The 72089-nt window shown below is 38.9% G+C and overlaps 1 long non-coding RNA gene and 1 pseudogene across 1 annotated transcript; one reads left to right on the forward strand and one right to left on the reverse strand.

Annotated features, from left to right (window-relative positions):
- Nucleotides 1-27591: 27591 nt before the first annotated feature.
- On the forward strand, nt 27592-32455 carry LOC125246369. The gene is made up of 5 exons (XR_007179816.1): nt 27592-27666; nt 30715-30775; nt 31890-31956; nt 32076-32126; nt 32299-32455. It is a non-coding gene; the product is annotated as an uncharacterized LOC125246369 (long non-coding RNA).
- Nucleotides 32456-64145: 31690 nt separating this feature from the next.
- LOC125246315 lies at nt 64146-66668 on the reverse strand (annotated as a pseudogene).
- Between the last annotated feature and the right edge of the window lie 5421 nt (nt 66669-72089).

The following is a 72089-nucleotide window of genomic DNA, read 5'->3' on the forward strand; positions in this document are numbered from 1 at the left end:
TGCAATGCAAGCTATGTATGCCTGCTACAAAACTACTCTCGGCTTCAAAGGATTCAACATCAAATCTGAAAAAGCATCTTGAGGTAAGTTGTTCTTGGTCTTTGAAATTGTTATTTTCCATACTTACTCCTTATTTTCCTATTTACTCATATGTTGAGCTTTGTATGGTTATCAGTAGCCTAGCCTATTTAAGAATTTTAAGTAACTTGGGCCTTTGAAAACTAACACGAAATCCTCATAGAATAAACATTCAATCAAGTTAATCATGCGTTAAATAATGTTTTATAAAGCCAATTTGTGTACTTTACAGACAAACTTTAAATCTTAATACTACATTCCAGAAGTTCAGGTATATGACGCGTTTATGCGAGTTCATGATCCGATTCGTGAACAAATTGCTCCTTTTGAGCCGATCTTTTAATGAATCATTTGCTTTTGTTTATAAAAAAATATTGTGAATGAATTATTCACATGAATTTGATAGATCTGGGGTGTGTTTCCCAAAAGCATCGTTAGATAACTATAGTCGTAAATTCCATTGAACTTCATTGCGACCATATTTGATTTGTGAAACGCATCCTGACTATTGAGTTTGACTCAGTGATTCTGTGTGGCGGTTGATTCTCCGTAGATAAGATAATAAGTGAAAGAATCACTCAAAGTTTTCTCCATTCTTTAAGCAAATCTGTTGTATTACTTGGAGAACTGTGCCAGTTGTCTTAACTACTTTTAGTTTATTATTACTTTTATTACTGTGGTGCGTTTGGATTTGGAAATCCCATTCACTGTAATTGCAATAGGCCTATAATATAAAAATTCTTAATTTATATTTCTTCTTTACATTTATTGTAAAGACCACACTTACTGACAGGATGCTTGCTTCAACAGAAACATATTTATACTAGAGATAGTTGACACAAACTGACATTTGTCATATTTTTTTCCAAACCTGTATTACTTTCTTGTAAAACACAAAAAGAGAATCCCATCAAGAGACTGCATTTCTCAAGGAGTATACAGCAGTTCTGAAACCTCTCGCCTATGCAATTGATCTTCTCCAGGGGGAAAAGAACTGCTTTCTTGGCTTCATAATTCCGACAATTCTTGGCCTGAAAGCCAAGCTGACCGAAAAGATCTCTCAGGTACAGTTCTCAGCAAACATAATCTCAACATTGATAAAGTCCATTGATACTCGGTTCAGAGAGGTACTCCCATGATGCAAGAATGGCAGCATCTACCATACCAAAGTTTCGTCTGTGGTGGCTTCCTGCTGGTGAGAGGGAAAATATGAGAAGGATAATGATCCAAGAGGCTGCCCTTCTGGACATTGTGCCTTCTGCTGAACTGACCACTACTGAAAATGGACAGATGTCAGGAGAAATGGATGAAAACTTCTTCTCTTTTGAGAATACACAGATTACAAGCACTAAAGGAGAAGATGAAATACGGAACTATCTCCAAGATCCATGCAAGACATTGGATGCATTGAAGCTCTATCCAATCGTCAAATCCGTCTTCTTGAAATACAACACCACCCTGCCTTCAAGTGCTCCTGTAGAACGACTGTTTAGTCAGGGAGGGCTAATTTTCACTCCACTGCGTGGCTGCATGACAGATGAGCATTTTGAGCACACACTGTTGCTGCGTTACAATCGCCCTTATTGGGCTCAAGTTGGAGAGTAAATGTTAAATATTGGAGAGTAAACATTTCAGAGTAATAGTGAATGTAATGCTTTAATTTCCTTATAGTGTTTCTACTACAGATTCAAGCTGCTGTTCCCTAAAATTTGAAAAATTGTGTGAATGATAAGCACTTTGAGTATGTTCTTTTTGCATTTAAAATGGCACTTACTGGTTTTATTGCAGCTAATTAATATTGAATTTATTTTGGTACATTTAAACACCTTTTTTTTTAAAGATTGTCTGCTTTTTTTTTTATAAATGCTGTGGAAAACTGATGTTAAAAATAAAATATAGCAGAAAACCAAATCCTATGATGGGTAGAGGTCATTTTATGTACAGGTTGTAAACTTAAAACAGGACATCAAGTTAATATGGTCCTTTGTGTTATAAGTATTTCAAAGTATTACAAAGTATTTAGATTAAGTTACTAAACTTGAGTAATGTAACGAAATACGTTACAGATTACTTTTTAAAGCATGTATTTTGTAATCTGTAGTGAAATACATTTTAAAAGTAACCTTCCCAACCCTGTTGGTCACAGACCAAGTGGAAGAGACATTTGAAATCTGATAAGTATGTTCAACCTTTTTTTTACAGTCTATGGTTCAACCACTCAACATATTTTTTTCGCATGTAACGTTACTTGTGCTGCTGGTGTGTTGTTCAATATAGATTTGTGTGTACTATTGTAAAATGATTTTGCCAGTGTAAACTTATTAAACATATTTACTCATATTTGGAAATTATAGGCTACACTGCATATATTAAAAAATGGGCTTTTAATGCATTAGTCATACTGAAATAAATAAGCACAAGTAATAAAATTAATTCCAAGGATGAATAAGTAAACTTAAAAAATATACTCAAATTTAATTTTAAATACACTACAACTTCAGGATATTAAATAATGTATTTTTTAAAATATACTTTCAGTGCATTGTTACAATGATCATTTTCAGCACACTGTTAAAATATACCTCAAATATATTTTTATAAAGTGCAAATAAATACACTTTTAAAAAAAATAAACTGAACTTTCACTTAAAATATATTTTTCTAAAATATATTTTTTAGAAAATATGTCACAGTCACCAGTTCCAGCACTACATTTCCCAGCATCCCTTTTGTCATGCACCTGCACGTCATCATCATCACCCGCACCTGAAGTCACTCATCATGATTATCACTCATCTGATACTGTATCCTGTATTCCTGTATGTTCCATGTTATATTCCTCATCGTGTGTTCCTACACAGCTACTTGTAACAATATACTAAAGTACAATTATTTTAAAGTGTGTTAAAAGTTGTATTGTGAAAATATGATGCTAATATACTTTTTATATATTTAAAGATATACAAACAAAAAATTTACTATTTGCAATGTACTATAGAAAAAGGGAATATATTTAAAATACAATAAAGTATACTTTTTTCCACTAGGGCAGTACACATTTGAAGGGAGTTAGTCCAGTTGCAGGTTTCTGTAGAGAATTTTGTGCATACTCTGCCCACATTAAATATTTGCTCCAGTCAGATTAATTTTGTTGGTAGCAGGTTCTGAGAAAACGTGTGAGTTCCTGTGTTCTGTCTGACCATTGGATTCGGGGTGGTAACCAGATGTGAGACTGACGTTTATGTTGAGATGTTTGAAGAAAGCTGCCCATACCCGAGATTTGAATTGTGGACCTCGATCCGAGACAATGGCCTTGGGTAAGCCGTAGAAGCAAACAACGTACTTGCATAGAGTTTCAGCTGTCTCGAAGGCCGTGGGCAATTTGGGTAGTGGAATGAGTCGACAAGATTTGGAGAATCTATCAGTGACCGTGAGAATGACTTTGTTTCCACGGGACTCAAGGAGATCTGTGAAAGTCGATGGCAATGTGAGACCAGGGGCGTTGTGGAATAGGTAGTGGTTGAAGGAGACCAGCTGGTAACTGGTGGGATGGTTTGGAGATATGGCATACTGTACAGTTGTTGATGAATTGAGTGGTGTCTGCAGACATTGTGGGCCACCAGAAACGGTTCTTGAGAAGATGTAGTGTTGCTGTAATACCTGGATGCCCAGAACTGGGAACAGCATGAACTTGGTGTAGTAATTTAGGGCGCAGGGAAACAGGGATGAACGTGCAGTCCTGGGGACATTCAGGAGGTGGTGGATTCTGATTGTTGATTTGCGTAATCTCTGTCATGATATCCCATTGTACTGGTGCGACAAGAAACCTCTCAGAGATGATATTTTCCTTGGTTTCTGGCATTTTGATATCATCCACTTGTCGAGAGCATCAGCCTTGGTGTTTTTGGACACTGGTTGATATGTGACTGTAAATTAGAACCTAGTGAAGAACATAGCCCATCTTGCCTGCCTGGGATTCAATTGTTTGGATGAACGTAAGTACTCCGGGTTCTTGTGATCAGTCAGAATTGTGAATGGATGTTGTGCTCCCTCCAGCCAGTGTCGCGACTCCTCTAGCGCCGCCTTCATCCCCAGCAGTTCACGATTGACCATATCACAGTTTCGCTCAGCAGACGATAATTTCCGTGAGTAGAAAGCACAGGGGAACATTTTGGCAGGGGTTCCATGACGTTGTGAGAGAACGGCCCCGATACCGATGCTGGAGGTGTGAACTTCTACGATGAATGGGAGTTCTGGGTCTAGGTGGCGGAGAATGGGAGCAGAAATTAATCGCTCTTTCAGATTCTGGAAGGGCTGCAAAGCTTCGGGTGCCCAGGTGAGACGGGAGGATAAGCGCTTGGTCATGGCAGTTAAGGGCGCAGCGATTCCACTGAAGTTTCTGATGAACCGTCTGTAGAAGTTGTCGAATCCCAGGAAGCGTTGCAGTTCCTTTAGTGTGCGTGGTTGGGGCCAATCTAAAACTGCCTTTACTTTGCCCTCGTCCATAGCCACTCCCTCATGACTGATAATGTATCCCAAGAATGAGATAGATGTACGGTGGAACTCACATTTCTCTGCTTTTGTATAGAGTTGGTGTTTGATCAGGTGCTGGAGGACGGATCTCACATGCTGAATGTGTTCGTCGTAGGTGGTGGAAATGAGAATGTCGTCGATGTACACAATAACCCATCCATTGAGCATGTCCCGGAAGATATCATTGACGAAAGACTGAAACACTGTTAGCCAATCCGAATGGCATAACTGTAGGGAAAACACCCTAGGATGTAAAGTTAGCTCAAATGAATAAAGAGTTGTTTACGACCGAGCAACTGATTCGTCCAGCGTTCATTTACTCGAGCCGTAATAAGCTCTTGTAACGGATATAAATATCTAACAAAAAAAAAAAAAACGCTGAAAACACTGATTAGAGCACGGTAACTTAAAATCGACAGTTTAAGACATTAAATTTTAGAATCACATAATACAAGACACTTTCTTTTTAAAATCTACAAGAGATTTTATTTATTCTAACACAAACTAATCTAACACAAACACACGCACATACACACACACATACATTCATACGCGTTGCAGTAAGAAGGAAATGAGAGAAAGAGTTTTGAAAGAGAGAGAGAGAGAGAGAGAGAGAGAGAGAGAGAGAGATGATTAACAGAATTCCTATCAATGTATTTCAAAGACCCGAACGAACCATGAATCATTAATTTAAATGCACCAGTTCAGTTTTCATCTGGAGGTACTTGCTTGCGTTGACTTAAAGGTGACTCTCCCTCGTCGTGCAGAGAAGGGTCTTCCAAGTCGATGATTGGTCCAGGTCAGGTCCGTGTGGAACAATGAAAGGAAGTCTCTTTGTCGCTGGAGTTGAAGCGGCAAAAGTCGTTGGTTGAACTTTGCGGCGAAACTTAGGACACACGACTTTCAGCGGTAAAGGAAAATTAAGTAAAAGAAAAGAAAAGTGAGTGAAGGTTGGATGGCTTGAATGAGCGGCTTGCCTGTTCTCCTTGTTACTCCATTGTTCTTGGTACTTGTCTTGGCTTCTTTTTCCAGAACTAACCAACTCCTAGTTCACTATCTTGCAATATGATCATTTAAACTTAGTTGTTTGTCACACCTCTGAGGAGTCTTGGCCAATCAGACATTGTCCTGTTTCAAGAGGGCCTTCCTCTGCCCCCAATAAAACATAAGTGTTACATCCCGGTCTGTCTCTGCTTTAGCAGAGTGCCATTTTAACATAATTTCTATTAACTGGAATATGATACATTTTAAACAGATTTCATTCAAGCCATGATTTAAGAAAGATGAAAAGAAATAAATCAAGTCCAAATAAGGCATACTTTCAGTCATTCAGTCAAGAATTAACACATTTACATGAATTGTGAGTGTTCTAAAGCATAACTTTTTACAGGTAGTACTTGTGGACACATAATGCAAAATGTATGTAGTTAAAAGATGTTTGATAAGTCCATTAAAATTGTTGGAACAATTTTGATGCAGTTTTATTTGTAGAACAGTCTCTTTGGCTTTCCTGTGAAGTAAGGAAACAAAAGGGGTTTGCATTGTCTCTCTGTTTCTTTGCTCTGGTGATCAAAGGGTCTATCTTCTTGGGTGACCCTTTGGTATGTCACTTCTTCTGCTATCAGGAAGCACAGGGTCGTAAAAGCCATCAGCATTGGTTCTCTCTGTAGACGAGCCGGAGCCGAAACCTCGATTCTGAATTAGAAATATGTTTTGAAAGAATCATCTGAATGATTCATTTGTCTGGTTCGTCCACAGTTCCTACATAACAAGGGTCTCGTAGTGACCGGTGGATGTGGAGAAAGCGGTTTTCCATTCATCACCCTCTCTGATGTGAATTAAGTTGTAAGCACTGCGAAGATCCAGTTTGGTGAAATACTGGGCCTGTCTTAACTGTTTGAGGGCTGCGGGTACCAATGGTAAGAGGTAGCGAAACTTTATCGTGGACATAACTGTAATCAGTACAGGGTCTGAGACTGCTGTCCTTCTTCACGAAGAAGAATCCGGATCCTGCAGGTAAAGTGGAGGGTCTGATGAAACCCTTGGCCAGTTCTTCTTTGATGTATTTTTTCATGGCGGCGGACTCGGGCTGAGACAATGGGAATATTCTACCTTTGAGAGGAGAAGTACCGGGTAACAGATCACTGGAACGGTGAGGATGTAATTCTGCTGCTTTGCTTTTGCTGAAGGCGACCGTTAGGTCGGTGTATTCAACAGGGACGTTGGAGTCATCAATGTTTGTTTCTTGGACAGAAACAGACTGAACAGTAATGGGGTAACTTGGTTTAAGCATAGTTTGTGACAGGCGGGGTCCCACTGAACAATTTGTCCTTCCTTCCATGAAATGTGTGGGTTGTGTCTTCGGAGCCACGGCAAGCCAAGAATGACTGGGTTGTTGGGTGAGTGAATAACATAGAACCTGATCTCTGTGATGCAGCACTACAACTTGCATGTGAATTTCCTCAGTGATGTGTGCCACTTTTCCCTCTCCTATGGGCCGACCATCAATTTCATGTGCTAGACATGAAATTACCAGCTGCCCCTGAGTCTAACAGCGTGAGTGGACATGATCTGGCCATTGACCGTCATTTTCACAGGTATTTTTATACTGGTTGCAGAATGATTTACAGGTGTTCGGGAACCCACCATTTGGAGTTAGATGAAGCAGGTTGGATCGGACAGGAGAGTTTGAGATGAAAAGCTTGGCCACAATACAGGCATAGGTGGTGTTGTACTCTTTCTCTTTCTTTGGGTGTGAGAGGAGTGTAACCGAGTTGCATGGGTTCTGGATTGGGAGTGATGGGAACTTAACTCTCTGGAGTCGGGAAACGCGCCGGTGCGTTTTGCAGGATTTTTTTCACATTGCAGCAAAACGGACTTAAAATATGGAACACGGAACACACAACACTATTATACATTATTTACTTAAAAACTTATTTATATCTCAATTTGCACACATAACTGTACATACAATTGTCTATAATATATATTGTTTTTTGCTTTTTTTGCACTTTGTCTATCTTGTAAATTTGTATATTATTATTTTATTCTTTTTATTATGTGTCTTGTCTTGTCGCTGTCACTCTGTTGCACTGTGGAGCTTCTGTCACTAAAACAAATTCCTAGTATGTGTAAACAACATACCTGGCAATAAAGCTCATTCTGAATATTGAATAAATATTACTCCTCTGTATAGAAAATTGACATAAACATATGTGACCTGATCCAGCAAAATGAGTCACAGTGACACAAATTTCAAAATTGAGATTTGGTATCAATGGAAAGACGAGACAGTAAGCTTTACAATGATATCCTAGTCAAAGTCATACCTTGAATGGTTTTAAAGATATGCCCATTTGAATTATGGTTGTCTGCCCTCTTTTTCCAATTGAAAACCTGAGAAAATCGCTTTTAAAGTTTTTTGCCCATTTTTTTGTTGATATCTTTCAAAATCCATTGCATTTAAAGAGATAAACTATTTATTTTACAGCTTAATTTGACCAAAGACAATTTTATATATATAAATGCTAAACCAGGCTGAAGCTCAAATTATTTGAAAGTATTTATTTGAATTAACCCTTTAAGACCTGAAGGCTTTTTTAGAGTTTTTTTTTTTTTTTTCTTCTGAGCGACACACACAAAAGTAAAGACTCATAACTCCAAAACTCTAGCAAGGAGAGTCAAAAGGTAGGTATTATTTGATAGAAAACATTTTACATTTTAAGAAAATATAAATTACATTACATTTGGACATTTTCTTGCTGAGAAACAGCTGATAAAAGACAAAAATATGTATACTTTTTTTAAAAATAATTTTTCTTTTTTATTATTTGACATGGAATAACTCAGGAACATGTAACACAATAAGATCGCTAAAAAAATATTTTTGGTGATGCTCTCCTATATGTGAGCTGCATCTGGTTCAGATTTCGTGGTGATAGCATAAAGAATAGTTTGAAAAATTGTTGTTCATTTTTTCCGCAGCCAGGTGGCGCCAACGGGTGGTAAACTCAGGTTTAGAGGTGCTTCTCAGCACTCCTTAGGAGTTTTTCAAAATGCTTAGATGCATTAAAAAGAAGAGAATCTAAGCTTTAAAATGATATCTATTTTGTGTTATTCCACGTTGGAAAACGAACATGGATGGTTCTGGGAACATTGGATACACACTGCATCCCGGAGAGATGAGAGACATGTTTTTAGCCAAGTATGTTAAATCATTCCGTGAGTAATATCTTGTGATCATCGCAATATATTATATTGATTTTGGATTCATTTTAATCTTGAGAGTCTGCTTTAAATATTGATGTGCCATTTTTATGATCTGTGCATTTTTCATGAAGTTATGAGCATGTGAAATATACATACTTGTATTCAGTTAGCTGCTGTACTATTTTTGTTGTAAACGCATATTACTCAGACTCATTAGAGGGTGAAAACAACGCAACAGAAGCATGTTGGAGGCTTGATATGAAAGTTTAAAGTCTTTGGTTTTGTATGCAAAAAGAATTTTTGTGCTACCTATATGGATTCAATTTTTATTGGCTTTTAAAGAGAGACACGCAAATGGGAGTTTTATTTTATAAGGCGCGCTAGTCTGACAGGAGGATGGCTGGACCGATCGCGTGCCTGTCAGTCGAAACGGGGCTTCCCATTGTTAAAAATCAGCTTTTAGGTCAGTGTGTTTACATTTCTAAGCTTTTTGATTAGTTCTATACAACGTGTAACACCATATTTGTAGAGCAGAGATAATGACGTTTCAGGGGATACCGGGAAATGCTCATAAGTGACGAGAGGAGTTGAGAAGTTCATTTCCAGCAAATTTAGTAAAACCATGTCAAATTTAATAGCCATTTAAATACCTTTACTCAATTATCTGGACTACGAAACTTTGGGAGATTATTTTTGAAAGTCTGTTCTTTGAAATTAGCTTAAAAAAATCGATTTTTTCATTGTTTTTCCACATTAATGGCCCATATCTTAAAATAGAATGTTGCGACTTCCGACTCATTTCGCCAGAGCGGGTCACATATGAGAATCCATCAATATTTCTCCAAATGTGCATGCTTTTAAGCTAAAAGCCTATATGAAATACCATAGAGGTAATATAATTGTTCAGACACTTTGCATCACAGAAATGCATTATATTTTAAAGTATATAATAGAAAACCATTATTTTATAATAATTTGTCACAATATTGCTGTTTTTTTGTATGTTTGATATATGATGAGATTGAGACATGATATATGATTAGCTTGAGACATGATTTCACAGCCTACCTGACTGAAAGGCCTCATTATTTATGCAGGTCATTAGAGGTTCTTTTGTCTTCTCAGGTGTAAATGAGCCATTATTCATGATGATTCACGCCTCCACGCATACTGTTTTTCTTGACAAAAAGTGTCTTACAGAAACTAAATCAATATATTGTTTCATATGAATGAATGAATAATTTTTACTTCATTCTGAAGCAAAAACTCTAGTCTACAATCTCCAATACCCAGAAGTCTTGTGAACACAGATTAAATATATTTTTTTGGCCATATTTCAGTGACTTAAGAGTTTTTTGTTTTTTCAATAACCACACATAAACGTTTGCAAGGTTAATTAATCTTACATTTATTGTCCTGATTCGTGCCTCATTCTCAGTTTGTCTTTTTTACTCATTGAATGCATAGGCCTATGGGAAAGAATCATGAACATGAAGCCAATCCGTTCACAAAACCTCCTCCCAGACTTACTTCAGTAAAGGGCTTTTAAACATGTTCAGGAGGTGGTGTAACAATTGTCCAATGATAATATACTTTCATGATATAGGAATGTGGTACATATAGAAAAAACAAGTCTAAATATGGTCAACATCTGGTCCAGTGTCCCTGCCTGCCTGGGGATCCAAGAAGACCCCTTCTATACTTGCAATACAAAAGGCAGGAACCATTTCTTGGCTGCTTTCCAAGAAACACAAACACATATACATTGTGTACATTAAAACCAGATGTGTGACGAAACCATAACAACTAGTCTCCGTTCTACCCTTGTATCCTTGAAGACCAGGTGAGAGAAAACAGGGAAAAACAGGGAAAGAAAAGTCAGGCTCATAGAAATATCTATCAACGTTATTCCTTCAAAAACACAAACATGTACATACATGTTTCTCACATATTATGGTAGCCTAGTTTGTGCTGAATACAGTGATGAATTCGTTGAGCGTTCTCCCCTCATCACAGCAAGCTAGGTCAGCCTGGAGCTCCAGATTCAGTCCTTTTCTAAACAGAAGTTTCAGTGTGTCATTAATCCACTCAGTTTGTGCTGCAAGAGTGCGGAAAGATAAGGCATATTCTGCTGCAGTGGTTCTTCCTTGACACAGAGAGAGTAATTGGTCACTCGCACTCTTACCTCCAGGAGAATGCTCAAACTTCTCTGAAGCGTTGCCGAAACACAGAGAAGGAGGGAAATGTAGAGCCATCCTCTCTCCATACTGCAGTGGTCCAATCTAGCGCTCGTCCGATCAGCAATGAGCATACAAATGAGATTCTGCTTGAGTCTGTGGGATATAGAGTGGGTTGCTGATTGGCGAAGAGGGAACATTGCAGCAGAAACCCCTTGCATTTAGCTGGCTTGCCATCAAATTTCTCAGGGAAAGCGAGCCTCGGGTTCACTGATGAGGCTGAGGTGACGGCCTGGCTGGCGGGAACGGGCGCTTGAGCGGCGGGAGCCTCGAGGGGTGTGAAATGCAGGCTCTGCAGCGTCTTGAGAAGCTCTTCAGTAAGAGAAGTCAGCCAATTGAGCTGATGCTGGTGCTGTTTGGCTTGGGCAGATAACTCGGTTGTGAGTTGCATGATGGCTGCTGGATCGCCATTTGCCGATGTCTTCTGTAATGATGGGTCGACAGAGTGAAGATCCATTTGCAGCTTTTATTAAAAGCAAACACAATAACGCAAGGATAAGGCTGAGGCGTAAACAGAGACAGACTGAGGTCAGGGCAGGCAGCAAACAAACAGAGTTCAGAGAAAGGCAGAGATCAGGGCAGGCAGTAAACATACACAATCCAGGAACAGGCAATGGTCGGGGCAGGCAGCAGAGAATCAAACACATAGAACAGTCCAGTCAAACACAAGAATAGCAATCCACAGTAACACTTCAAAATGATCACCGGGGCAAATCAAGACTTCACAAAGTGTGAGTGTGTGCGTGCTGCTTATAAACTGTGTGAGTGTCATGTGGTGCAGGTGTGTGTAATCAGTCCTAGGAATGAGGGCCTCTGGGAAATGAAGTCCGAATGAACAATAGTCAATATTCAGGTGAAGGCTCCCTCCGGTGGTGTGAGGAAGGAAGTGCGGGAGCCTCACTTGTAATACATACTCTCGTTTTGATATTTTTTTTTTATCGGTAGTAGTTTTATCCCTAATGTTACATCAGTTAAATATCATGCTATTGTTATTTTTGATCATACTCCCCTCACTGTAGACATTCAGCTGCATGCTCGACCTCACTATTTACGACCTTGGAGATTTAACACTCTTTTGTTATCTGACAAAAACTTCATTGATTTTCTTTCTTCTTCTATTGATACTTACATGTTTACTAATCAGAACAGTGAGACCTACTCTTCGTTGTTGTGGGAAGCACTCAAGGCTTTTTTACGGGGTCAAATTATTTCATACTCAGCCCAGAAAAACAAACTTCATTCAGTTAAACTGCACAAGCTCTCTATTCATATTGACCAACAGATAGCATCTAATCCGTCTCTATCTGCTCAAGTGGCGTATGGACCTGCATGTGGACCTTGATCTTATTACAACAACCAATGCAGAATGCCTGTTATCGCATTCTCACAGTTCATACTATGAATACGGTGAAAAAGCTAACCGTTTGTTAGCGCATCAACTATGAAGCAGGGCAGCCTCACGCCTAATTTCACAGATTATAGACCATACAGGCAAATTCATTTCTGATCTAGATGGCATTAATGCCACCTTTAAGTCTTTATATTCTGTACTATATTCATCTGAGTTCCCATATGATACCAGTGCAATGACTTCGTTTTTTACATGACTTAGTAGTACCGACTGTTGATCCAGCTGTTATTAATTACTCTTGACACCCCATTAGGTATTGAGGAGATCATTCAGGCAATCCAAACAATGCAGAACAACAAAGCACCCGGCCCAGATGGCTTCCCTATAGAGTTTAAGATATTTCAAGATAAACTGGCCCCGTTACTCTTATCTGTTTATGAAGATTCTTTGGAGTGTGGTTTATTGTTGGAAACAATAACTCAAGCTTCCATAATATTGCTGTTAAAGATCCCACTTCTTGCAGTTCTTATAGGCCCCTTTCATTACAGAATGTTAATGCTAAGATATTGACAAAAGCTTTGGCCATTCGTCTTGAAAAGCTACTTCCATATTTAATATCTGTAGAGTAAACCAGCTTTATTAAAGGGAGTCTTTTTTAATGTTCTTACTCTCTTAAACATAATTTATTTTTTTCACAGTGGCTTGTAGATGTTATGTATTTTTTGAACCTGGAAAAGATAAGATGCTCTCGTAATATGCTAACATATTTTCACTCTCTTCAAATTTTACCTGTTGACTGAATTCCTTTATGTCACTGCCATTCCTCCCAGGGAGGGTTTTGTAGGGTTTTTTTTCCCTTGTGTTGTTTTCTTTGTTTTAAACGTTTAAAAATATGGAATGTCCTTATAATGTCAGTCGTTTCAATTATGTTTTTTTTTACCTTCCACTCAATAAAAATTTTGAAAAAAAAAATATATGTAAAAATGTATTTTCTGTTGAGTATAATTCACACAAAATTGTTCATTTAAATGTCTTATGTGGTTACCATATCAAAATGAGTGCTTCTCCTTCAAGTGCTGTGATTACAAAATGACTTAACTTCCTGTTCTGTCTCCTCCTCTTCCCTTTGAGAGAGGTGGGCTTCTTTTGATTTCCTGATAATCCTATTTAATCCTTATCTTAATTATTGCTTTTATGTCTATATTTTCACTCAAACGTATGTGTATAATGTTATTTTACTTATTTATGTGATTATTTTTTTGTAATTTTGACTCTTTGCGAGTTTTATTTTGGTCTATGTGGAAGTGAGCACATGGTAATAAATGTACAAATTTGTTTTATAGAGTACAAAAAGGGCCATTTAATCTGAGGCCGCTTATTTGTTCTGTGTCGATCAGGTATGTTTTTCATGTTGTGATGTTTTCTGTTTAATTTTCTTTATATTCTCTGTTATTTTCCCTTTTGTAATGTAACCCAATGGGAGAGAGCACAATAACAGCCACTTAATCTGAGGTTGCTTATTTGTTCTGTGTCGATCAGATAAAAGTTCCAGTGAAACTAACGCCTGCTGCCCCGTGTCTGTGTCCACACTCCACAACGCTACACAACACAATGCAGAACTAGTTTTTAATAACTGGTGTTTTGTGTGGCTATGCATCGTGAGCCACCGGTTACACAGGCACTGTCTCAAAGCGTGTCAAAATGGCTATTCCAAAACTTAAAAGTTTTTACTCCCTCTCATATTATTCTCACGTTTGATACGCGTGTATTTGCTTACGATAGTATGTGCGTTGTAAATCTGATCATCATACAAAGTCCTCGTGTCTTTAACATGGTTTAACAGTTCTTTAACACAGATTATAACACGGTCTAACATGTGGAGTTGACACACACAAACTATTATCATTATTGACAGCTTTGTCATTTGTCACATTGCTCTGCTAGTACTGTAGATCTACTGAATGTACTGAAAGTATTAACATCATTCTTTTAAAGGGTTAGTTCACCCAAAAATGGAAATTCTGTCATTTATTACTCACCCTCATGCCGTTCCACACCCGTAAGACCTTCATTAATCTTCGGAACACAAATTAAGATATTTTAGTTTAAATTCGATGGCTCCATGAAGCCTGCATAGCCAGCAATGACATTTCCTCTCTCAAGATCCATTAATGTACTAAAAACATATTTAAATCGGTTCATGTGAGTACAGTGGTTCAATATTAATATTATAAAGCGACGAGAATATTTTTGGTGCGCCAAAAAAAACAAAATAACGACTTATATAGTGTTGGCCGATTTCAAAACACTGCTTCAGGAAGCTTCGGAGCGTTATGAATCAGCGCATCGAATCATGATTCGGATCGTGTGTCAAACTGCAAAACTGCTGAAATCACATGACTTTGGCGCTCCGAACTGCTGATTCATAACGCTCCAATGCTTCCTGAAGCAGTGTTTTGAAACCGGCCATCACTTAATAAGTCATTATTTTGTTTTTTTGGCACACCAAAAATATTCTCGTCGCTTTATAATATTAATATTGAACCACTGTACTCACATGAACTGATTTAAATATGTTTTTAGTACCTTTATGGATTTTGAGAGAGGAAATGTCATTGCTCCCTATGCAGGCCTCACTGAGCCATCGGATTTCAACTAAAATATCTTAATTTGTGTTCTGAAGATTAATGAAGGTCTTACAGGTGTGAAACGATATGAGGGTGAGTAATTAATGACAGAATTTTTGGGTGAACTAACACTTTAACTTGGGGAAATAACAAGTTTGCTGCATTTAATTTCATTTCCATTTTTAGCTAAATGACTCTTTTCACAAATATTTCACTCAATTTATCATGAGTTTGTTACAGTCTGTCAACATCTGTCTATGAACATGCACATATGCACAACATATAACATTTGTTATGATTATCTGACAAATCTGTTGAACCCAGTCTCCAGTGTGTGATGGGAAAACACTGAAACCTGTTTTACACATTTCTCAAATTGTTCTTAAGCCACGAAGGCACAGAATGTTTGTTTTTCCCTTCACAACCAGTCAGGCAGGAAGTTGTAATGAAAAGAGGGTTTAATGAGTAAATGACATGTTTGAGATTTAAAGAAAATATTTTATTTTTTTTAAATGTCATTTTGCCTGCCTCATAAATAGTTTTCTTAAAGTTATTCCAAATATGAAGGTAATGTATTCTGATATTTTTAAAAACACAGTCATTAGGGTCTACATGAATCCTCTCTGTAACATTTCCAATTTCAAGCTGTCGTCACCTTTTTTTTTTGTAGTGCTTTCTACAATACACTTTTTTTCAAAGCAGCTTTACAAGGATCAGCTGGAATCTTTTCTGCTGTGAAGAAGCTCTAATATTAAAATAGTGTCATTCAGCTAAAGTCAGTTCAGTGTTGATCCACTGATACATTTAGTTAAATTTGTCTATAAAGCAGCTCTGCAGAAAACAGTGATGTCATCGTCCAGCTCAGTTCAGTTCTTACCAAATAGTGTCAGTGCAGTCAGATCAGTAATATTGTTGAATATTAAGTGTCCAGAATTAAGCAAGCCAAGGGTAACAGTGGCATGGAACCCAAACTCCATCAGGTGACAGAAGCTAGCCTCAGTCAGGGGGCCAGTTCTCTTCTGGCCAACCGAACCAACATAGTGTGATCTAGATTCTGGGCTGCATCATGTGTCAAATTGTGGATTGGTATCTGTGATGAGCAGGGCGGGCGAGAGCCGTGAGGAAACGGCACAAGGCTGGTGACGCGAGAGATAATGAGCTTCACCTGCGAGGCGCACCAGCCTTGAGTCTCTCAAGGAGGAGCTCCGGAAGCATAAAAGGAGGAGCGACGACAGTGAAGGACGAGAGAGGACCAGGCCTGGACTTTATTTTATGTTTTGTTATGTCAGTTCCTCACGGACCACTGCTGGCATTACTTTAATTTTGTTCTTTGTTTATTTTGAATTAAAGTTACGTTTGAACGTTCGCCGGTTCCCGCCTCCTCCTTCCCGTATCTACGAACTGTGTTACAGTATCATTCAATATATATATTGAAGATTGGGCTTTATCACGCCAGTGTGGAGATGAAGCCACAGGAGTCTGTGCAGAGGACTGGTCTTTGCTGGACGTAGTCTTTGCTGGGAATCTGTGCCTGTCGTGTCGATGAGGTCTTCACAGAGGATCTGTCTCTAGGGCTTATCTAGTTGACATTGTCTCCGCTCACATTCAGATCTGCATTGTGATCGCGCCTAGGTGCAGGTCCACCATCTGATCTGGATATGGCCTGGATCAGGCTGACTATTGTAACCTCGGGATAAGGATGTGACAGACAGAGTAATATTAGTCTAGATGCGATTTTTCTTACAATTTACAAAAGATGTTGTGGGAAGTGTTCCCGGTTCTGGTTAACCTACTTTATGCAGCCTAACAATCCTTTAATGGAATGGAATTCATAGAAATATGGCAGTGTGTTATGCGTATCCTAGGTTAATCCTCTGGGGTCGGCAGAGGTGCTGGTGCCAACACTTGGATATTTTCCTGATACCAATGGAAAGAAATGAAAGCACCAGCACAAGTTCTACGAGAAGTCACGTCATCCATTCATAATAACAGGTCTGGATAATCACTGTTTGACACCTGGTATAAATAAGCATGGTATTTTCCATTTCACGTTTGCAGTTGATGATGCTGATGTTCCCTTCCTGGCGTGGGAAATTTAGCCTGACTTTATTGTTGTCCTCAAAATTACTGACAAATTTTAATCAATTATTTAAGCTTCTGTGAGCAACTGTGGAAGCAATGTTCCTTTCGTGATGCACTTTATGGCTTATTATTGTGATTATGTAGGCTAACAAAGTAATCACACAGAATTACCACAGAGGAATCTCACTTCTTTGTATTGCAGTTCACGAGTTCACATATCCATATAATTAAATGGAGTAAAGTTTTGCGTATTTGGCATGCTGTCCGGGGAGAGGGCTCCGAGCTCGGAATTTTGGCCCGAACCCAGAGTACTCCCCCCGGTGTGGTAAAAGTAGATAGAACTATAAGTGAGGAGATGGGTGGAGGAGGGATGCTGATAATCTATCAGATGAACAGAAGTCAGTCTGCTGAATTTATACCTTTTGACATTAGTTGAGTTGATTAACTGAATGCTCTCCACCTGTGCTAATTAGGTTAATTTTCTGAACTTGCTCCTCCCGAATTTTGTTAATAAAACATCATTTCACGAGTTCACATATCCATATAATTAAATGGAGTAAAGTTTTGCGTATTTGGCATGCTGTCCGGGGAGAGGGCTCCGAGCTCGGAATTTTGGCCCGAACCCAGAGTACTCCCCCCAAAAAGCAAAAGAGCAAAAAGGACAGCCGCCAGACTAAAGACCCCCAAAAGACGCAGAGAATTGGCGGACTGGCATTTCAAGAAGCCTGGTCGCTTGACCAGGAGAGCCCATGTTGCCACTGACAGGAGTGCATCACTGTACCAGGCGGATGGGCCCTACTAGCCAACAAATGATGGGTAGCTGAAATTTGGAACGACCGATCGGGAGGGCTCGTGACATCTGATGGGAGACCAAGGCTCCAGGAGACCAATGCTCGTATCAGATGCGTAAAGCCCTACCGGCCGATAAATGAGGAGCAGTATGGGTTAAACCATCTGAGCAGGGGTGGTCCGTGCTGCCTCTGACGGGATCGTGCATCGCCAGGTAGACGGGCCCTACCGACCAATTGACGGGGAGTGCGTGATTTGGAGCGGCCGATCGGGAGGGCTCTTGTTACGTCTGACAGGAGACCAATGCTCAGTGTCAAACGGGTGAGCCCTACCAACCGAAAGACGAGGGGCGACGTGGTTTAAGAATGACCAGCCAACAGGGGCCCACTCAGCCCCCTCGGCAACAGGTGAGTGGGTTCCATTGGCTGATGGCGGGATGAAAGAAATTGTAATGCCTGGCCAGGAGAGCTCTCGCAGCATCCGATGGGAGACCAAGGCTCCAGGAGACCAATGCTCATGGCATCGGATGGGTAAACCTCCCTAGCACACAGGCGGAAAGTAAAGAGCAGAGGCTCGACCGGGAGGCTCTCGCGGCGTCCGACGGGAGACCAAGGCTCCAGGAGACCAATGCTCAAGGCCTCGGACGGGTAAGCCTCGCCGGACAAGGAAAGCAGCACGGACCAGGAGGCTCTCGCGGCATCAGATGGGAGACCAAGGCTCATGACATCAGACGGGTAAGCCTCGCTGGTAGACGGGCAGAAAGTAAAGCACAGAAGAACGACCGGGAGGCTCTCGCGGCATCCGACGGGAGACCAAGGCTCCAGGAGACCAATGCTCAAGGCCTCGGACGGGTAAGCCTCGCCGGACGAGGAAGGAAGCACTGACCGGGAGGCTCTCGCGGCGTCAGATGGGAGACCAAGGCTCCAGAAAAGCAATGCTTGTGGCATCAGACGGGTAAGCCTCGCCGGACAGAGAAGGATAGCATGATGGAAGCTGACAGGGAGGGTTCTCGCTGCATCCGACGGGAGATCAAGACTCACTGAGTCGGACGGGTAAGCCTCACTGGATGGAAAAAGTTAAAAAGATGGAAACTGACCGGGAGGGCTCTCGCTGCATCCAACAGGAGATCAATACTCGTGGCATCAGATGGGTAAGCCTCGCCGGACAAAGAAGGAGAAAAGATGGAAACTGACCAGGAGGGCTCTCGCTGCATCCGACGGGAGATCAAGACTCACTGTGTCAGATGGGTAAGCCTCACTGGACGGAAAAAGTTAAAAAGATGATTGGGAGGGCTCTTGCTGCATCTGACGGGAGATAAATACTCATGGCATAGGACAGGTAAGGCTCGTCGGACAAAGGAGAAAAGATGGAAAATGACCGGAAGGGCTCTCGCAGCATCCGATGGGAAATCCAGACTCGCAGCATCGGATGGGTAAGCCTCACTGGACGGAAAAAGTTAAAAAGATGGAAACTGACCGAGAGGGCTCTCGCTGCATCCGACGGAAGATCAAGACTCACTGTGTCGGATGGGTAAGCCTCGTCAGCGGTGGAGAGAAAGGTTTTTTTTTTTTTTTTTTTTTGGGCTATAGAATTGGGCTCCTATGGGGAGTGGAGGAGACATCGTAGCAGCTGCAGTGGAAAGATCAGCCAGACAAACTGAGCTCCTGCGAGAGCATGGAGATAACGTTGCTGCGCCGTGAAGGCAAGGTTTGCCAGGGAAGGAGCTCCTGCGGGAGCGGCAATGTAAGAACAGAGTGGGCTCCTGTGGAATCAGGTGAGAAGACACTCCTGCACCGAGACCATTTTAGTGGATTGATGGTGATAATTGAGGTGGATATGGTGAGCTTGTAGGATTTAGCGAGAGAACAAGCTGAAGCTGAAGAATTTGGCTGGTAAGGGTTTGCGGAGCTTCTTTAACATGGAAGCGATTGGATTAGATAGGATATAGATCTTTAAAACCTCTGATGGTCAGCGACTAGAGTGTTTGACTCTAATGCTCAGAGAGGCCTTTTGGGGCAGCTGTGGTTCCTTGCCGCTGTTGCTTCTGGCTTGCTTAGTTGTGGACACTTGATATTCAACAATGTTTTGATCTGCCTTCATTGTCTTCACTGCACGCCATTGTATGCAAACTGAACTGTCCTGGATGATGACATCACTTTTCATCCAGAGCTGTTGTATAGATAAATTAACTATGAATAAGTAGTTTTATGATGGAATGAATCAATACTGGACTTACTTAAGCTGCACAATGGCACCATTTTCTTCTAGAGCTGCTGTGCAGCCAAAATTATATTGCTATCACTGTAAAGCTGCCCCGACACAGCCTGCATGTAAAAAGCTCTACAAAACTGACTTGATTTGGGTGTTGTCCTGTGCATAACAAATACTTGTAAAAGTGAATAGGTTGGGTCAGGGTCCACCTTTGGAGCCAGCGGCCTGAATTTCAGATCAAATCTGTGCTCTGATCTTGCTGGCGACCTTCATAAAGCAAACAAAACAAGATGACTGTAACAACAATTTAATAAAATGACACATAATACCGACATTTCATATTAGGGTTGCAGAGTGTATCGGTACTACAGTAGTATTGCGATACTAAAGCTTTAAAATACTGGCAATGCCATTGTATTGGTAGTAAGTCGGTACGGTAGTACCATAAGGAATGTAGTATGAGTGGCAGGTACACTTCGTTTGAACACGCATGCCTGCAAAATCTTTAAATTGAGACTGCCATTGCCTGTCTACTGTGCCCAGTGTAGTAAATGTTGTGTAGCGCCTTATTGTTCCCCAATCTTGCAATAAGATAAAGTTGCACCTTTTAAAGATAAAGTTTCACTTCTGGAACAGGTGTAATTATTTATAAAAACATCTTTGCTAAGACGATTCAGACAAAGGCAATTCCATTCATCAATATAGCAGCTTTGCACTCGTTATTTTTATTTATTTACTTTTTATTTTTATATGTTTTTTTTATTTTTATATATATATATATATATATATATATAAACATTGTATTGTTTTAGTACTGCTCTCCAGTCCAGGTTGGAAATTTCATGCCAGAAAAAAAAAAAAAAAAGGAAAAAAAAAAATATGCTGCTGATAGTTCGTGATGCGAGCAAGAGCGTTGTTTTTGTTTAGTTTCTAAATTAATCTGTTTTGAACGAGTCAGACGAGTCGCTGACTCACTAAGCGATTCATTATTTTTATTTATTTATTTATTATTATATTATAATTGAAGTGCAAATGCATAAATCCCATGTAACTTGAGGCAGCTTCTGCTGAATGTACACTGCTGAATGCGTTTACAATGATTCATTGATTGGTAACAAAAGCCTGTTCTTATTATTAATGAAGCATTAAGAGAAAAATCTGGTCTGTTTTATACATTTATGAACATTTGGTCCATTTTGTATACTGCATGTTACCACGCTACATCAGCTATAGTATTATCTAATGGTATAGATAATATGAAGAGTTTCGTTGCAAAACGAGATAACTCCGTTTTTAACATTTTTGTCAAAACATGTTTATTATTATGTTATCATGTTATTATTTTGTTTTATGGTGCTACTTAGCTGTATTTTTTAAGTTATGAAGGTTTAAATCAAAACAAACCAACTGCAGTTGAATTGATATTAATTGGAATGCACAACCAAAAAACAAGATTTTTGAAAAATTAAAAAAACGGAGTTATCTCGTTTTGCAACGAAACTCTTCATATGTTAATAGCATTTAACACTTAAAACAGTTGCAGCTGATTGGAAAAAATGTTTTTCCATGCATGCTTGAACTGACTACGGTGCATTTACCTCTGACCAGTAGACATCACCAGCGTGTGACTATTCGAGGGAAACCGAATCATTTCTCTAAGCGGTTCAATTGATTCAAGCTTGTTTCTCCCATCACTAGGAGGAACCCTCAACAGTTATTTTCATCAGTTATCTGAGTCTTAACATTAATTATTTTATACAGATACAGTCGTGGAATTTATCTGAATCCATTAGTGAGAATGAATGAGTGTATGAAATTGTCTTACCAGTCTGTGCAGCGTCTCTTTAACGATAGTGAAGCTGGGTTTTGAATTACTTCAAAACAGAAACAAATCAATTAGAGCTGAAAATTATATAGCGTTATATTTTGTTTATCTCAGGACAGCGTTGACGTTAAGTTCTTATTAATTCTGCAACTGTGCGTGCGATCTGACTGCACATGATGTCCGAGCTGTTTGTACAGCGCCTTAGATTAGAAACGGCAAATCTATGAAAACGGTTCAAATTTCAAAACATATTTCTTCCGATCAAAAATTGAGTATCCAGATAGCATGAATTGTTCTCGTGATTTAGCGACCAAAGCGAAGCAAGTTCAACCAGGGAAAACGAAAAGGATTTGAGCTTGTTTTTTACGGTTTTGAGCCAGCGGGGTGGAGAGAAAGCTGGCCGACAATGAATCAGCGGCGCGGCTTGTTGAGAGCCTGTTGCAGCGGCCTGACTGTGGAGGAAGGCCCACTCCTTTGCGGGAAGAGGGCAGCATTGCCCGAGACACGAGCTTGGTGTTTGAGGGGCTTTATTATCCATTTCTTTATGGCCGGAAAGATTGAATGAGTTGGAGATGAGAAAGACGGGGAAAAAGATTGCGGATATGTTGCCCGTAGTAGGCCTCGGCATGCTGGGCTGGTTCGTTTGGGCTAAGACCCGCGAGATAACGCCGAGGGATCGGCGGTGGTGCGGTGTGGAGGATAATCACTTTTTAGGCCAGGAAATTGAGGTAAGATTCCTTGAGGACGAAGAATTTTTCATCGGACAGACGGCGAGAGCTCGATTTTAGACCGGAACGTAGGGTGGGGCCTAATGCTGATAATCTATCAGATGAACAGAAGTCAGTCTGCTGAATTTATACCTTTTGACATTGGTTGAGTTGATTAACTGAATGCTCTCCACCTGTGCTAATTAGGTTAATTATCTGAACTTGCTCCTCCCGAATTTTGTTAATAAATCATCATGAAAAATCCTTGCAAGAATTCTCCTGAATCGACTCACTGTACACCTAGAGCAGGGCCTAGTCCCAGAAAGCCAGTGTGGCTTCAGGAGAGAATGAGGAACAGTAGACATGGTATTTGCTGCCCGTCAACTTCAAGAGATGTGTCAGGAACAAAACGTCGACCTCTACACCACATTCATCGATTTAACCAAGGCATTTGACACCATAAGTCGTGAGGGACTCTGGAAAATCATGAGCAAGTTTGGATGCCCTGACAGATTCATTCGCATAGTACGCCAGTACCATGATGGCATGCAGCCTCATGTACTTGATGATGGAAATCCATCTGCTCCCTTTCCAGTTACAAATGGAGTAAAGCAAGGCTGTAAGCTTGCCCCCACTTTGTTCAACATGTTTTCTGCAATGCTGACAGATGCCTTCCAGGACACTGAAATTGGCATCAACATCAACATCAAGTACAGGACAGATGGCAAGCTGTTCAACCAGTGTCAGGCCACAACCAAGGTTCATGTAGTCAGACTACGTGAGTTCTTGTTTGTTGACAACTGTGCCATGAATGCGGCAAGTGCTTGTGACATGCAGGAGAGCCTGGACCTGTTCTCCACAGCATGTAACAACTTTGGTCTCACTATTAGTACAAAGAAGACTGTGGTGATGTACCATGCTGCCCCTTGAAAACCATACCAGGAGCCCATTATGATTGTAAATAATAAGACAATATCAGCAGTGGACAAGTTCCCCTACCTGGGGAGCACCCTTTCATGTAACGTGCATATCAATGATGAAACAGTCATTAGAGTAGCCAAGGCCAGCGCTGCCTTTAGCAGACTTCGTTCATCAGTGTGGGAACGAAAAGGGAGCCTGACCACCAAGCTGAAGGTCTACAGAGCCGTAGTCCTGTCTGCCCCTCTGAAACCTAGACAGTTTATCAGCAACACGCCAAGTACCTAAACTGCTTCCACCTCTGCTGTTTCTGTTTTTTTCCTCTTTCCAGGGATTTCGCTTTGCATGCGCAAATGGCAATATCAACAGAACATAAGGATTCACACATCATACACCTGCAATGCAAAGAAAACAGAATAATATACAAGGAATAAAAGGACTACACAAAATATATATTTCACTGAAATAATTAACAGATTAACAAAACTTTTTTCTCAAAAAGAGAAAAACTGTGCATCAAGTAGAGCTAGTACAGGCTACACTTATTTGATGCATTGTATTCATTTTCCTTCTTTTATTAAAATATTTATCTTTATTTTATTAAATTCAAATGATTGTGCAGGTGCCTCACTCACTCACACAGATGCTACATGTCAGTTTTTGCATCGCTAACTTTACATTTCAGCCATTTATCATCAGTCGGCACGTGCAACGCCCAACCGAACAAATTTTTGCGTTAATATTTGTTATGGGGCATTTTATTTTGAAAGTAGGTTGCATGCTTTTACTAAAGGGAGCAACACAACGAATATGGATGCTGCATCATGTATAGGCCACTTTTGTCATTTCTCAAATGTTTTTCTCAAAAAAGGGCTTTTTCTCAAAAAGGGCTTTACCAAAATTGTTTCCAAACCAATTTTTGTGACATTTGAAGTATCGACATAGAATTCATGCACTATAGATAAACGGAAAAAGATTCTGTCGACATTTGAGAAATTTTATTGACAAATGCCATTTCCATCAGCTACATTGCTAAACAAGAAGCGTTTGAAGCGCTAAACCTTTTTCTACAAAAAATTACTTTGATGGAAACTTGGCTAATGATGCAGGGCAACAACTCATGGTGAGATATAGCCTATGCAGGTAGAATGTCCATAAAATTCAAGATATGAAAAGCGAAAGGCGATTGATTTGAAAACTTTGATGCATACAACTAAATTCAAACGTGCTTTCGTGCTTTGGCTGTGGTGGCAGCACCCATCACGCATTAAAGATAAATGACAAAACACATTCAAATATTTGACAATAATCACCGATTTATGTTTCTGCCGGTTGGTGCCCTAACTCCATAACCGAGCATGTGCATGTAATATCTGAGCCAGAGTAGAGCCATGAGGACACTACTGTGAGTGTGCAAGTTTTGTAGAGAGATTTGTGCTGCACATTACATTGATGCGCTCTCGCGTTAATGTATTACATTGATGCACACATGCATCGTTAAAAAATGCCATAGTAACTGCCTCAAATGAACTGTAAAAATGAAAAGAACATTACGTTTATTGGTTAAAATGAATGAATATCATTTTTCTGTGGGTTCTCAGCGCCTATATAGCCTATAGTTAAAAATAGATAAAAGGGTTAAAAAAGGAAAAAATGAATAAAAGTGATACATCTGTCATACAGCACTAATGTGCCTGTGTGACGCGTTGCCCTCGTAATAAATGTGCACATATTGTGAATTAATTTAATAGACTTAGTAACATAGGTTTCTTGGTAGCCTTCAGTAAATTAACTTCTGTAAGAAAATGATTCATAAAACATCAGTTGACCAAATGTTTAATTTTAATTTCATATTTCCATATTGATAAAAAAACTTCAAGATATAGTTCACCCCAAAATAAAAATTTGGTCATCATTCCAAAAGATTGTGGAATAAATTCGATGTTGAATCAAATAAAATATTTATTTCTGAGTCTACTTTATTTGATGCTTTACACAATAATGACTTCAAATTATCTTTTGGGGTTAATTTCTCAGCCAAATTTGATGTACCATAAATTTCCAAATAAATAATCACCACATCATGTAATTAATTAGATTAAAATTTGTAATTGCTTCCCAGCCCTGATTATTATTTTACTATTTTTGTGTATTTATCTCTCTCCTGTTCTTCTTCTATTTTAAAAACACAGGTTTTTAACATTTTCTTAAAACTGCTTAAAGGTGCCCTAGAATTGAAAATTGAATTTACCTTGGCATAGTTGAATAACAAGAGTTCAGTACATGGAAATGACATACAGTGAGTCTCAAACTCCATTGTTTCCTCCTTCTTATATAAATCTCATTTGTTTAAAAGACCTCAGAACAACAGGCGAATCTCAACATAACACCGACTGTTACGTAACAGTCGGGATCATTAATATGTATGACCCCAATATTTGCATATGCCAGCCCATGTTCAAGGCATTAGAAAAGCCAGTATTAACGTCTGGATCTGTGCACAGCTGAATCATCAGACTAGGTAAGCAAGCAAGAACAATAGCGAAAAATGGCAGATGGAGCGATAATAACTGACATGATCCATGATAACATGATATTTTTAGTGATATTTGTAAATTGTCTTTCTAAATGTTTCGTTAGCATGTTGCTAATGTACTGTTAAATGTGGTTAAAGTTACCATCGTTTCTTACTGTATTCACAGAGACAAGAGCCGTTGCTATTTTCATTTTTAAACACTTGCAGTCTGTATAATGCATAAACACAACTTCATTCTTTATAAATCTCTCCAACAGTGTGTAATGTTAGCTTTAGCCACGGAGCACTATCAAACTCATTCAGAATCAAATGTAAACATCCAAATAAATACTATACTCACATGATCTGATATGCTGCATGACGAACACTTTGTAAAGATCCATTTTGAGGGTTATATTAGCTGTGTAAACTTAAGCGCGAGCTCCGGGGGCGGAGAGCGCAAGGATTTAAAGGGGAAGCACGCTGAATCGGCTCATTTATAATTATGCCCCAAAATAGGCAGTTAAAAAAATGAATTTAAAAAAATCTATGGGGTATTTTGAGCTTAAACTTCACAGACACATTCAGGGGACACCTTAGACTTATATTACATCTTGTGAAAAAGCATTCTAGGGCACCTTTATAGGTGCAGTAAGCGATTTCTGAGAAAAGCTGCTGAAAGTGGATTGGACCGGGCTCCAAAACACACTTTTATCTAATCAGCAGTAAGTGCTGTATAAACTTGTGATGTGGAAGTGGCTGTGCTACATGGGTGTGTTTGTGATTTTGAAGGTGAAGCAATCTAGATTCTTTTGGTTTGGGGTGTGTTTGTTTTGGTAATTTCAGATATCAGTGGTGTTTCTTAGAAATTGCTTACTGAACCTTTAATGTGGGAGCATTTCTAACAGTAAAAGGAAATGCATTCCTTAGCACAGGGGCCACAAAATAAAAAGCTCTCTTGCCCTTAGTTTTCAGTCTGCAAAAAGGCTGCTGAGGAGTGTGAGAATCAGTGGAACAGGGATTTATTTCTCCATGTTAATGGAATGATCATTAATGCAATAGATTAAAACTTTATGATCTACACTATTAATAGAGAAATGTGACAACAATTCTGTCAATAATGATAATAGTGAGAGTCCACTGCAAACATTACGCAACTGTTTTCAAAAACATTTCCTTTCAAGTAATATAATTCATTGTAGACAGCTAATAAACAACATACTTTACCATGAAATCTCACAGCCAACAAAGCTAAAGAACACTTTCATTGTGTTTCTGTCATTTCATGTGATTTTAAGAATACAAAACAGCCTGATATGACATGGTATATATATGTCAGCACGCACACACACACACACACACACACACACACACACTCACACATATATGCACCCTTAACTACATACTTTAAAATAAAGGACACTTTCATTTTCTTTCTGTCATTTCACGTGATACAGCCTGATACCATATGTGTATATAAGCACACACAATCACATGAAAATTATCAGAGAACTTCCCTCTTCTGCTAGGACCGAGGTGGAGATGGAGTCTTGTCGCAGTGAGAAAAAAAAATTCAATACTCAGGTTTGACTTTTACTTTAAAATAAATACATTGTCAATTACTTTTAGCTGTTCTGTTTTTAACTATAAGCACAAGAGTTTTATTCATGGGAAATGCAATGTCTTTTAAATTCTTTATAATTTAATTCTGTGAAAATTAAAAATCACAGGAAAAATCCTGTGATTCAAGCTTATCAAAGTAGAAGTTTAAAAAAAGATTCACTCAGTTTTTTTTTTTTTTTTTTTTTCTGTTGCACTGACACCTAGCAACGTATATGCAGCATTACCATTAGTCTTAGGTTGTTTGTCCATTTTTCTTTACATTTGGCATATATTATCTGCAAACTGTTATGATATTGTTATGAAGTTTTCAAAGTATTTTTTGGGTATGAGGTAATAAATTATAATTTTGGGTACATTGACAAAACTTCACCAAACCTATTACAACTAAATTAGAGAGTATAAATAACTGAGCAATCATGTAATATTTTGTGAATTTTTAAGATTAGGGAGTGTGCAGCTGCCAAGGGTTGTTTTAGGATTTCAATTTTAGAGGGGCTCAGCCCCCTGATAAAAGATGACTTTGTGTAGTTCTATGAGTTCACATCTCTCTCAGCCGTTTTAAATAAATCACATTGTTTGTTGGTTGATGAACATCAGTGATACTTCTGTATATGGTAATTCCAAAAACTGACTCAAAGAAGGAAGGATAATAATATAACAAATTCGTAATACTTTTTGGAAACTGCTGGTAGGGAGAAGATTTAAAGTGAAATGTCCAAATATAATTTACTTAAGTAAATTATATTAGTTTATAACAGATTTTAGGGTGGCTGACATGAAGGCTGAAGCTCTACAACAGATCTACAACTGCTCTTGGAAACTGGTCAAGAAATTTGAAATGAGCATGAAATAAACATATAACATACCTTAAAATACCGTTAGTAATTTTTGCTGCAGTTCATTTACGGTAACTAATCCTTGTTGCAATTAACCTTGTTGGGAGGTCATCGCACTATAGGAATATCCTGTAAGTTTTAGAACTGAAAACGTCCTTGTTAGTCCAATAAAAGCTTATTGACACCAGGCTCAGTCATGGAATGTGCCTATAAATAGGCAAAACACCACCTCCGCAGAAGAAATAAATGCCTGCTTTATCATTGCAGCGTTAGCCCCACACACTGGTAGTGAAATGAGGAGGAGAGAAGAGCGATACAGGACTAAAATAACATTTCAAATTTTCAATAACCTTTCAAAGGATCCTAATGCAGGACTATGGTTATCTATTTTCAACAATGTTAATGTCTCAGTTGAGCTTCATTTATTAGTATTCTGTATTTCTCTGTGGATTCTTGGGTAAATCAAATCGCATTTCGGCGCAGGCATTGCAAACAGAATTTTACGATATGGACTCGACAGTAAAACGACAACATGTAAGTAACTGTGTTCTAATTCTAATTCTCATTCTAATCCCTGATCTAATATGTAATGATTCATGTACAGTCAGACGTTCTTTGTGTCAGGAAAAACAAATCAGTGAATAAACGGACAACATAATGTTGTTTCTTGTAGTAGAATGAAAATAATCTTATTTAAATGGTGATTAAATTATTTAAACAAAGTGATCAAAGAACGCTCCCTTTAAAATCACTGGGCTGTCAATCAAACAGAGCATTTTTATCAGTGACTGAGTTCTGGACTCACACCAAAACTCCAGTTTATTCAACAAATTGCGTTTATACTGTTAGTTACGATAAAAGCATTTGTTAGTGTGCAGAAATTGAGTTGCAATTATGAGATAACGTCTCAGGTTATGTATGTAACCATGGTTCCCTGAGAACAGGGAACGAGACTCTGCGTTCAAAAACGCTATGGGGAACGTCATCACGTGAACCGGCGACAGGACAGGACCTGCGACTTCAGAATGACATGGGCGTCAATCTGTGGCAGTGCTAGTTTCCACGTGAGCAAACTCTAACTGAAACATCTACCAACAAGCTTTGTATTACAACAAGCTTTTGTGCTCTGAAGGAGGCCCAAACAGAGCCTTCTACTTCACACAACACGAGTGTCAGCTTGTGGCAGTGTTCAAGCTCTAAGGGAGCCATATATGAAAACGAAACTATGTAGTGAGGTTAGCTTAATTAAACTCAACCTGAGCTTATACATTCCAAAAAGCTATATACTCTCCAGATACCACACGTACATATGGCCGACGTCGGCCCCAGAGCGGAACGTCTGCCTCATATCTATAACATCTAACAAGGATCGGCCAGGCATAGGCACGTGTCTTCAGTCAGAGCTCTATTTCCAGCTCGTCGGCTTTGGGTCTAATCATTAACATTTGACGTGTTTTAATGGGCGCACGCTTTGAACATTCAAACACTGGAGAACTTACCATGGTGATGGGTGGCACCTCAGTAACAGACAAGCTGCAAAATCTCCGTCTCTCGCTGTTGTTTTCTCTGCTTTCGGGTGAGTTTAGTCCCTAAAATCACATAAATAGTATAAAACTGTTCTGGATACGTTTCTTACCTGTAATTGAAACGCTTCTGTTGAATATTTACTTTATGGAAATAGTTTATTTTCTTCGAAAAAGTCAGTTAGCATAACCGTATCATAAGCAGATATCAATGCCTTATTCTGCATGACCTTATTCTACAACATCCCTAAATCCCACATGATATCCACCCTTAAATGCCATAACTATCTTACTGTCTATTAATAAGCAGTATATTAAGAGTTTGAGGCAAAAGTTAATAGTAAATATGTTTCCCATTCCAAAGTGTTGCCCCACAAAATATTTTACCTATATCACCATGCATGTTATTTTCTTTTGCAAAATTATTTTGTAATATTACAGTTTGTAAGGTTCTGACATCCAAACGTAAGTAACACAGAGCAATATAAAATGAAGTAAGCCTAAAACAAATTCTATTAATACATTTTTGTATATATATTCTGCATATTCTACTTTCTCTTTCCTTTATTTCACCTCTGCTGTAGCTGTTTTGATTCTAATAAACCTGACATTATGTAGGCTCTGTGATAAACTGTTTGTTATGTTTCTAGATTCTTCCTGATGGCCTGCACTCCTGTCCAAGAAAATCTCAGGCTAAAAACCATATAACCAGTAAGCAAATCCTCAAACATACACTACTGTTCAAAAGTTTGGGGTCTGTAAGACTTTTTGTTTTTGAAAGATGTCTCACATTTTAAAATCATTAACCCCTAGTTGTTTCAGTGAGAGTGTCTGTTAAAAGCGTTTAAGGTAAAATAATCAGCAAAATGAGATGAGGTGACAAATTTAATGTTGTATTGTTTGTATTTATGATAAACTATATGATAACAGGATGTTATGGTCATTAATATATTTTCTCTAGGTCTTTTTTGAGTTATTTATTTGTATATATTTTTTACCGATACATTCTTAAATACTTTTTACTAAATATTTGGTAACACTTTACAAGAAGGTTCATTAGTTAAACATTAGTTAATGTATTAACTAACATGAATAAACTATGAGCAATACATTTGTTACTGTATTTACAAATCTTCGTTACGTTAACGTTAGTTAATGAGAATACAGTTGTTCTTTGTTTGTTCATGTTAGTTCACAGTAACTAATGTTAACAAGATTTAATAATGTATATAATACATATAGTATAATGTAACGACTCATCACACAAAGTAGGATCCATAAGCAGGCTTTTATTAACAATAGTCGTGGTCAGACAGGCAATGATCAAACAACAGCAGACTTGAATAACGGAGGGCAATCAAACAGGGTCACAACAGGAAGGCAAACACAATAAAGAATGCTCAGAAATGCAAACCGTAGTAGTACAAGACCTCGCAAAGAGGTCATTAAAAAATAATGTAATGTGTGTGTGTGTGTATGTGTGTGAGTGCCAGTATTCGGGTGAGGATGCTCTCTGATGGCCAGAGGAGGGAATTACAGAGTTCGTCTCTGTGACAGTATTAGTATCTAATGTTAACTAATGAACCTTATTGTAAAGTGTTACCAAATACTTAAATACTTTAAATGCTGACTGGTTCAGGGGGTCAACAACTTTAGGCGGGTCAACAACTTTTTAAATAAAGTTATTTTTCACATGAATCTGGTCAGCTTACACACTGCTCATACTCTTAGCCTCTAAAATGTTTGAATTAAATCACCAATACAATATCAGGGGGTAAAGATGTCATTAGAGATCTTACAATTATGGCTGTGCTCTTGTTACCAGATGAGATATGATCGCCAGCGTTTGGCGCTGAGATTCTTCAGGACATGGCCTTGATGCCATGAAGATGGTGAGTTTCCCCAATAGCTGCCACTACCGAGATCAAGAGACTGGTCACAACAGGCTTCAATCTGTATTAGTCTATTTTGATAGGTATATATGTTATGAGTCTTTTCTTTTTCATTACAGCCCATCACTGACAGGCTTTCCTGTGTAAACCATCATATTTATCCAAATGAGGTTTGTAAATGCATGAATTCTTTATATTTTACATGAATCATTAATTTTGAGTAAAAATTACATATAGAAGAAAATGTGACAAGGCCTCTCACAAAATGACATATGTTACCAGATGCGATACTTTGTAATGGGCATGTACAATGGATTTTGAACTGTACTATTTTTATTGCAGGATCTCAGGGATCCCCAGCTGAGGCATGAAGAAGACATCAGTGGCTGTATTCACAAAACATCTGAAGGCTAAAAGTAGCTCCTAAATTGTCGATTTAGGAGAAACTCTTAAAAATAATTGGCGCGTCAGTCCTAATTTTAGGAGTCCTAAATTTTTGCTCTAAGAGTATTTCACAAAGCATTTTAGCGCTAAAACTAGCTCCTAAATCAGTGAAACGTTAGGAGTAGTCAAGAGGACTCCTAAGTCACTAAGACCAAATCACAAACAGTCCTAATCCACCCAAAGACACTGAACACCATTGAGGCAATAGCGATAGAGCCTTGGGTGCTGAACCTTTTCTTCATAAATGCAATACATTTTGATTTATAGATTTGAATCTACAATGAGACGCCAAAAAAAAAAAAACTTTAACAAATAAATGATTGAATAGATAAAAAAAAATATATATATATATATATAATATATTAAAGGTGCTAAAGAGGATGTTTTGTTTTATACATTTTTGCAATATTACTTGAAACTGCCATCGCATAAACGATTGGCCCTCTGGCTTGTCAAACACTGCCGTGACGTTCCTTGTGAGAGACGAGTGCGGCTGCGCGCTCCAGTAACTTTCCACACTCCACAGGCGCTGCATGTAATGTTTTTGTCAGGAGACAGGAGTAACAACTGCAGATTATGAGTTACCTGCGGTGAGTCCGACATAATGAATCCACTAACACGACACAGTGAATGCCGGTGGTAAACACTCGTGTTCCAATACTCCTGCACGAGTTTTGGGAGGCGTTCCCTCGAAAGGAAGGGGGGTTGTTCTTACGCATGCGCTCATTTCAAAAACTCACTAACAGTCTTTGGATTCTCAGTCGACGAATAGATCCTCTTTAGCACCTTTAAATATTATTCATTTTGTGTATAATCAATATATAAACAAGTGATATTTAATTGTTAACTAGGGATTGGCTGGACCCTGCTGACCCAATCAGTATTTCTCATCCAATGGTCATACTTTAATTTTCCAGTTTCTCTAGTATTGCATCCTTCTCATGGGCATTTCATGACTTTTCAGTGTGGGTTAAACCTCTTTTTTGGCCCATAATATGTATTTTTAAAAGTAATTAAAATAGTTTTGTCTATGCTATTGAAATTGTGGGTTACATCTTTGTCACCTTTTTCACCCAAGGAGTTTACATTCCTGATAATACAAGAGTGAGGAACTTACATTTTAATTACAAAGGAAAACCAATTCATCTGCTATATTCTTCTGCCCTCCGTTTTCAAGGGTAAGATTTCTTTATAAATCATCTACTCACCCATATGTCTTATTTTTGTGGAACACAAAAGGAGAGAGTCACTTAGTCTCAGTCACCATTAGAAAAGAAGCAGGGATAGTGAATTGTGACTGAGGCTGTCAGTCTCTTGATGTTCTCCCTTACATTTCCTTTTGTGCTCCAATAAAAATAACATGTTTTGTACAAAGGAAAATGACCAGTTTTGATCTTGAGTAAATATTGCTTTTAAATAGCCTGTAATTTTCTTGTATACCTCTGTGTATTTGAATGTAAATGCCTTTTCTATTATTATACGTTTGTATAATAGAAGGTTGTATGCTTTAAACATGCAGGCTGTAACTGTATTTTGTAAATATTAAAACAATGTTAACTGAATGTGATGTGTGATTATTACATAAGCATGCTCATTTATCTATTAGTATTAAGTATTTGAGATTTACAGTATTGGCCAGGATTTACAACTTTGCATCATCCTTACATCAGACGGAGAGCATTCGCGGTCAGAGGCCGACGTCTTGGTGACGTTTTCCTAATTAGCAAATGCTCCGTCCTGGCAATGGAACTTTGTCCATCGGGTTCACATCAGCCCAACGTATGTGTGCTATCTGGGTCAGTAAAAACACTTTTTACCCTTACAGCAAGGGAAGTACAAACTACGACACCATACTCAGGCCTACTACTCCAGAACACATGGGTGCTAGCCTGTGGCATTATTAGAGTTACTGAGCTCACAAAGTGTAGGGCAGGAATCAGAACTAACATATTAAAGTACAAAAACCTTGAACAACAAGGGAGTACTAATAATCCAACACTGAAAAATACAGGGTGGGTACTTCACATTAGAAATTCTCACCAAAAACAGATGCAATCTGTACTGAACCCTAGGGAACAGGAGCTTTCATAAAAAGCTACAATCATATCACTCAAGCTTGAACATAGTTCAAGGGGTTCAGGGGAAAACTGAAGTCAAAGTTAGGGATGGACGATACCAATTATTTTCTTTCCGATCCGATACCAAGTACTTTCAAGACAAGTATCGTTGATATCGATACCAATACTGTTTTTTATATTTTCAATATTGTTTTTTAATAGCCATCATTATTAATATTAAATAAACTGCAATGGACATGATTTTTTTTTACATTTATTAAAAAATACTGAACATTATTAATTAAATGAACAAAGATATCACTGTAGGCTATATAACAAAAAATGTAACACATCTCACACACTTTTTCTCAATAATTGTCACATAATGTTTCTACATTTCTTCCCTTTATAAGTTTTTGAGATGAAACAAAGTGAAAGTTGACATTCTCCTCTTCAGCCTGTTTTTTTTTTGACTGATCAAAATAAAAAAAAATAAAAAAACCTAACAAATAATAATAATAATATTAAAAAAAGGGGATATACTGATATACAAGCCTGTGTAAGCCATGAAAAACCATGAAAACTGGTTTATGAGTTTTTGTTAAGGAACAAGAGAATGTTGACATTTTTCCCCTTTAGCCTATTTCTTCTTTGACTGATCAACTCCTCTGCCTTTGAGAAAATTCTCTCAGATGGAACAGATGATGCAGTGATCCCAAGATATTTTTTTGCTAGTTTGCTGAGAGTTAGGAAGGTTTGCCATTGATTTCTCCACCAAACTAGTGGGTCTTGGTTTCGGGGAACTACTTTCTCCTCAGCATAGCGACGCATTTCAATTATAGAATCACTGCTTCCCGACTGTTGTTGTTGTGCTGATATAACCTGGATGTCAAAATCCTCCCATATATCTCCTTTAGATGTAGCTGATGTAGTACGTGGGGCCACTGGAGGAGTCACTGATGAGGCACAGCTTGCTGTAGGTACTGACACAGACCTTAGGACAGATGTTGAGGTAGCTTCTAGTGGTGCAGCAGCTAACTCAGATGTGGCCAAGTGAACATCCTGCATTTCAGATAGGAGTCACTTTTTCACTGCTTCTACATGATCTTTGTCACGAAATGCCAGGTGCTTAAACCTCATGTCAAGAAAGGTGCTGGCAGCGAGGCTGTGTATGTTTTCAAGCCCACAGAATCTGCGCTGACATTGCTGTGCCAGTTCTGCGGCAAAAGAGCAACCTTGACGCTCACTGGCAGCAGTTGCTCTAAGAAGCAGTGATATTAGGAGAATGACCTTTGAAATAGAAATGTGTTTTTCCCCTGATACTTCACGTGTTGCCTCCTCAAAAGGTTTCAAGGCCTCAGTGGTCAGGTGGATAATAGCCTGCTCTTCATTTGTAAAGCACAGGTCACTCTTTCCAAGTAGACAGAGGGCTGTTGTAACTGCTTCCTTTTGTTCATCTAGCCTCTCTAACATATAGAAAGCTGAATTCCACCTTGTTTCAACAGAAATTATAAGTTTATGTTCTGTCAACTTCAGCTGCTTTTGGATCTGTTTAAGCTCTGAGTACAAAACCTCTGTGGATTTTGTACTGTGGTGGAAAAATGATACAATGTTTCTGCATTTTTCCAGCAGGTGAAAGATCTTAGGAGATGCTTTTATTGCATCTTTGACCACCAACTTTAATGTATGGGCAAAACATAGGTAATGCTTCCACCCAGCCTTATGCACTGCAGAAACCATATTCGCACCGTTGTCTGTGACAACTGCAAGCACCTTTTGAGTTATGCCCCTTTCTTCAGCTATTCTTTTCAGCTCTGCACTAATATTGTCAGCTGTATGCTGTGCACTGAAATGGCTGGTTTCTAACACGAATTCCTGCATTTGCCAGTTGTTAATAAAATGACAGGACACAGTTAGATATGCCTCTGTGGACCTTGAAGTCCACATATCCGTTGTATCACATGGTCTTCATTTTTTAATGCTGCCATTACTTTGGCTTTACATTCTTCATACATGTTGTTTATTGTACTCTCCATCAGCTTTGTCTGGCTAGGGATTTGGTAGCGTGGATCAAAAGAGTCTTGACAAGTGCAATAAATCCAGTGTCTTCTACCACTGAGATTGGCTGGAGGTCTCACAATCATCTCTCCTATGCTTCTTGTAATTGCCAATGCTCTCTGAGAGTAATCTAAAATTTATAAATAGAAGTTCTTAAAGCTGTGTTACAAGCATTAAGAATTTATAACGATAGTAAATCTCTCCCAGCTCTAACTTGACACTTAAACTATTTAATTTATTTAATAAACAAGTTTTAAATTATATAAATAATATATAAATTATTGAATCAAGAATATCCACCAAATACTAGGAAAAAGAAATAGATATAGGCTAAGAAAGTATAAAATATTTTAATCAAAATCCTAGTTTAAACTAAAATGTCCAGTTTAAATCTTTATACTCATATGCAGTGTAATATTCTGCTCACCATGAATTAGGCTACTGCAATATCTTCATATCTGAAATAATTTGTATTGTATAAAGTATATAAATAAATGTGATTCGACTTTTTGTATTCAGATAACCTAATCACCACTTGTACTTGGTTGGTACCTTGATAATGTCCGCCTCTCTGAAAGGATTCTGCTAAATAACTCTGCCTCAAGTCAGAAGATGGGGGTCTTGTCTCTATTACCTCCTCTGCTCGCCTCAGCTGTACTTCGTTGTGCTCTTTGGGGTGTTTTACTTTTAGATGTTTTATCATATTGGTGGTATTGCCACAGTGGCATATTGTTTTTTGACAAACGTCACACAAAGCTTCATAATTGTTAACTGAAGTGTAATAACTCCAGATTATGCTTCGTTTTCTTTCAGTCATGACCGCAGTCCTGCGCTGTGCGTGATTGCTTGTCTTTGACAGAGTGAGCGTGAGCGAACACTGTCTCGACAAGCGGAGATACAGCGGAAGAAGATGTAGTTCCCATTGCCGTTCCTATTTAAGTAAATATTGCAATAATATACGGCGTACTACTATTATTAATATATATTATTAATATATTATTAATATCCCAAAATCACCAAAAAAAAGAGATAGGATTGATACTTCTATTTGAGAATCGGTCTATTTGATACAATGCCAGTATCGAAAGTATCCGCCCATCCCTAGTCAAAGTACCACTAGATAGTTCTGGGGGAGCAGGGCCACAGCAACAAAGTTTCTATTCATATAGTGAAAAGAGGCCTACACCAATGCTATCTATTCTGCACCTACACTGCCTGAGTCAACGGCACCAGGGAGTCTTGGCAATAGTCTGCTACCTTAGCTGCTATCTAATTTGCCCCTACACTGAAGGGACAATGGGCCTTGGCCTGACAACTCTAAATGCTACGTAAATGCTACTAGCAGACCGCATAAACCCCTTGTTCTAGCCTACGCCAGCTATAGCTGTGGGCCTATAAGGCCAACACATAAGCATAGATCTGCCTGGGGTAAGAAACAACAGCCTCTTGCCAACGACTCTCAACTGAGAGAATACTAAATTTCTACAATAATGCTCAGAGAAGCAAAGCTCAACCCAAGCACACAATGTCAGGTGACCTGTAAAGCCTACGCTAAACATAGATCTATCTGAAGTTAGTGAAAGCTAATCTCAAAACTCTAGCATTTATAAGAGGAAAAAGCTAATTAACCAAAAGGTGGCTAACATATGTGGCATACATATGAATGGTGGCTTCATTATCTGAACCCAACACATCCAAAAAAGGGGACAACAAAGTACTACCCTAAAATTATATTGTTCTAGCCAACCTAATGGAACTTCAGGGCCCTTAGTCCGCATCCTAAACAGTGAAACTGATTATATATAAAAAGAGACCTACCAAGCCAATTTCAGCAGGCCTAACTGATATGCTTACAAAAAAGACATTGTGTGTAAAACAAAATCCACCTGACCTGCTGCCACGTATAGAGCGTTGGAGCCTACCTAAATCACAAGATAGTTGCACCCATCTCGTCAGTAGGAAGCGTTAGCCCGGAAGTATATAAGGAGTGCCTAGAGAACCATTCAGTATCTCATCGTCTTCAGGGACTGTTTTGTCTGATTGCGATTGCTTCGAATCTGGTAAGAGAATTTACCATGTCTGACAAATGTTTCAGGAAGTGTGTGCATCCATGTCCCATAGTGTGGACATTTGATCACACACATAACTTAGAACGTTGTCTTTTATGAGAACCATTAGGTGCAGCTACAAGGCTGTCGCCGGCCAATAGGATTGGTGAGATTTGACAATTGCTTTCAAACACTGGTTCACGAGATGACGTTCCCCATAGCGTTTTCGAACACAGAATTGAGTTCCCTTTCGAAAGGGAACTGCTTTCATGCGCTCAATAACAATGTCTGTGATCAGTTGTTCATCGCTGCAACCTTTCATGCCACAATCTAAATATAGTGCTATAGATCTAAATGTACTGCCGCACTTTTCACGATTAGTTAAAGGATTAGTTCACTTTCAAATAAAATGTTCTTGATAATTTACTCACCCCCATGTCATCCAAGATGTTCATGTCTTTCTTTCTTCAGTCAAAAAGAAATGAAGGTTTTTGATAAAAAACATTTCAGGATTTTTCTTCATATAGTGGACTTCAATGGCCTCCAAACGGTTGAAGGTCAAAATTACAGTTTCAGTGCAGCTTCAAATTGTTCTACACGATCCCAGACGAGAAATAAGGGTCTTATCTAGAGAAACCATCACTCATTTTCTAAAAAAAAAAAGATATACGTTTTAACCATAAATGCACATCTTGAACTAGCTCTCTTCTTCTTCTTCTCTATTTGAATTCCAGCAGTGTAGACACTGCTAAGTGTATTACTGCCCTCCACAGGTCAAAGTTTGAACTAAATTGTCATATACAACATTCAAGTATATAACAACTAGTTCAAACAGAAGAACAAGAGAGCTAGTTCAAGATGAGCATTTATGGTTAAAATGTATATCATTTTTAATTTTTTTTTAGAAAATGGCTGATGTTTTCTCTAGATAAGACTCTTATTTCTCGTCTGGGATCATGTAGAACGCTTTGAAGCTGCAATGAAACTAATTTTGACCTTCAACCATTTGAGGTCTATTGAAGTCCACTATATGGAGAAAAATCCTGGAATGTTTTCATCAAAAACCTTCATTTCTAGGACATGGACATTTTGGATGACATGGGGGTGAGTAAATTATCAGGAAATTTTTATTTGAAAGTGAACAAATCCTAAGTGAACAAATTTAACCTTGAGAGCTGTAATAGTAAAAATGTGCTAAAAGTTTTCGAGAGAGTAATACTTACTATTTCATATGCAAAGACACGCCCCTTAAAACAGAGCCTTCAAATCAGAGGGGTAAAATCAGGTTAGCAAAATGCCTTATATTTCTAAATTATGACAAATTTTGATGTAAAAGGCATACTTACATTATAAGAGCACCCCAGGAAACATTTTAAAACAATGAAACAATGCAGTTCATGACCTCTTAACCCTCTTGTGTTGGCAGAGGGCAGCGTGATCACTTGCATTTTTCCTTGATAATTGTGAAAAGAACTTTAATTACTTCATTAAATGCTTTCATTTCTTTCATGCATAAAAATAGACCCTCTGTATTACAAGTTTATTTGTGTACACTCAAAATAACAACAAAACCTTGTGCTAGGGCTGGGTGATATGGGAAAAAAATTAAATCTAGAACGATTCAGAACGATTGACTGATTCACAATTTTAATTTGATTCTTTTTTTTTTTATGTTTAAACTAGCCAACTTAAAAACTTATCTACAATATGATGATTTCAAGTAAAATTCTCTTTATTAACCATCTGGTTAAAAAACGTTTTATTCCAAGTGAACCACACCTGGGACCAGATTTACTAGATGGGACAAATTAGCGTGAGAGCGCAATTCCACAAATGTGCTGATGGGAGTGGCAAGTTTTACATCTGATCTACTGCTGACGCGTAAATTAAAGAACACAGATGCAGTCAAATCATTTACATGATGACCAATGCAATCTAACAAGAGCAGCACAAATTAGTGTTGGGTTGTCTGGTGCTGATGCTTTCATCAGGTGTGGGTCGACATAGGTGCAACATGTATAATCTGACAAACATACACATATATAATATTGTTTGTTAAGCCTTGATGATGTGTATATATATATATATAAAAAGGGCTGTCAACGTTAACGCATATGATTAATTCAAAATCCTTAAGGTGATAAAATAATTTAATTCATATTTAACTCCCACATCTCGCTGTTCCTGTCTGAACGGAACGTCGAAACATCCCATCGCTGTATTGCCAGTTGATATGAAAACTATGTTTCTTGGCTGGATAAAGCAAACAAGCTTCTTGCTATGAAAGTTGATGGATGAGGATTGCAATCAAAGTAAAGACGATTGCGGTGACATACAGGAGTTGTACATTAACTATGCATGAGTCCGTTATATTGATGGGCAAACAAATCATGTATCTCGATGCACTGATCAGATTGTAAATTGCATATTGTCCTACACTGGTTTCGTTCCGATCGGGCGAAAAACCTAGGACTAGTTCGCAAGAGTACGTTTTTCACATATTTGCGAATAATTAATGAATGATTTGATTGACAGCATTGGTTCTTGTGGCAAAGTTCTTCAATAGGGCTGCACGATTTGGGGAAAATGTCATATTGCGATTATTGAGGTCAATATTGCGATTGCGATTTGCGATAGCGATATAATAAACAAATAGTATCATGAGTCATCTTGCTTGGTTCTCTATGAAAATACACACACAGATTACTGATAATGCTGAAATGTGTATTTCTCAACTCAAACTAGCAACAACAGCAAACAAATGCACAGCGTTTTCAAATTAAAATATTTTTATGAAATTAAATAACATCTTTGTATTACTGCAAACTTGTTATAATCCCATTTAAGATATTTGTTTCTTTACTAATCTGTAGTGGTTCAACGGATCACAAAACTCACGGTTCGGATCACATCACGGTTATGACGTCACAGATCAGATCATTTTTCAGATCAGCACAAACAAAAAAAAAAAAAATTGGATAGGGGTAACTTAACTTTGCATTTATTACTTAGCCCACTTAAACTATTCTGATATCATAGCATAAACTGCTAGCCTAAATAATACATTATTAAAGGCAAGTGAACAGACTGTAAAAAGAACAAATACTGTACACCAATTACAACAAGCATAGATAAATACAACAAAGTTACAAATAAAGTATAAGGTCTAACTGTAGTATTAATTTTCATGCACAGAAATGTAATAATTAAATGTAAAATGACACTGTTCATTGTATAAATTTAATATAGATTAATCTTTGTTAAAGCTGTGTTTTGTTGTTTGATTTACATGACAGACAACAGCAGGTATTTATAGGTTGCTGTCACTTTAAGAGTAAGACATGCACGCACACATCGGACAGATATACATCCGAATTCTCACCTCGTTCAATTAAGACATAACTGAATGTGTTCACATGAATACTTGCTGAGAGGGGTATTTTGACTGACATAATGCGTGTATGTGACCATCCAAGTGCATTGAGGACGCGAAAGAGAAATCAATTTGGAGTTCGCGAGCTATAACTCTCTCTCTCTCTGTGCGCGCGAGCCTTGTATGTATGTGCGTCATGTGCGCACCGATAACAGCGCTGCGTGCGATACCGAATTAAATCCTCTTTGATCTTCAACCACTACTAATCTGGGTTTATAATCTTATAGCCAAAATATCGCCATATCGTTAGCCTCATAGCATAATTGCCTAAGTATCATTTGAAAATGAATGACTTAGGCAATTATGCTATGAGGCTAACGATATAACAGATGTAGCGTTTTTTCTTGCCACCAGTTCAGTGACCGTTTGCTCCGCATCCATCTTTACCCGTTCTCTGCGCTGCACACCGGAAAAGTCATGACCGTGCGCGCCACACATGCCACTGCCTAAACTGAAACTGACTGGTCTTCTTTTTATTAGCGGTGTATAAAATGGGCAAACAGCTCTCAGATAATGGGTTGTTGTGTCCACACATTTTTTTTTTTATTTATTTATTAACTTATTATTATTTTATTTCATAAAATCGCAGCATTTTGCGTCATATAATCGCACAAGCTTGACATCGCGATTGCGATTGCGATATGATTAATCGTGCAGCTCTATTCTTCAACATGAGGAGATCTATCAAATGATATGCATATTGTGTGGATCTTTGAAACACCACATGATTACAAAGGTGTAAAACACGTTAGCGCCAACTTGTGGACGATTTCTTTCAAAATTCTTACAGACCTTTACGGCCATGAGTCGAACATGCCCATCGAGTTTCATTCCAATCGGCCTCCGTTGACCTTGTCTAAAAGGTGCTCAAACTTCATTGGCCGATGGCGGCCATGTTTTTTGAGATACGCCAATGTCCTCATAGACTATCCGAAGGGCTCATCCCTATGCCCTAATCCCTTCAAAGGGTTTACCCTCAGGAGTGAGAGCTCCGAAGGGATAAAGGGTGTAGGGGTCAAAAATACTCCTCTTTTGGAACGCATCTTAACGAGATGGTCAAGGAGGATAGATTGTGCAAGCTGCACCTTTTGTTTAACGTTTATATATTTATTTATTTTTGGTTTATCGCACCATAATGTATATTGTGTCTATGTATTTGAAACATTTCAATGGACTGATAAAGGGAGCTGTAAAGTATTTTTGTTGAAGTACAATGTCGTTTTGAAAATAATAATGTACTAAATCTAACTCGTATAAATATTACAGTAGTATAGAAAAATACTATACACACATTTATAGGTAAAATCGAACTCAGAGCCTCCTGTAACCATTCTCTGATGACAAACAACTTCCCTGTGCAAAGGATCATGGGGGCCTGAAGTGTCCATCAGTTGTACCCTTTGAAATCCTTCATTCAGAAGGGCCCTTTGAAGTGGCCAGTTTTGAGCACTTCGGTTTGGAACGACCCTTCTATATGGCGGCCATGATTGTTTTCACTCCGAAGTGCCCTTTGGAGGGTGATATATCCCATTTGGAATGCACCGAATCATGCCCCTTTGGATCAAGACACTGCATGCCAAATTTCAAGTCAATCGGACTAACAGTTGCATAGTTACAGCTGTTTTCAAGTTTTTTTCAAGTTATAGCGCCACCTAGTGGCCAATCGTCACAATTTTTTTATTGTGACCAAAGATTTAGCCCCTACACGTGTACCGAGTTTGGTGCAGATATCTCATTTCGTTCAAGTTAAAGCCATTTTAGTAAAAGTGGCTCCACCGTCTTTGTACATTTTGGTGCCCCTTAGCGACCGTGAATCAAAATTTCAACTTTTTTTTGGATAACTTTTGATATTCAGACTCCAGAGAACATTTCTGCACTAGTTTGGTTCCGATTGGGTGAAAAACCTAGGACCAGTTCCTTGACAAAATTTGTCAAAAAACTTGAGTCTGGGACAAACGGTTTAGGAGTTATGAGCCATTTCGTGCTTTTGATCGCTCTAGCACCACCTATTGGCCAATTGGGGTCATACTCTGTCAACCTCTCCTCGATTTCTGTCCTATCATCTGACAAAGTTTCAAGTCTCTAGCACTTATGGTTTGGGCTGTATGATTCGTTTTACACATGAGAAAAATAATAAAAATACTAACAAATACAATAGGGTTGCAGCACTTTGTGCTTGAACCCCTAAAAATCACTCCTTGCCCTCCAGCCGCATTTCATGTGCAGCAATGATGTCATGTGCAAAGAACCTATTAAACATTTTACATTAGTTTAATGACTGATAATTAAGTATAGTGGAAATTGACAGTTTCAGTTAATTAAACGCAATACAACAGTGTTTTGGTGGGAAAATAAATGTATGTGTGTCATTTTAACAAAACCCGGTAAAACCGACAGTGCTGCAAAACCATTTTTTGAGTGAGCGTTTCACCCATAGACTGTAAAAAAAGATGGACGACGCGACACCGCTTCCTTCCATTGTAATGAACTGAAGCCAAAATGGGCCGACGAATGGGCGCAATACGTCAAAAAAAAAAAAAGTTTGGAGCCTGGGCGTGCGCAGAAAGATTCGTCAGAGGAGCCCGGAGGCGGAGTCGCGGTATCAAACTTCCGCCCAGACAACTGCGTCATCATTCATGTACTTTAAATAGACTATAAAAATTATACACAATTTAAAATTCTACCTATAAAATAATAGGCTATTCTGTTTCTAGAGCAATAATATGTTTGAAACAGCAAATTCAGTAGATAAACTAAATATAATATGCCACTAGAAACAACTCTAAATCGTCAGAAATGGTCCTGCCATTTTAAATCAAGTTCAACTAACGTTACAGGAGATCGATTGCTGTAATTAGAGTAGGCTATCATTAGTTTTGTCCTGCTAATTATTATTTTATACCCATAAAAATAATAAGTAACTGCCAGATAACGATCACCTGCTTTTTCCCGACATGGTTAACATTAGGTGTGTTATCTTAACTAATAACATTTATTAATTGGCTTATAACGCCCACATTTGATGTTACAGAAAAAAGTTCAGTGATCCGTCAGATCCTGTAGTTCGGTTAGTACAGTTTACTGCTGAACAACTCATTTTTTTGGTGTTAAATAACAAAGAAATCGAAAATTGATAGTTAGTTATACATCTTCAATCTCCCCTCGAAGCTCCGACAGTCCTCAGACAAGCTGTCAATCAACTTCGAATCATGACGACACGCCCCGTTTTTATAGCATCAAACTGCTAGCTAAAATCTAAATTATCACAAAAACGAACAATTGAATATATATCAGTGTGATAACAACTACCTTAAATGACCAAAACCATCTTTCAGAAAGTTTTATTTGAAGCAGAATTTATTTTTAAGTTTTCACTGAAGTCTCATTTGACTGAATTGAGAGGGCGGGTTTATGACCTGTACTGCATCCAGCCACCAGGGGGCGATCAAAGAGCCCGCAGCTTCACTTTTCAGGATGTATGAGACACACCCGGTTTCACCCTTGAAACAACATTCTAAAAACATTTTGGTAAGTTAAAAAAAGTTAAACTTGCATTTAATAAACTTTGCTTTTTTTCCTATTCCACTGCCTGCATCTAATTTTTTCAATGCAATCATGCATTTCTGAGTGAACAGCCGCTTAAAGGATTTGTCCACTTTTAAATAAAATTTTCTTGATAATTTACTCACCCCCATGTCATCCAAGATGTTCATGTCTTTCTTTCTGCGGTCTAAAAGAAATTAAGGTTTTTGATGAAAACATTCCAGGATTATTCTCCTTATAATGGACTTCAATGGCCTCCAAACGGTTGAAGGTCAAATCTACAGTTTTAGTGCAGCTTCAAAGGGCTTTAAATGATACCAGACGAGGAATAAGAGTCTTATCTAGAGAAACCATCACTCATTTTCTATTTTTTTTTTTTTTAACCATAATTGGTCATATTGCACTAGCTCTCTTCTTCTTCTTCTCTGTCTGAATTCCAGCAGTGTATATGCTGCTAAGTGTATTACTGCCCTTTAAAATGATAGTTTCAGTGCAGCTTCAAAGGGCTTTAAATGATACCAGATGAGAAATAAGTGTCTTTTTATAGCGAAACGATCGGTCATTTTCGGAAAAAAATACAACTGTATATGCTTTATAAGCAAAAATTATCGCCTTGCACATGCTTCCGCTTTCCGTATTCTTCAAAAAGCTTACGCTGTATGTCCTACGCCTACCCTATTCTACTTAGGGGAAAGGTTCATTCCATAAGTTGAATAGGGAAAGCATTTTGCATGGTTATAATTTTCTAATATTGTCAGTCTTGCAAGTAAAGAAGTTCATAAAGTCATTACTGCTGTGCTGATTTGAAACATCAGAAATTGAAGTTTTCTTTCTTGTTAATTTAGCCACTGTATCAAATAAATACAGGGTTGTGTTTGTTTTCTTTTAGCAGTAGATCTTAGTAGATTAAGTAGATCTAGCAGTTTTAAGGCCTTTCTGTATGTAAAAATGTGTTCTTTCCACGAAATGTGAAAAAAACTCTTGTTTTCTTCCAGCTGCGCTCAATTTTTCTGGCTGCTCTTTTAAGGTGTGTGTTAATGAGTGTGCTCATTGTACCACGCCTAGATTAATTTCCTTAATCTTCTTTAAGCGCTGTTTTGAGGTGTGTATTTTGATCGTAACACCTTTAAGCTTATTAATTATTTTTCTCAGGTTAGGTAAAGTAAGTCGGGTCTGGCATAAATTATTTAAAATTCATTAGTAATCATTTAAAATTACTTACAATTTGGCCAGAAGACTCCTCTGTGGTACGTTCTTGTTCAAAGTCTTCAAACACTATAAATCAAGCCAAGGTAGGCAGCTTATGTAATAAATTAAATTTCTTTTAATGGGTTACTTTACTTTTTATAATAAACAAAAATGTAAAGGCATATAAAATAAAACATCATTAAGGTAAAAAGTGAAATTCTGCGACTCAGTTAATACTGATGAATCCATGTCTGACGATAGACATATGTATACTTTATGAATATATTCCATAGAAAGAACTTTTCCCTTATAAGATTACAACAATCATGTCATATGATTTTTTTAACTGTTTATAATCAAAACCTGGTATGTTAGGTTAGCATATCAATCAGTCTTTTTATCTACTCAAATGGGTTGGCATAAAAGGTCTTAAATTCTTTGTGATTTAGTTCATTCACACACTGAATTGTTTGCAGTGGTTTCTAACACAGAAAAAGGAGCACTGTATTAGGTGAATATTTACCCACAATTCACAGTAAGAAACTAAACTACCAAAAAAGAGTAACAAAATATTGGGTGCAGATTTTTTGATGAGGGATTATGTCCTGGAACTGATAAAAGGTTAGAAACGCTCCAGCTTAAAGCCCAAACTGAATCAGCCTTCTTGTTCGGCTGAACAGATATTTTCTCTTTGTAGATGCTGCAATATTGATACTAAAGTCAATGTCCACTACTACAGTATAGACCAGCAGTTCACTAACCTGATCCTGAAGTACCAGCCCTACACATTTTACATGTATCCCTAATCAAACACACCAGATTCAACACATCACCTCATTAGTAAATTTATGTGTGTCAAATAAGAGAGAAATCTAAATTGTGTAGTGTTGGGGTACTCCAGGATCAAGGTTAAGAACCACTGCATTAGTGTATACAACACAAAATTTAATTACATGATTTATTTTACAGGATGATGACAAAGTACCTGCAACAAATGGAGAGAAATTTGAGTGTCTTGTCAGAAGGCTTCATCTTTACGAGAAACATCAGAAACTCAAAGCCGCAGACTTTCTTCAGTTAACTACTCATTCATGTGGAATTCAGTCTTATAACACATGCACAGAGCAGGACTTAGTACACAGGTTTCTACAAAGACTACTGATGATAGACTATGAAACAAGATATATGACTATTAAAGAGACCAATGAGCAAAGTTATATACAAAGCTTCAATCATTTGGCAGAAAATGAGATAGATCTTTTTGATGATCTCTTTTGTGAATCAAATTTGTCTAATGAAGAAAGCATATTGGACAAGATCCACCCAATGGATGTGCAGATGGCTGTGTTTCATTGTGCTGATAGTTTCCTGAAGCAGCTGATGGTGACTAAACTCTCACAATGTCAGTATGCTCTGCCCCTGCTTGTTCCTGATCCATTCACACAACAGCTTGAGTTTCCTCTCTGGACTTTTAGACAAATCAACAAAAGCTGGAATATAAAAGATAATAACAATGAAATTATCACTAAAACCCAGGCAGTGTGCAAGGCAGAAACTCCACTGGTGGCTTTCTTCAGATTTGGCTCAGTGTCCTCGTCTAAGTCTCAGTTGATGAGCAGCCTGATCAATGAAAAACACCACACATTCTTCCACAGGAACTGCAAAGGCAGCAGCAGAACCAGAATATTGATGGATGGAGTGGTGGAGATCGCCTGGTTCTGTCCTTCTGGGAAAGACGATGATAAGTTTACTGGCTGTGTTGCATTCTGCAATCTTCATGGTGATGCAGGAGCCAATGAGAAACAGCTGAATATCTTGACTGCAATGGCTTCTGTGAATGTTGTTCTTTTGCCACAGCTTGAAAGAAATGACAAAAATGCAACCAAAATCCAAATGATCAACCAAGAACTCACAACTCCACTTATCTTCCTTCTTGACTGAGAAGTAATGTAGCATCTATCATTTACATTCAAAAAGGAAAATATAAAATTGGCTTGAAGGACAGAAGTCAGGCAGAAGTAACTGAGGAACTCACAAGAGCTATAAATGACAGTCTTTCACTCTCATCTACTGGATCATGTCGTGTTTTTAAACTTGAAGATGTGGCCAGACTTCTCAGATATTAGAGTAGATGAGCGTGATGATGACAACTGCAAGATAGGAAAAGACAAAGCACAGCAGATGATCAGCTTACTGGAAAAATCAGATCAAGCTGAAATAAAAGAATCATTTTTGCCCTGTCAGGGAAAATTGTGGCATCAGTGGTGTCAGAAGAACAAAGAGCTTCATCGACCTCAACGAAATGAAACAGAAATGGACTTGAGTGCTAAAAACACAGACCTAAAGAAAATCCGTAAACAGCAGCAGGCATCTGACAGCAGTGAGTTTATGAAGTTGTTTCTGAAAGAAATGAACTCACCTAATGCAGATGAAAAAATGTTTTTTCTTAAATGGCTTGGAATTCTCCTAGATGAACAAACCTCAGAACATCTTTCTGCTCTGCGTCAGAAGTACAATAAAAAGTGTTCAGAGGTCTTAAAACTGAAGACAAACAATTGTAAACCTGAACAGCTGGCAGCTGAGCAAACAGGACTAAAGGCAATATCTAAAGATTTAAATTCTGCAAACTTTGGCCTGGTGCACATCCTGCGAGAGATTGGTCAGATCTATGAATCATGTTCATCTGTAAAGAAGAACAAGGATGACCTGCAGTGTCACTTTTCTTCGCTCCCAAGTCTTGCAGCAGAGATGATGATCTCTGGATTTCCACTGGAGCTAATGGATGGAGATGCTTCTCACGTACCTCTGATTTGGGTTACTGCTGTTTTTGATGAACTTGTCAAGAAACTGGGAAACCTGAGAGTCTTTGTGCTGTCAGTTTTAGGGATTCAGAGCACTGGGAAATCCACCTTGCTGAATACCATGTTTGGACTCCAGTTTGCAGTCAGTGCTGGAAGGTGCACCAGAGGTGCTTTCATGCAGCTGGTCAGAGTCTCAGATGAAATGAAAACACAGCTTAAGTTTGACTATATTCTGGTTGTTGATACTGAGGGTCTTTGTTCACTAGAACTGTCTGGAAGGGAAACAATACATCATGACAATGAACTGGCCACATTTGTTGTTGGCATAGGAAATCTGACATTGATCAATATTTTTGGAGAAAGCTTAGCTGAGATGCAAAACATTCTTCAGATTGTTGTTCAGGGTTTCTTGAGGATGAAGCAGGTCAAATCTGAACCCCCGCTGTATATTTGTGCATCAGAATGTTTCAGACATCACAGCTAAAGAAAAAAATATGGTTCAGGAAAGAAAAAACTGCTAGAGGAACTGGATGAGATGACAGAACTTGCTGCAAAAGATGAGGTCTGTGATGTTCAGTGCTTCAAAGATGTCATTAAATTTGATGCTCTGAATGATGTGAAGTATTGTGCACAACTCTGGGAAGGGAATCCACCCATGGCACCTCCAAACCCAAACTACAGTGAAAACGTTCAAGATCTAAAAGAAACTATATTTTTTCATGCCTCACAATCTGATTGTATGATGTTGAAACACCTAAAACAACATATGCATGCATCTCTTGTGAAGGCATTGCTTAATGAAAACTTTGTATTCAGCTTCAAAAACTCTCTGGACGGTTGCAAATTTACAGGAAAATAGAAACAGAATACAGCAAGTGGTCTTGGAAACTTAAAAGTTCGCTATGCTGGAGAGATTGAAAGCAATCTGTGTAACAAAATACAAAATGGTGTAATTTATGACATTAAGGACAATGAATTTGAAGACGGGTTAAAAGAGACAAGTGAAGAAATCAATGTTAGAAATTTCGAAATCTATGTCAGTGGAAGCGTTCTTTAAGATAAAAATCCAAGAAGTTCACAAAAATTGTGAGAGAAACAAAGAAAAAGTTCTATTCTTCAGCAACACCACCTGAAGAAAAGTTTCATGATCAGAAGACACATCATGAAAACACTCTTTTTGAAAAAAGTAAACATTCTGCCCTAAGAGCTTCAAAGAGAATGGCATTATGAGAGAATCAAAGAGGAAGTTGAATGTAGGTTTGGATTCAGCAGCAAGACATGATATAAAAAGATTAATGCTCCAGAGAACTATCAGCGTCTTAACAGACATGAACTTTATCTTTGAAAAGTGCAAGCAAAGTATGCTTTAATACACAAAGACACAGGATTAGAGAGTGCATCGAAAAAATCCCAAAAGAACAATTTGAAAATTGTTGGAAAGAGTGGATGGAGAACATAAGGAAACACTCTACCTCAAGAAAATAACAACACTTAGAGCATTATTACAGGACATATGAATCAAGCACTCGGTTACATTCATGAAGACCCCACATATGAGAGTAGTGACTGCACTGATATGTACCAACAGTGTCTGATTATTCAAATGATGTTACTTTCAAACGAGGAAGGGCCAGTAACATATGTCTTACAGAACCTGTAAAATGTGATGACTTGGGGGAAAACCAGACATATGTTGAAACTCTGTCTCAAGAGAATGACCCTGCTCTTTATTTTGAGAGGAAGAGAGAAGAGTACTACAGTATTTTCCAGAAATACTGTCTAGGAGCAACATCATCTGCCATTTTTGGAGAGTTCATCTGTAATAAACTGAAAGAGCCCATTCAGAAGAGTATCTACAAAAAGACTGCCAGAGAACTGGCAAATGAAATTAGATCAAACTGTGAACCACTAAATGGAAACAGATCTAAACTGGAGAAACACATCCTGAATGTACTGGCAGAAAAGGAGAATTTTGACATGTACATGAAATACATTCATAATCCCAAAGAGTTCTTCAAGAGTTTCATCAGAGATGAAGTCAGTAAGTACATCAGTAAAAACTTCAGTGTGAGTATTCTGCCTAAGATAAAAGAGGACATTACACTCCACCAGCAGAAGATCATAGAAGCAGCACACAAAGCATCTGAACTGGTTAAAGTAAAGAATGATGTTGATTCGTGGATAAATCATTTTACATGCCAGTTGTCAGAGGTGCTGATACTCTCGAAAAATGCCTTCACTGGAGTGAGTCATAATGATGTTGACATCAACCTCTTAGAAGATATGATACGTAGAGAACTCCCTTCTGTAACTCCCTTCATTTGACACAAGCAGAACATTTAGGGTAGTTAATTTTCTAGGAGAGTTGTACTATAAGGACAGGCCAGACGAGATTCTGATTGAACACTTTTGTCAGTGCTGTTGGGTTCAGTGTCCTTTCTGTAAAGCCATCTGTACCAACACAATTGAAAAACATAATGGAGATCACAGCGTTCCTTTCCATCGTAATGTTGGACTGAATGGGTGGTACTTCAATGGAACAACAAACCTGGGTGTTGCCATCTGCACAACAGAAGTATCAAGCCATCGCTGTTTTTCCCCAGATGCCTCGGGCAACTTAGTTATCCCATGGAAAGAATACAGAAAAGCAGGTCCCAGATATGCTGCCTGGAGCATCACACCTGACTTTTCTGAGCTGCCATACTGGAAATGGGTTGTGTGCAGATTCCAAAAAGATCTGGAAAATAAGTACAAAAAAACATTCCTGGGGTCTGGGACTATTCCAAATGAATGGAGAGAGTACACAAAAAAGGAAGCTATTGAGAGTTTAAATAAATACTATTAATGAATAAGTGAGTGTGGATATACTACAAATATATGTATAAATGCACAATTGTTTAACAAACAGTAGGAAAAAGCATAACACTGCCTAGATCGTAGGTTTGATTCCCTGGGACTGCATAAACTGTTGAAATGTATGCAAGATGTGGTTTTCTTTTAGGTATCTTTATATATGTAACCCACTCTGTCATTTTAAGTTTATTTGATTCAGAAACATATTTTTAAGTTTGATGCACTCATTAAAAGAATAAAATCTTTAGCTTTGGATCTCATATACTCTTGGTTTGGAGGAAATATACACTAAAATAATAAGAATTACACACAGCTGTGCAGTATTTTTTCCCCCACATTCTTTTAAACATCACCCAAAACAGCATGTAAAAACAAAGCAAACTGGTTAACATGCCTTTTGGTCTAGGAGCTTTAAGCTATTCTTATTCATCTATTTTTTATTTAGTTTTTTTTTTAACTTCATAAAAGACACTTTTTTTATTTTTATTTTTTATATTTTTTATAACTGAATGTGTTAATAGCTACAAAAACATCATGAGGTTTTTTAAATCTGTTGACATTCGTTATATTAGGTTTTTTTCAGTACTAATTTACCTCATTATGGTTTTATTACAGTAAATTTCTGTATGAATGCCAAACTTTCATGATTTAGTTTTCATTTTTAATCTCTGCACCACAGTGTTAATTATACAACTAAACACCTGTGCAATTACAAATCTGCAAGTCTTTCTCTGCATTCTTGTATGAAAAAATATTCTGAATTTCTGTATGGATACAAATTCATTCTTTTTAATATCTTATAAGAATCAATAAATTGTGTGCCTGAAAAATTAATAAAAATGGTGTTTTATTTGTAGACTTTATAATTACATTTTTGCATGTGATTTAGAGCTACACAGACCTTTATTTCTAAAAATTCTGTTATCCATTTTGTAGTATAATACTGCTTAAATTTCCCCCATTATGGATTTTTGAAAATTGCCTTTCATGTAGTGTGTAGCATAGCTCTAAGTGAATGAAAACATCCTGCAAAGTTTTAAATCTGAAAGTGCACCATATATAAAGTTATTGTGTCTCAAAAATAAGAGTCATTTAAACGAGTCATTTGTAAAAACTAATCCCAAGCCGCATATTGCCCGCCCACTTATAGCTTGCGCAGACACCAGGGAAAATTCATTTTTTTCAACAATACCACAACAGTACTGTTAGGGTTCCTATGTTTTCATTGTGTTTAGGTTCTGTCTTCCCTGTCATGCCTGTCATTTGACCCAGTTTTTCTGTGTGTCTGATTAGTCAATTACACCTGTTCAGTTAATTATCTTATCAGTCCTCCTTATTTAAGCCCAGTCTTTCCTGTGTTCTTTGTCTGGTGTAGTCAATGTTAACGTGCTTAATGTTTGCCTCCCTGATTTCTACTGTTGTACATGTGTGATTGTGTAAACAACACCATTGACTTCATCCAAGAGAGAAACGTATGGTTCTTTCAACAGACGATGGCTGACACAAGACTTAACAAAGGGCTCTCTGCTCAATGCATCTGCAACAACGTTCTTTGTGCCTGGCACATACTTCAGGTCAAAGTCGTATGCAGCGAGCTTCGCCACCCATCGCTGTTCACACACGTCGAATCTGGGTTTGGTTAGAATATAGGTCAAGGGATTATTATCAGACCGTGCTGTGAAATGTCTCCCTTTTAGCCAATGGTTAAACTTGTCACAAATAGCCCACTTTAAAGCCAGAAATTCAAGTCTGTGTGCTGGGTAGTTCATCTGAGACTTCGAGAGAGTGTTTTGCTTGCAAAAGCAACCGGACGTGCAATTTTCTCATCAGGGGGTACCTGAGATAACACAGCTCCTGTGCCATCTGAAATCTGGGTGAGCGAGAGTCACACTGTGCAGAAGTTGTTGCTTTAAGATTTCGAAAGCGTCTTGGCACTCACTAGCCCAATAGTTGGGTGAAAGCTTCACAACACTGAGTGGCTTCCTCATACGACCACATTTCCTTGGAGATTTATTCTGTGACCGATCTGACAGGAGATTGAACAGAGGTTTCGCCTTAGAAGAACAGTCCTGAATGAAGTGCTGGTAGTATAAAATCATACCCAAGAAAGATCTGATCTTCTTTTGAGAAGGGGTTACACCATCAGCTTCCATGTGATCGGCAGTCTGGATGTCACTGATCACCTTAACTTTCCCTGGGTCAGTCTAAACACCATGCTCAGTGAAAACATGTCCTAAGAACTTAACAGATCTTCTGCAGGAACATGCACTTTTTAGGCACCAGCTTTAAGTTGAGCTTAGACAGGCGTGAGAAAACCAGCTCTAGTCTGTGAAGAGCTACCTGCTCGCTTGAAGCGAAAACCATCAAATCGTCCAAGTAGCAAAGAAGGCTAGTGAAATTTTCATGACCAAAGATAGACATCATCATCCTCGTAAAGGTTGCCAGACTGTTGGTCAAACCCTGTGTTAGACGATTGTATTCGTGAAGCCCAAAAGGAGAGGAAAAAGTGGTGTACTTCTTATGCTCTTCAAGCAAGGGAACATTATAAAAGCCAGAAGTCTATGGTTGAAAAGAAAACATTGCCTCCTAGGGCTGCAAGTGCATCTGCTTGGTGTGGGAGTGGATGGGCGTCCTTTACTGTCTTCGCATTCAGCCATCTAAAATCTGTATAAATACGAAGGTCGTCATTCTTTTTCCACACCCAAACTAACGGAGATGCATATTCACTCTGAGATTTCATTAAAATGCCTTTCACTTCCATCTCATTCAAGACAGTACGCAGCTTTTCATAGTGGCAGGGGGCTACACGTCGATAAGGGATTTGAAATGGCTTCTCGTCCACCAAGTGAATTTTGTGGACAAAGTCGGTGGCTTCCCCACAGTCCATCTTTCCACGAGAAAAGGTTGACTCATACTTCTCAATGAGATTCAGAAGTCTATCCTTCCACTCATCTGAGACTTCACAAGCATCCAAATCCACATCCTGCAGTCCTAAGTTTTCCAGCACGTTTGTTCTCTCATCACTGGACCGCACATGACTCGCTGGACTCACAGCACACTGAACATTACTCTTCAGGGACTCAGGAGTAGACAACTCTTCAACAGCTATACAGGTAAAAACATCCACGATCTTTGTATTTTTCTTAAGAATGATTACTTTGTCTGTAGGGTTCATTATATTGAACGGCACCCATCTACTGCCCCAGATAGGTGTGATGACTCTCCCTATGATCACATTTCTTGGACGGCATTTACACAGGGTTGGTTCAACAATGACTGTGCTCCCCACAGAAACAGCTGTTGACTCAGGAAGCTGAGCCCAAGCAAGATGCTCATGGTGTGGTTCTAGAGTTATTCTCTCCTTTAACTTAGCTGTACCCACCTTGTCAGGCATGTCTTCTCCCTTCCATCGTTCCACATTTGAAAGAAGAAACAGAAATTGGTGACATTCAACATCATCCGAGTTAGCTGGGCTGGATACAAGTCTCCAGTATCCATCAGTTTCCTTCATTTTTTGAATCACCCACTTGATAGCGTTGCTACCCAGGATCAAATCGTCAGTCTGACCTGGAACGACTAAAACTGGAACAACAATCTTGCAGGCATAAACTGAGAGTTCAAGTTCATACATCACTTTTGGTGTGACACGTTGTCCACCACAGCCAATTATGACAACATCGTAGGCAGGGAGCTTTTGTAAATCAGGCTTGTGCTGCAATAAGTGACGTCAGCAGCTTCACTTAACGTGCATGCCATGGAGCCACTGTCAACCATAGCTTTCAGTTGAAGGTCGCCCCATACTGTCGCAGGTGTGTAAAACAGACTATCAATTCTCTGTACTCTGTGCATGTTCTGAAAGATGACAGTTTTTCCCGCAGGCTCAACAGAATTAGAAAGACTATAAACTGAAGTAGGATCATTCATACAACACTGGTTTGGAGGAATATTCTCATGATGTACACTGTCCTCCCTTGAGTGTAGATCTTCTAGTTTCCCAGCCCTTGAGAGGACAGAGACTTCACTCTCTCAGGACAAACAAACCGTGAGTGGTCAGGGGAGTGACACTGGAAGCACAACTTTTTGTCATGACAATGCGTGGGCTCGAACAGACAGTGCATGGCAGGTCATTAAGTCCTTTTATTCGAGGCAGACTTACGTTGGGCCTTGAGCGTCGACTTGGCTCTTTGCCAGTGGACTCCTTTAACAGGACTTTATCCAACAGGCTCATGACTCACTCTAATGCAGAAGCTTCCAAAGATTTTGACTGCTGGACATCAGAAGTAGATGGAAGTGCTGCTGTCGACAGTTTCACTTCAGCTCTGTTCACAGGAATTTTTGTGGGCGCAGCATGACTCACTGCAGACATAAGACTGGTTTCGGAGTGATATTCATTCAAAATATCTTGAACTTCTCGCATAGACCATGCATCCATTGTTTTAGATCGAAAAGTGATGGCAAGCTCTTTACATGGGCAGTGTCTGATGAACATGCGGTTTACCTCTATACCTGGACAATCCAACACTTTACCCTGTTCTTTCAAACGGTCTGCAGCGACGTCAACTGCACGGTTTAACCTGAGCCAGTACTCGTAAGCATCCTCATCTGGTCTGGGTAGGGTGGTATAGAAGTCAGCCAGCGGGAGAGGAGAGCAGGGAGCTGCCTCAAAGTGTTTCCTGAGAATACTGAAGATAGCATCAGGGTTATGCACAATGTCAATGTCACTGTTTCTTATGCCAAACTTGACCACATCTCTTGCTTTGCCTCTAAGATGGATCAAAATTTCCTCTGCTTGATGCTCTTTTTTCAAATTATTACATCTTATGTAATCTCTCATGACATCAATCCATTCACTCAAGTCAACAGTATCAGAAACTTCACCTCTGAAGCTAGGTGGTTCTTTCACATTTCTGGAAATGGACAACTGGCTTTGTAGTAAGTCCAGCATTTGTGAAGCCGTTTCATCTGTCGCCACATTTTTGGAGGGACTGCATACTGAAGTTGTGTCAACTGTATGTGTTGGGCTGAGTCTGGTTACTATGCTGTCAGCAATTTGCTGACCGACCTGGCTGATTATGTCTGTCATAGCAGTGATTACATCTGGGGGCTGTGCGTTAAGGAATGGGGTGGAAGAAAACACACCTTGATGTACTACTGAAGCATCTGATTCATGACTAGTGGACGGGCCCTCACAAACTAATGGATCTGAATTAGAAGCATGACTGTCTATGAGCACATGCGCTTCACTCTGAATATTGGGCACACTGAACTGTAATGACTTTGGTACCTTCAATAAACCCCATCCTCTACCTTTACTTCCACAGACTGGAGTATTATAGTAATCAAAACCACTCATAATGAATATCAGTACACATAAACAATGAATAAAGTAGATAAGAAAAAAAATAGAATTCTAGAAAGTGCTGTTGAAAAACTGTCCTTTGTAAATGTCTCTAAATCTCAAATTCTCAAAGTCTCTCAGTGAATAAAAAAAGTGAATAAAGTTCCTCTTGTCTTTTTTTTTTTTTTTTCAAAATCAGTGTCTGTACAAGATTGTGTCCACCTGACCCCATCGAAAACTTTAAGATGAACCCTCGGCCGCTTCAGATATCATCTTGATTGAAGAACAACGAGCCATGGCACCAATGTGACTGTGTGTGTGTGTAAATGGAATAAATTCACTCGGAGAACAGGTGGATGGTCACTCTGGGTTGCTTTACTGTATCTGTGAGAAAACTGGAAAACAGCACCAAATAGCTGATTAGATTACAGCATAGAGTGCATTGATGTCGCATTTAACGTCAGCAGGACGAGCTATTAGATTCTGATTATTACACATTTTTCACAGTGATCATGAATATATAGTGGGAAGAAATTCTAAATAAAGCATACATCCAAGAAAATAAAATATAAAACACTAATACAGACAATTCACATTAATACAGTGAAAATATAAACTCAAGTAACCATCATTTTACATATTTTATATAAATGAAATGGAGAGAGAAGAACGCAGCCCTTAGATGGCGCAGTTACGCAGCAGAGCACGTACGAGCATAGAGCACACATGTGCTAATAGCTAACATTTAGCTGGGGCTAATATTTTAACACAGAACATGACAAAACTCGAATAAAACACATACCTGGGAAAACATCACCAAATAGCTGATGAGAATACAGCATAGATAGCATCGATGTCGCATTTAACGTCTTAAATGAAAATCATACAGAAGTTCGGAGATTACAATCAAGCCAATTAATACACTCTTCATCATATAGTCACAAATAACACATATTTGACTCAATTACCACAACTAGGAGTTGATAGACAAACAAGTAAACTTTTGTGCAGTTTATAGTTCAGACTTGGGCTTTAAAATAATCCAAACTTAATTATTAAGTCGGAGCAAACATTAATGCGACTTACCAGCAGGACGAGCTATTAGATTCTGATTATATAGCTCCGCCCCGCAATATCATGTGCACAATTGCGAGTGACGCAACAGCCAGTGGAGAGTTTCCCAGTTTAATCTGAATTTAACCATAATATTTTACTCCGTTATTGAGACTACAAGCTAACTAAAGCCGACCAATTGAGCTTATTCACTGTAACATACAACTATTTCCCCGCTGATGAGTTGTGTTTATTCAGAGGAAGTGTGCAGAAAGAAGTGAAAGAATCTGAGACACATAAAGGAGCCGGAGAGCCCCTCTCATGACACAAATTCGCGTCTGTTGTGAAGTGAATTTTACGCGTGAATGAAGCGAGTAAACTCAAAATGTCCAAGCGCCCAACTACTCACGAATAGCGCGGTTTATTCACGCAAGTCGCGTCTGGTGTGAACACAGCATGAGGATCAGGCTGGTACAGACGGGATAAGTTCTTGCAGTTCTTGGTCCCAGGATGGTAGGAGAAAGTGTCGTTGAATCTTGTGAAGAAGAGGGCCCAACGGGACAGAGACTTGGGCCAGCATTGCGAGGTAAGGGGTGAACTGAGGAGGCTGTAGTTGTGGATGAAGTGATGATAGAAATTGGCAAACCCCAGGAAATGTTGGAGTTCCTTCACTGTTGTGGGTAAAGGCCAGTTGGATGGTTTTGACCTTCCACTAATCCATCCGGATGCTGTGTTGGTCAATGACATAGCCCAGGAAATGCATGGAGGTGGTGTGGAACTCACACTTCTCCAGCTTTAGGTAAAGATGGTGTTCGACCTGGGAGACGTGTTGGTGATGTTCGGCCAGGTTCCGGGAGTAGATGAGATAGATGTTGTCTATGTAGACTATAACAAACCAGTGGAGGAACTCCCGCAACACCTCATTCATGTAGTTTTGGAAGACGGAGGGAGAGTTGGACAGGCCATACGACATAACCCTGTATTTGTAGTGCCCAGATGGTGTAATGAAGGCTGTTTTCCGCTCATTCCCCCGGCATATATGAATGAGGTAATACGCACTCCGCAGGTCCAGCTTGGAGAAAATATGGGCTCCCCGTAGCTGTTTTAGAGCCACTGAATTTTACTGTCTGGGAGTTCAGGCAACGGTAGTCAATGCACGGCCTCAAGCCTCTGTCCTTCATGGCCATGGCAGGGGATGTTGATGGTCGAATGAAGTGCTGTTTTAAAGCCTCCTGTACATACTCCTCCATGGCCTTCTGTTCCGGGATGGACAATGGATAAACTCTACCCTTAAGTAGAGTAGCCCCAGGCAGCAGGTCAATGGCGCAATCCCATGGCCAATGTGGTGGAATTTTCGTTGCCAACCACTTGCTGAACATCCTGGAACGCCCGGTATTCAGGAGGAATTTTCACTTTGAGGTCAGTTTCAGGGCTTTCAATAGTAGTTGAGAAGACTGGAAGAACGCTGGAGTCAGGAGAAGAAGATCGGGAATTGGAAAAAGATTTTCTGACAGGAGATAAATATATACAGGTCCTTCTCAAAAAATTAGCATATTGTGATAAAGTTCATTATTTTCCATAATGTAATGATAAAAATTAAACTTTCATATATTTTAGATTCATTGCACACCAACTGAAATATTTCAGGTCTTTTATTGTTTTAATACTGATGATTTTGGCATACAGCTCATGAAAACCCAAAATTCCTATCTCAAAAAATTAGCATATCATGAAAAGGTTCTCTAAACGAGCTATTAACCTAATCATCTGAATCAACTAATTAACTCTAAACACCTGCAAAAGATTCCTGAGGCTTTTAAAAACTCCCAGCCTGGTTCATTACTCAAAACCGCAATCATGGGTAAGACTGCCGACCAGAAGGCCATCATTGACACCCTCAAGCGAGAGGGTAAGACACAGAAAGAAATTTCTGAACGAATAGGCTGTTCCCAGAGTGCTGTATCAAGGCACGTCTGTGGGAAGGAAAAAGTGTGGCAAAAAACGCTGCACAACGAGAAGAGGTGACCGGACCCTGAGGAAGATTGTGGAGAAGGACCGATTCCAGACCTTGGGGGACCTGCGGAAGCAGTGGACTGAGTCTTTAGTAGAAACATCCAGAGCCACCGTGCACAGGCGTGTGCAGGAAATGGGCTACAGGTGCCGCATTCCCCAGGTCAAGCCACTTTTGAACAGCACTGGACTGTTGCTCAGTGGTCCAAAGTACTTTTTTCGGATGAAAGCAAATTTTGCATGTCATTCGGAAATCAAGGTGCCAGAGTCTGGAGGAAGACTGGGGAGAAGGAAATGCCAAAATGCCTGAAGTCCAGTGTCAAGTACCCACAGTCAGTGATGGTCTGGGGTGCCATGTCAGCTGCTGGTGTTGGTCCACTGTGTTTTATCAAGGGCAGGGTCAATGCAGCTAGCTATCAGGAGATTTTGGAGCACTTCATGCTTCCATCTGCTGAAAAGCTTTATGGAGATGAAGATTTCGTTTTTTCAGCACGACCTGGCACCTGCTCACAGTGCCAAAACCACTGGTAAATGGTTTACTGACCATGGTATTACTGTGCTCAATTGGCCTGCCAACTCTCCTGACCTGAACCCCATAGAGAATCTGTGGGATATTGTGAAGAGAAAGTTGAGAGACGCATGACCCATCACTCTGGATGAGCTTAAGGCCGCTATCGAAGCATCCTGGGCCTCCATAACACCTCAGCAGTGCCACAGGCTGATTGCCTCCATGCCACGCCGCATTGAAGCAGTCATTTCTGCAAAAGGATTCCTGACCAAGTATTGAGTGCATAACTGAACATAATTATTTGAAGGTTGACTTTTTTTGTATTAAAAACACTTTTCTTTTATTGGTCGGATGAAATATGCTAATTTTTTGAGATAGGAATTTTGGGTTTTCATGAGCTGTATGCCAAATCATCAGTATTAAAACAATAAAAGACCTGAAATATTTCAGTTGGTGTGCAATGAATCTAAAATATATGAAAGTTTAATTTTTATCATTACATTATGGAAAATAATGAACTTTATCACAATATGCTAATTTTTTGAGAAGGACCTGTATATATATAGTTTTGTGAATAATTTTAATAAGAGAGATCATACAAATACAGATCTGTGTTTTCACACTGAGGACAACTGAGGGACTCAAACACAATTATTAAAAAAGGTTCAAACCTTCACTGATGCTCCAGAAGGAAACACGATGCAATAAGAGTCGGGGAGTGAAAACTTTTAAATTCAAATTTCAAGGTAAATTGTACTTAATTTTTCTTCCGGGAAATATGCAAGTATCTTCTGTTGCTTCCGATGGGCAGTACTAAATGAAAAACAATGATATTTAAACAAAATAAGAGAAATTGTGACATCTTCATCCTGTTCAAAATGGGGTTAATGTAAATTGGTATCCAAAAAAACATTGTAATGCTGTTTTGAATTATTTGTATATAAGAATAAGAAGGTTGTGAATGATTATTATTATAATTATTAATATTTGTATTAATCATACTATTACTATTATTACATATAATGTGTTTGTGTGTTGTAAAGATGTGTGTGTGCTCTTTCCTGTAATGTCACTAGAGAAGAGAGGCAAGAGCAAAAGGTTTGCAGATAACAGTGCCTGCTGGAATTAAATCACCCATGATAAAAACCAGCTTTGTGTGGAAAATCCCTTATTATTATTATCATCAAAAATCAACACAACACAGAGGAAGAACCACTACAAAGGTGACCTGTTTCTTCATGCAGATGGAAAAACAAGTTCTTTATGACCTTCAGGATTTCTTGTATGAACATATAAATGCAAAAGAAAATATATGAGAGTCGGCTGTTTTTGTCAGTTGTGTTTTAATTTAAAATGTTTGTTATTTTAAAATAAGTAAAGTACATGTTTAAATGTTTTGTCACTTGCTTGAGCAGCTTAATATATAAATCTACATAGAAATAATACATTAAATAACCCATTTAATTTGGTGTTTAAACGTGACTATGTTTATGAAAAATTGTATAATCTTGAGAATCACAACGCTGACAAAACTTTTTTTATATAAAAGTTGCTGATAAAAACTTTTGGATTTGAAATAAAATAAATTATTTGAAATAATGAATAAATGTTGTGTTTGTGGGATATAGCCATTGCACACTGCGAACACAGCATATGTGAAAGCACGAGCGCATGCAGCTCCTGCACTGTAGACAGAGTATGTGTGAAGCTCCAAGTATGGTTCACTCTTTTACGCATATGCGAGGGTCAGCGGTCAGTGTGAGCACCGCCGGGTTTTTTTACACACAGGTCGCACATGCGCATTTCATATTTTTGCAGTAATTAGTTTATCCACCAGGTGGCAACCATGCCCTGGGGGCGTCGATTCACAAGGAGAAATCGGAGAAAAACTGCATAAACAGAACAGACTGGAATGCATGCAAGTTACAGTGACAGTGGAGGCCTACATATACGAGAGATTGTGTGAAGAGGTTACAAAGTACCTCGTCTGTACAACTCTAGCATGAAAGCATACAAAGATGTTTACATGGGTTGTGACTCTTGGCAAAAGATCGCTCAAAACTGCGCATGCATCGAACATCTGTGTAAGCGTACATGTCAAGTGAAGTATACATTCCAATGCTGTGCGTTCGGCTATAAAAAAAAAAAATACCCAGGAATTTAGTCTGTGGGTATAAGTCAGTTGTAGTTGTCGTGTTTTGCCTTGTCTCTTGTTGTTCCTCTTTCCTTCAGTGATTCTGCTTGTTAACAGCTGGTGTCTTTATTTAATAATTGTCTTCATCACTTAATTAATCAATTAATTAACTACAACATTTATTTAAGAAACATTAAGAAATATTCCTCTTTTAGTTCAGAAGACTCTGGAATTAAGGTAATTGGTTTCCTCAATTTAAATGACTTTAGCTCAACATCCAGACCTGCAAAATCAAGAGACAAGGTGCCATGTTTACAAATGTAATCTTTATAGGGGGTTCTGGAATAAAACACTGAGGAAGTGTCTTTCAACGGGACAAGAAGGTAAAGCTTATAGGACTCATTACTAAAATATAATATTTTAATATAGATACCGTAGTCTTATTGTGCATGCTGGTCATTGAAATGCTCATTTTTCTTTTGTGAGTCAATGCCACTTAATCATTCTTGGTCTGTATACTTTGTATGTATACTTTCTATAAGGTTTTGTAAAAAAAATTCATGAAGGCATGAATTCCCTTTTTTCAATCATAAAGGGTAAAGAATTTTTAGGCAAAATATTGTAAATAATTTTAATTATTATAAATGTAATTAATTAATTAATATAAATGTATATTTTTATTTTTATTATGTATGAGATATATACATGATTATATGTCAATTATTCTTGTATACAGTTTACATGCATATTAAAATCTATTCTTTTAAAACTTTTAAGACAACATCTTATGATTTAGTCCATGACGAATGCAGAAAATGTACACATGCTCTATAAGAAATAAACTAAATAAACAGAAGTAATAGACCCCATACATTCTGAAGATAATGACATGTGTTCAGGCCAGATATATTACATTGTGTCCAGCCCAGCTCTTTTTCTGATCTCTCGAGCAGTATTTGCCAGTTCATTTACTCCTTCTCTCAAGAGGTACCGAGTAGAAGCAAAGGACAATACTGCAGCAAAGGCACTGCCCACACCTGGAAGGAGACTCACCAGATCTGCAAAGCAAGACACTGTTACAACTGCAGCACAGCCCTCTATTGCAGGCATTGTTTTAGTTTGGATGGCATCAGCAAATTTTGATTCGGCCCGATATTCCAGCAAGTTCATGTTCACCTTTTCTGAAAGCCTTTTCAGTGATCCGTCATCCAAACCAAATGCATAATAGCACCTTGAAAGGAAAGCCAATGCAATGGCTGCATCACATACTATTGATGTGCCAGGAATAGGGATCACTGCTACACCAGCAGAAGCAAGAGATGCTGCCCAGGTCAGTGCTTCAAATAACTTGATCTTCCTCTCAAGAGCTGCAGCAGAGCACACCGGCCAAGCTTGAAGGAGAGCAGATTGCTTATGGTCCGGAAGATCATCTGTTAGTGTGTTTTGAAGCTTCTCAAAATTTCCCCCAGTCAACAGACGATATCAAGAAAACTTCAGGGTTTCCCAGTTCATTCAAGTTTCTCACACAGTAATCTCTTATTGTGTCAAGAACTTTCTGCTCATTAAATCCTGCTTTCCTTTGCTCTGAAGAGATGTCGACGTCAATTTTGGAACGAACAAAGTAAAAATGTTTCTTCTGTTTTCTTATTTCTTTAGCCAGCATGATGTCATTCTCTGAGAACCTCTGTGAGCTCAGGATAATGAAAAAATCATAGGTTTTAAAATTGACATCTTTAAGGTATTTCTTTGCTTTGAATTTTGGACTTCCTATTCCAGGCAGGTCCCAGATGTTCACATTTGGCATTGTAGGATGCTCATACATGGTGGGCTCCATTGTAGTTTCTGTGACACCAGTAGGTGCTGCTCCCTCATCATCGTCACTTAGGCCTCGGATACGATTTATAAAGGAGGATTTCCCAGATCCTGTCTTTCCAGTCACAGCGATGTCCAGTGTGACATTTAAAAACTGGCCAATTGTTTCATTTGCTTTTGCTTTAGCCCTTTCCAGGGTGGATTCTCCTGATGCTTTTACTGCCTCAACAACATCACGGTCTTCAGTTGCCATGTTTTAAACTGCAAAAATTATAGAAGTACCTTAAGCATTACTTTATTCTTGAAGGGTGAAGAATGTAAGAATGTAAATAATTTCTGTTAATACAGAAACTATTGATTACTGTAATGTGATCCACATTCAACCCTGAAGCTCTTTGTTTAACAAATGGAGTCAACAGAAAGTTACATTTAAAGGCAGATAGTGTTTCGCTTAAAGGCTCACATAACTTTAATAGGATGTACATTACAATTAAAATGATCAAATAGACAAAGCATTTGATGGTATACTGACCTTTTGAGTGGAGAGCTTTTAACCTTTTCTTTCCTTTTGTGTTCCTCTTTCCTGTCAGTTGATATAAAATCACGTTTCATAGATTAGACAACATTGATAACGGGTTAATTTACTTAAACAGCATGAAACTACAAATAACAAAGTTAAGGGATACAGGTGAACTGTAATAAACCCACAATACTTTACAGAATCAGCTAAGGGTCCTGATGCCCCTGCCAGGGTTTAGTTTTGCAATTTTTCCATTTTGTGTATTCAGAAACTATCCATTCTGCTGTGCTTTAAATTTTATATGGGTTAACTGTAATGCGGTGTCAAATATTGGCTACATAAAGAAATGTTGAAAGTGACAAATCATACAATTATTTTTATTTACTTATTTTTGCTATTACATTTAATAAACTAAAATAGTGTAAATTTAAAGATACTTGGTTGATACTCTTGATGAGATATATTTATTAAAATAGTGTAATTCAATAATGTATTTTTTTTTTTTTTTTTTTTTTTTTTAATAATTATAATTACCTTAAATTCTTGGATCCAGCAGGAGTAGTGCTGATGATTCTTTGTGTTTCTTTTCAGTGAGGTTAGAGGAAACAAGTTCATAAGGAGATATAAAGTCTGACAATCCTTTTAATTGAGCTATGAGCTGCTGTAAAAGTATTAAAAGACAGAACATGGAATAAACCAATATGAAATATATATATATATATATATATATATATATATATATATATATATATGTATATGTAAAGATTATACAAAAGATATATTTGTTATATAGTATAATCTAGTGTGGTGTATTTTGAATTTACCTTGAACTTTTTCAAAACATATAGTTGATATCCATAAACTTGTGTCCTGTAACAATTCAAATGTAAAAATGCCTCCTTTAGTTCCTGCTGCTGATTTTTATTATGCAGGTACAGCTCAGCTGCAGCTGGAGATCTTTAAAAAGGTGCAAGGGGCCGTCCACCAACAGTTGAGCCGCCCATATGAAAAAAAAACCCTGTATGGTTCATATACAGCAACAATATATCTTCCGTACTTAAATCGAACAGAAGTAGCTTCTGTGTTTCATGAAAGTCTAAACATGTCATATACAAAATCAGACCGATTATGGCCACTTTCATACTAGAAAGCCTACATACAACTTATAGGGGATTTTTAGGTAATATATGAATAGTTTAAAAAGCCTTATGAGATTTACATGACAACAGTATGCAATGGTTTATGGTATTAGTAGAAGATATAGGGAAAAAAATGATATTCATACAAATCTTTTTGGCATTATATTTTTATATGAATTTAATACAGATTTTATGTTTTTAATAGGGAAGTGGTGTGCCTGTTCTTCAAGCTTTATATGTTTCCACCTAATTCCTCATATTACAGCTATAATATTATTATATCTCTACATATAATTATCACACATGATTTCAGTCAATATTACAATATCTCTGCATATACTAATCATATATGATTTCAGTCAATGACTTAAACAAATTTGCATCATAAACATTTTATTTCAACATAATCAAAGTGACGCAATCAAATTATACACCAAAAGAGTAGTTTAGAATTCCAACTTGATATCAAACTGAACTTGGCTGAGACAAAATGGAGTCAACAGAAACAGAAACTACAAAGTGGCCCACAGGTAATGACACTATGTAACTATTTACTATGAGGGTGTATTTGGTGCAAAACAACTGAGCACCTGTGACAGTGGAATTTGTAGTGGTAGAGAATAGCCATGTGTACATGTGTATCAGTAAATTTGCAAACTTGTAGATATTTTTTTCTCCCCCACAAACACAACAGTTACACCTTCTTAAATTCTTCATTGCAGATGCACAAATCCTATTCTACAAAACAAAAATTAAGAAACTTGTACGCTCACATTTTTGCTACAGTTGACGCAGTGAATATGGTGCAAAACGCATTCACATCTCATCCGCAAATCAGTATGTGAATTCATCAAATGAGAGTTGCACCCTTGCAGAATTTTTTTCTCACAAATGTCTTTTTTTTTCTTGGATATTTTTCTAGTACAAACACGAGTACTTAAACTGCTTGAATCTGCTGCGATGAGTCTCAAACACTGTTTTTCGCTTTAAAGTGACAAGATTTGCACACTCTCCCTTTTGCACCATATATCTATGGAAATGTGGCGAAAAAGTGAGCTGTGCATCTATAGAGGGTATGCATCGACGTCACTTTCCCACCAAAAACATGCTCCCTCAGCTGGACTGAGTGGCAAATGAACCTGCTGCGTGACTGGATTTAATAGGGGGAACTGTTAAAAACGCGAGTAAAACAATCAAATTACATTAAAGGTTGGAATTGAAAGTGTTTCTTACAACTTGTCAAATAAACGTAATCCATGGATATTGACATGCAGCCAGGAGTCGTGTTTCCTGTTATTTATTTGTGCCCGAATTCGACGGCGGGGAAATACATAAAGCAAATCTGCCTGTGAATATTTTATAACACTACAATACAGGTAAGTTTAAATCCACGTAATCACTTATATCGTCATATTGTCCAGCCCTAAAACATATATAGTTTTATAGTACAGTTTTTGTCAGTGTTTATTTAAAAACATCCAATTATGCAGAATTTAAGATGGAAAATATTAAATTGATGAGTTGTCAACACAATATATAAACAATTCAATATATACGGTATGATTTTACCTCAAAATCCAACAGTTTGACACAAAATGATAACTGCAAATCCATGTTTCTCTGCCAACTGTTTCTGTGAATTGCAGTGATCCATTTGCTTCTTTTTTCTGAAGCTTTCGGCAGTCTTTAAATATATACCTCAGGTTTTGTGTCAAAGCTATTTGTACAGTCAATCACAAAGCTCTTTTCTGTTTTGTGTGTTTTTCACGGCATTCACGCTGAAAACGTACTCTGTTACAAACGTAACCTCAGTTCCCTGAGATACGGAAGGAGTACTGCGTATGAGGGAAGGTCTCCTTTTTCCCCGCTGCTGAAGCCTTTTTCAATAACGCAGTGTAACTGCACGGCCATTGGTTCAAGCTAGAGAACTTTTTGCTCCAATGACGGCACAGTGTAGCTGCGCAAGCTTATGGTGATGCAGCGTGCCAAAAAGCCCACCAAAATGGGTGGGGCTTATGGCTATATAAGCGGGCATTTCGCCATAGGATTCCAGGTCATTCGACTGAAGCGACGACACTGAAGCCGCAGCTTCGTGGCACGGCGTAGAATGCAGTACTCGTTCCGTATCTCAGGGAACCGAGGTTACGTTCGTAACCGAGTACGTTCCCTTTCGATACTTCACTCGTACTGCATATGGGGAACGAATTCAACCATGCCGTGCCACGGCAGGGAACAACTAGACTTATCTTGGACACCGTAGGGGACCAGTGGACAAGTGAGAGGGCCGGAGCTGTCGAACCCTTTATGTTACACTTGCAAAAGAGAGAGCTAGCTCACTGGGGTGGCATGATGGTGGAGCTCGATAGAGGCCATCGTATCATACCGAGAGGACCTGAGCTTGCAAGGTCGGGATATCCATGTTATAAAATCTGACAAAAGTGGACGGCGAGGACCAGCCGGCCGCCTCACAGATGTCTTTAATAGAGACTCCACTGGACCAGGCCCACGAAGAGGCCATCCCTCTCGTGGAGTGGGCTCTAACTCCTATGGGGCAATCAAAGCCCATAGAGGAGTAACAGAGAGCGATAGCGTCGACTAACCAACGCGAGAGACGTTGCTTTGAGACCGGAGACCCTTTGTTGCGGCCGCAAAAGTAGACGAAGAGCTGGTCAAATTGCCGGAATGGCTGGGACCGCTCAATGTAGATCCTCAATGCCCTGACAGGGCAGAGTAGTTCCAACACTCGCTTGTCCGACGACGGAGGCAGTGCTGAGAGGGAAATGACCTTTGCTCTGAATGGGGTCGAGAGCCCTTTAGGGACGTAGCCATGCCTAGTTTTCAGAATGACCTTGGAGTCGTTGGGCCCAATTTCAAGGCATGCAGGGCTCACGGAGAGGGCCTGCACGTCGCCAACACGCTTGACCGATTCTAACGCAAGTAGCAGAGCGGTTTTAAGTATCAGGGGCTGGAGGTCAGCTGACTGCAGCCGCTCAAAGGGGGCCCCTTTGAGCGCTCTGAGGACCGTAGAAAGGTCCCAAGTGGGAACAGTGAGAGGACGTGGGGGGGTTCAGCCGCCCAGAACCTCTCAGGAAACGCATGATGAGGCTGTTTCGACCCACAGATTGGCCAGCGATAGGAGCGTGGAATGCTGAAATGGCTGCTACGTACACCTTGAGCGTAGAAGGGGTAAGTCCCTTGTCAAGACGCTCTTGGAGAAAAGACAGTATCGGGGATACGTCACACTCCACAGGCTCTACGTTTCGTGCGGAGCACCAATTAACAAAGCCTGACCACTTCTGGGCATAGAGGTGTCTTGTGGACGAGGTTCTCGCCTGAGAGATGGTGTTTAGCACATCCCCGGAGAGGTTTACAGGCTCCCATCGAGGGACCAAAGGTGCAGAGCCCAGAGTTCTGGCTGAGGGTGCCAGATCGTCCTGTTTGCCTGAGAGAGGAGGTCCCCTCTCAGGGGAATTGGCCATGGGGCTTCCGTGGAAAGCCTGAACAGCTCCAAGGACCAAACTTGGCTCCTCCAGAGTGGGGCCACCAGGAGGACTCTGCTAGTCTTCCCTGACACGTCTGATGACCTGCGGGATCAGAGCGATCGGGGAAAATGCATAAAGAAGGAGGCTGGGCCAATCGTGGGCCAGCGCATCTGTGTCCTTCGAAAAAAAAGTTGGGCAATGAGAGTTGTCTTCTGAGGCGAAGAGGTCGACCTCTGCCCTCCCGAAGATTTCCCAGATCATGAGAACTGTCTGGAGGTGGAGCATCCACTCTGGATAAACTTCAGAGGGAGGCAGGCTTTGTTCCTGACGGAAGCCGCAAGCTGCTGAATAGCCAGGGCGCGCTCTGGCGAGACCACAGCCGTCAAACGGACTGAGTTGAAGACTGCACCCAGGAACGTAATTCGTTGTTTTTTTATTGTGTTCGCCATAACAATGGCGTTTTGCATGGGCGCAACAGCAGTGGACCCAGGTAGCAGAACACACACTTCGTCCCCAAAACCCGGAACTGAACGGGGCGGCGGGGGAACTAAACGAGCGAGCTTTTGGGGTGGTCCGGCCGCAGCGGGACTTTATCCCTTCCTCTTCTTTCCTTTGAGATCAGGAAGACTTTGTAGGCGTCGGGTCCGGCACAATCCTTGGCCGGGGTCCTGGCGTTTCAGGAAGGAAGAGCGCTTTGCGGGACGTGCCTGCTGGCGCTGCTCCTTGGGGGTTGCCGCCTGGGAGGTAGAAGGAGCGGGTTTGCTCGGCTGCTGAGTCTGCGCAGTCCTGGGGCGACTCGTGGCAGATCTAGAGCACTTGGGCAGGAAGTGCCACATGGCCTGGGATGACTTCTGTGCTGCAGTGAAGCACTCCATGAAGCCCTCTAAGGCTGGCCCGAAGAGACCGGTTGGAGAGATTGGGGCGTCCAAAAAGACCGTCTTGTCTATCTCCTTGATCTCCGCTAGATTGAGCCAGAGGTGTCTGTCATGTCTGGGGCTCCGTAGTTTTACATGTGTTTGTTCCAAAGATTGTAAAAAAAAAAATATGGACGTAGTGTCCGTGACATCACCCGTTGATTTCTGAAGAGCATTTTTGAAGCGAAAATGAGGCTGCTGCCATCTTAGCAGCGCATCACCGCACATCACTCCCGGATAACTGAAAATGGGCAAAGAGGCGGGACGTGGGTGTAGCTGAGGTGACTGGTTGTTGAAACCACTCCCGCCTAACTTGATGTGATCATGTTAGCAGGCAAAGGAGCTATCTATCTATCTTAGACACTATCTAAAATATTAATAAAGATACCACGTTATATCATTTGAAAGTTCTAAAGGTTTACTGTCAATCTACAATGTCTTTTTTTACGATATAGATGTAATTTTGTGTCGGGTTTGCACATCACAACACGCAAAATCAAACGGGACTTCATACCTTTATAATGAAATGGTGATCACGAGATGAATCCAATCTGTGGCACTTGGGTAAAATGCCCGTGAGTGTCCATTGAAAAACAAGAAACAGTACTTTTTGTCCACAAAAGCGGTAAATCCATGAAATATTGATATATTATCCATTGTTTGCATCGCATTTCTTCTGAATGATCTGCTCTCCATCGTCGTTCTTCAAGAAATCATGCAATCTGAGCAGTGTTAGTTATAAAACTGTACATGATCATATATATCTCACAAATTAGTCTGTGTCCAAAGTATAATTTT

This window comes from Megalobrama amblycephala, linkage group LG14 (assembly GCF_018812025.1).
Source record: "Megalobrama amblycephala isolate DHTTF-2021 linkage group LG14, ASM1881202v1, whole genome shotgun sequence".
NCBI lineage: Eukaryota > Metazoa > Chordata > Actinopteri > Cypriniformes > Xenocyprididae > Megalobrama > Megalobrama amblycephala.